This window comes from Lactuca serriola, chromosome 2 (genome assembly GCF_051521515.1).
Source record: "Lactuca serriola cultivar US96UC23 chromosome 2, Lser_US96UC23_V15, whole genome shotgun sequence".
Taxonomy (NCBI): domain Eukaryota; kingdom Viridiplantae; phylum Streptophyta; class Magnoliopsida; order Asterales; family Asteraceae; genus Lactuca; species Lactuca serriola.
This window is the reverse complement of record NC_136409.1, coordinates 114,319,426-114,390,379: the sequence shown is the minus strand read 5'-3', so window position 1 is coordinate 114,390,379 and position 70,954 is coordinate 114,319,426. Positions and strand designations below refer to the sequence as shown.

General features: G+C 37.8%; 6 protein-coding genes, 1 long non-coding RNA gene and 1 pseudogene across 7 annotated transcripts; 2 read left to right on the top strand and 6 right to left on the bottom strand.

Annotated features, from left to right (window-relative positions):
- Positions 1-10,218: 10,218 nt before the first annotated feature.
- LOC145089490 (uncharacterized) lies at positions 10,219-11,043 on the bottom strand. The gene has a single exon (XM_079027921.1). It carries the CDS (start codon positions 11,041-11,043, stop codon positions 10,219-10,221), a length of 825 nt encoding a protein of 274 aa, XP_078884047.1.
- A 1,342-nt stretch (positions 11,044-12,385) lies between these two features.
- Positions 12,386-15,456, bottom strand: LOC145089489 (uncharacterized). The gene is made up of 2 exons (XM_079027920.1): positions 15,234-15,456; positions 12,386-12,888 (listed from the first exon to the last, which is right to left on the bottom strand). Exons 1-2 carry the CDS (start codon positions 15,454-15,456, stop codon positions 12,386-12,388), a joined length of 726 nt encoding a protein of 241 aa, XP_078884046.1.
- Positions 15,457-37,294: 21,838 nt separating this feature from the next.
- On the bottom strand, positions 37,295-41,191 carry EMB2777 (Sas10/U3 ribonucleoprotein (Utp) family protein). The gene is made up of 15 exons (XM_079024473.1): positions 40,988-41,191; positions 40,751-40,842; positions 40,595-40,670; positions 40,376-40,515; positions 40,127-40,288; positions 39,913-40,046; positions 39,742-39,829; positions 39,475-39,654; positions 39,253-39,399; positions 38,976-39,175; positions 38,782-38,887; positions 38,450-38,706; positions 38,289-38,352; positions 38,119-38,187; positions 37,295-37,549 (listed from the first exon to the last, which is right to left on the bottom strand). The coding sequence occupies exons 1-15, from the start codon at positions 41,085-41,087 to the stop codon at positions 37,418-37,420; spliced, it is 1,947 nt and encodes a 648-aa protein (XP_078880599.1). The 5' UTR covers positions 41,088-41,191; the 3' UTR covers positions 37,295-37,417.
- Positions 41,192-43,373: 2,182 nt separating this feature from the next.
- Positions 43,374-44,499, bottom strand: LOC145090412 (uncharacterized). The gene is made up of 3 exons (XR_013701552.1): positions 44,376-44,499; positions 43,624-44,284; positions 43,374-43,540 (listed from the first exon to the last, which is right to left on the bottom strand). It is a non-coding gene; the product is annotated as an uncharacterized LOC145090412 (long non-coding RNA).
- Positions 44,500-47,214: 2,715 nt separating this feature from the next.
- On the top strand, positions 47,215-47,342 carry LOC145091027 (5S ribosomal RNA; annotated as a pseudogene).
- Positions 47,343-51,115: 3,773 nt separating this feature from the next.
- Positions 51,116-54,355, bottom strand: LOC145086651 (O-fucosyltransferase 1-like). The gene is made up of 9 exons (XM_079024470.1): positions 54,196-54,355; positions 53,923-54,097; positions 53,640-53,718; positions 53,466-53,536; positions 53,232-53,320; positions 53,032-53,155; positions 52,636-52,919; positions 51,874-52,003; positions 51,116-51,755 (listed from the first exon to the last, which is right to left on the bottom strand). Exons 1-9 carry the CDS (start codon positions 54,201-54,203, stop codon positions 51,228-51,230), a joined length of 1,488 nt encoding a protein of 495 aa, XP_078880596.1. The 5' UTR covers positions 54,204-54,355; the 3' UTR covers positions 51,116-51,227.
- Positions 54,356-54,481: 126 nt separating this feature from the next.
- On the top strand, positions 54,482-55,593 carry LOC145086652 (uncharacterized). The gene is made up of 2 exons (XM_079024471.1): positions 54,482-54,941; positions 55,291-55,593. Exons 1-2 carry the CDS (start codon positions 54,528-54,530, stop codon positions 55,459-55,461), a joined length of 585 nt encoding a protein of 194 aa, XP_078880597.1. The 5' UTR covers positions 54,482-54,527; the 3' UTR covers positions 55,462-55,593.
- Positions 55,594-60,537: 4,944 nt separating this feature from the next.
- Positions 60,538-68,103, bottom strand: LOC145086650 (methionine-tRNA ligase, putative / methionyl-tRNA synthetase, putative / MetRS). The gene is made up of 16 exons (XM_079024469.1): positions 67,812-68,103; positions 67,595-67,739; positions 67,294-67,447; positions 67,033-67,188; positions 66,675-66,905; positions 66,375-66,518; positions 65,836-65,926; positions 65,644-65,750; positions 65,312-65,545; positions 65,154-65,219; positions 64,944-65,072; positions 64,718-64,855; positions 64,497-64,626; positions 61,179-61,426; positions 61,016-61,111; positions 60,538-60,940 (listed from the first exon to the last, which is right to left on the bottom strand). Exons 1-16 carry the CDS (start codon positions 67,945-67,947, stop codon positions 60,710-60,712), a joined length of 2,436 nt encoding a protein of 811 aa, XP_078880595.1. The 5' UTR covers positions 67,948-68,103; the 3' UTR covers positions 60,538-60,709.
- Between the last annotated feature and the right edge of the window lie 2,851 nt (positions 68,104-70,954).

Here is a 70,954-nt window from a genome sequence, read left to right as displayed (position 1 = left end):
TCTTTCAAGCCACCAAACTTTCATATATTCAATCCATGCCTATTATCTGGAGGATTTTATTCTAGATTGACCGAGTGAATCGTTTCCCACAATTTGTAACTAGATCTCGCCGAGTTGGCTTATGTTTATGAAATTTCTACTTTTGGTAATTCTCGTTTTCTATGTAAGGTCAAGACCAACAAACCTCCTCTTATTCTGAAAACAAAACACAATGATAGAGCCTGGAAGGAAAAATTCTTTTTTTGTGAGGCGTGATTCTATTGCTAGCAGGGATCTCTTACCCAAACCTTGGGTTGAAAATGGTAGGATCTATTTGTTGATCTTGAGAATCCAAGGATTTACTCTTCTTATTTTGTTGATTTTGATGCAGGTTTCAAGTTTGGAGAATATAACACCGTAAATTTTCAAACAAATTTTTCATTTTTAAAAATCACATAATTCTCATAAACATATTTCACAAATCTCCAAAATGACAATTTATCAAAAACACATGTTCATAAATTGTTTAAAGACAATTCAGTATCCTCAAAACATAACTCTGCCTCGTGTGTACAATCAAGTCGGTGCCTTCCCGTGATCTTGAGAAGTACCTGAAACACAAAACACATAATACAGTAAGCACTAAGCTTAGTGAGTTCCCCAAAATACCACACATAACTCATTAGTCTCTCATGGTTATATCTCAAATAAGACCCTCTGGTCGATGTGTCTCAATGGAACCATCCGGTCCCACAACTTCGGTGGACCCTCCGGTCCTAACTCGGTAAAGCTCAGCATAATACACATCACAAATACATATTGTAGGATATCACAATACTCAATATAAGCACACAAGACCCTTCGGTTACATGAAATTACCACTCAAGGTAAGTATAATGAGAAGACTCACCTCGTAAGCAAGCAAATAAACCTCGTACATGAATCGTCGATCTAGCATCGGCCTAACACATATGATAATTATCTCTAATTAACACTCCAATCACAACTATAAATAAACCAGAGGCTATTCTCTCTCTCTATCTCTCTAACTCTTGGAATGGGTAAAAGACCATTCTACCCCTCCATGCTCTCCATAATCCCTGTCTTAACCAAACCCAAAAGTCAACACTCGAGTCAACAGTCCATGTTGACCCGACTCGTCGAGTGCATCTATGTGACTTGTCGAGTCCTCTAGTTCCTTCAGAAAAGTCGCGAAAACCCATCTCAACTCGTCGAATTGTCTCATCAACTCGCCGAGTTACTCATAACCAGACTTGTCGGGGAAAACCCTAATCGACTCGTCGAGTCCCTCCTGACCCTTTTCTCATTCAGATGTTTTAAGGCATATTTACAATCCCAAACTCTAGATCTATCCTCCTAAGGCAGATATACAACATAAAGCTGCAAGCTTTACGTCCATGCATGACACTTAGGGCTTGAAATGCCAAAACAACTTCCATTTAGGGTCCTAATCATGATAGCTCTTTTATTAGCTGGATAAAGCTAGGACCTTTGGACTCTAGGGACCTCACAAGGTCCAGATATGAAGTTTCAATCTCTTGGTAAGCTCAACACACTCAAAGCCTCAAATAAATATGGAATAAGCCCTAAAACTCCATAAAATGAGATCTAATCAAACTAATGAGAAAGGTGGAGACTTTTTACCTTCAACAGAAGCTCTAGATGAAATAACACCAGATCCAACAGCCTCTTCTCATTCCTTGCCTTGATACTCTCCTCTTCTCCTCAAAAGGTGCACTAAAATGCCCAAACATTAGCTCTCCTTCTCTCTTAGCTCAATATAGACGATTAGGGTTTCATACAGGGGAGTAAGGTGCTGGTGAGGTGGAAATGAGGGATTAAGATCCTTTAAATAGGACCCAACCCCGAAGATTTAGGGTTTCCTCATACAGCGCCAACTCGTCGAGTTGGTCTCTCCGAATCGTTGAATTGGTCATAAAACCCACATGGTCAATCCGCCTCTACTCGACGAGTTGGGGCATCCAACTCGTCGAGTTTCTCAAACAACTTATAAATAAATATATAAATATTATACCTGGGATTCGGTATGTTACAATTCTCTCCCACTAGAATCAGACTTCGCCCTCAAAGTCATGCTCCAGAAACAACTCTGGGAACTGCTCGTGCATCTCGGACTCCGGCTCCTAAGTCTACTCAGATCCCCTACGGTGCTCCCGCTGCACCTTAACTAGTGGCACCTCCTTGTTCCTCAGGGTCTTAACTTTTCTATCCAAAATTGCTATCGTTCTCTCGATCTAATTCAGGCTAGCATCTATTTGAATGTCCTCTAAGGGTACCACCGCCGTCTCATTGGCTACACACTTCCTCAATTGAGACACGTGGAAGGTGTTATGAATCTGGCTCAACTCTACAGGTAGCTCCAACCGATAGGCTACCTTCCCCACTCTGGCAGCCGCTCTGAAAGGAAAGATATATCTAGGACCCAACTTTCCCCGCTTCCTGAATCGGACCAACCCTTTCCACGGGTATATCTTCAGAAGGACAAAATCTCCAACCTGGAACTCAAGCTCGGATCGTCGCCGATCTGCGTAACTCTTCTGGCGAATCTGAGTTGTCAGTCACCTCTGTCTGACCTGTTGAATCTGCTCAGTCATCTTGAGCACTATCTCAATGCTACCAATCACTCTCTTCCCTACCTCTCCCCAACATATGGGATTCCGACACCTCCTATCATATAAGAGCTCAAAGGGAGGCATACCAATACTGGAATGATGGTTGTTGTTATAAGAAAAACCAGACAAGGGAAAATAGGTGTCCCAACTTCCTTTGAAGTCCATCTCACATGCTCGTAGCATGTCCTCAAGCATCTGGATCGTCTGCTCACTCTGCCCGTCAGTCTGTGGGTGGTATGTGGTACTGAAGTGCAACCGGATACCCAACTCCTCATGAAACCTCTTCCAAAATCTAGAAGTAAAACTCACATCCCGATCTGACACTATCGATATCGGCACTCCATGTCGCGCCACCACCTCTCTCACATAAATCTCGGTCAATCTCTCTACAGAAGATCTGTCATTCATAACAAGGAAGTCAGAACTCTTCATCAACCAGTCCACAATCACCCATATCGCGTCAACACCTCGTGCGGTTCTCGGTAATTCGTGATAAAATCCATAGAAATCTTTTCCCACTTCCACTGGGGAATCTCAAGAGGTTGTAGCGGGCCATGTGGATGTTGGTGCTCTGCCTTAACCCGACGACAGGTCAAGCACCTCTCAACTACCATGCCACATCCCTCTTCATACAGGGCCACCAAAAATCTCTCTTCAGATCCAAATACATCTTAGTGGCTCCTAGATGGATCAAGAATCTCAATCTATGTGCCTCCTCCATCAATATGCGCCGAGCTCCACCTGTATAGGGCACCCAAATCTGCCCACAGAAAGTCATAAGCCCCCGACTATCCGTCTCAAACGTGGAAACCTGACCGACCACTCGCTCCCTCTTGAGGTTCTCTGGCCTCACAGCCTCCATCTGAGCCTTTCGCATGGTATCTAGGACCGGAGTCATCACTGTCATCCTCATACACACATCCCAAATCGTAGCACTCTCTTCTCTATGGCTCAAGGCATCGGCTACCACATTAGCCTTGCTAGGGTGATATAATATCTCGCATCCGTAGTCTTTCACTACATCCACCCACCTCCTATGTCTCATATTCAGGTTGGGCTGATCCATGAGGTACTTCAGGCTCTTATGGTTTGTGTATATGGTGCACTGGACTCCATTAAGATAGTGGAGCCAAATCTTGAGTGTGAACACAACCACCCCCAGCACCAAATTGTGTGTGGGGTACCTCGTCTCATGAGGCTTCAACTGCCTCGATGCATATGTTATCACATGCCCCCTCTGCATCAACACCGCACCTAACCCTGATATAGATTCATCACAGTAGACTACAAAGTCCTCCACCCCTTCGGGAAGAGCTAACACTAGAACTTCGCACAATCTCTGGCGAAGAGTCTTAAATGAGGCCTACTGCTCGGGCCCCCAATCAAAAGTAACACCCTTTCAAGTCAATCTGGTAAGAGGAACAACAATCGTGGAGAAATCTCCGATAGTAGCCGGCCAAACCCAGAAAACTCCTGATCTCAAACGGGGATCTCGGTACCTCCCATCTCATAACTGCCTCAATCTTGGCCGGGTCGACCAATATCCCAATCTGATTAACGAGATGTCCCAGGAACCGGACCTCTTGTAACCAGAAATCACACTTGGAGAATTTGGCATAAAGCCTCTCCGCTCTCAATACTCCAAGAATCTCTCGAAGATGCTCCTCGTGCTGCTCTCTAGACCTCGAGTACACCAGAATATGATCGATGATCACGATCACCAACCGATCCAACATGGTCCTGTACACCCGGTTTATGAGATCCATGAACGCTGTCGGTGCGTTGGTGAGTCCGAAAGGCATCACCACAAACTCATAGTGCCAATAACGAGTTCTGAAGGTCATCTTATGGATATCCTCCTCGCAAAATCTCATCGGATGATATCCAGATCTCAAATCACTCTTGGAAAACCAAGATGCCCCCTGCAACTGACCGAATAAATCGTCGATCCTCAGTAGTGGATAACGGTTCTTGACCGTCAGCTTCCTCAACTTCCGGTAATTGATGCACATCCTGTGTGAACCATCCTTTTTCTTGACAAAAAGGATCGGAGCTCCCCACGGTGTGCTACTCAGTCTGATAAAACCCTTTCCCAACAGCTCCTGGAGCTGGGAGGATAACTCTTGCATCTCAGGCGGCGCAAGGAGATAAGGTGCCTTGGCAATAGGTGACGCATCCGGAACCAAATCAATCTGGAAATCCACCTGCCTCTCGGGAGGCACACCCGGCAACTCCTCAGGAAAAACATCTGGAAACTCGCATACTATCAGAACCTCAGTGATAGAACTCAGCCTCTCTGTAGTACCATGTGTATCCATCATGTACGCCAAAAATCCCATACATACCTGTTGTAGACTCTGTCATGCCCTGGCAGCAGAGCAGAAAGCTAATCTAGATCTGGTACCCTCGCCATACATCGTAAGCACTCCCCCACTAGGGTCTCGTATGGTCACCATCTGACGCTCACATTCGATCACAGCTCCAGACCGACTCAAACAATCCATGCCCACTATGACATAGACATCACCCATCGTGATCGGTACCAGGTCTATAGGGAACTCAACACCAAAAATCTCTAGCACACAACCCTGGAATACATCAATAGCGAAGATCACATGCTCATTGGCTATATAAACCCTTAGAGGTCGACTCAACGCTTCACGTCGGATACTGATGTGACGAGTAAAAGCTAAAGACACGAAGGATCGACTTGCACTCGAGTCAAATAACACCAAATCAGGTGCAGAACTCACAAGAAAAGTACCTATATACAGCACAGAATAAGCACAAAAAATATCAAAATAATATAAATAAGGAAATACATGCCAAGCACGACATCAGGTGTTATGTGGACCTCCTCCGTTGTCAGCTGAAAAACTCTCCCATGATCGCCTTCACCGGCCAACTATCAATAGTACGCAAAGCAACAGGAGTGGAACCCTAGGCTGATCCCTGAATGAGCTAAGGGCACTCGGCCTTCCGATGGTCAGTCTAGTTGCAGTGAAAGAAAACTGCAAACCCCTTGGGGATATCCTTCGCCATACGCCCCTCTTTGCCATATTTATAGCAAATCCCTGCCCGACATGATCCCTCGTGACTCTTGCCGCACTTGCCACAAGTGCGGCCCTTCAGGCCCCCAGCTCTCAAATCAGCGGACTTTGCCCGCTTCATCGCCGGCTGCGATTGTATTTGTCTCCGGTCCCTCCCTTGGGACTCTCCCTCCACCCTGTCCTATAACTCTAGCTCAATCTCCATCCGTCGGAAATTGGTCTGCAACTCAGCCAATGTCCGGTAAGACGATTTTGCCACGAAATCTCGTATATCCCTCCTCAGTATTCTCAGATAATGACTCATACGTGCCTGCTCAGTAGACACGTGCTCAGGGAAAAACAACGCCCTCTCATCGAACATCCTCGAGATCTCAGTCACAGTTTCTGTCTTCTGCTCTAGAGACAGAAACTCCTAGGCCAACCGTTCCCTCTCCACCAGGGGAACATACTCATCTCGGAACAACTGTGTGAACCTCTCCGAAGTCATTGTAGCATGATCTGCAGGAGTAAAGTTGGCTGTCACAAACTTCCACCAATCCTTCGCTCCCAAGCGAAGCTGGTTCAACGCAAACCGAACTCCCAAGTTATCGGGGAATGAACACGTGTAAAAACACCCCTCGATGTCGTAGATCCATCTCATAGCAGCAATAGAATCCTGGGTCCCATCAAACTCTGGTGGCTTCGTGTTGCTGAACTCCCGAAACAACAACGAATCACCTCCCTATGACCTAGTAGTAGCTACGGCCACGGTGGCTGCAGCAGCAGCAGCCTCAGTAACATCATCATAACGATCATCAAATGTCTCAATCAGTGTGGTCTTGATAGACCAAAACATCTCCGGTATCGCCTCTCAGATAGCTACGGCCACCTCCTCATGAATGATCCGGTGGATCTCCTCGTCACTGGCACTACCTCCCTCGATCCCCCCTCCCCCTACATGCTCCTTAGTACTCTAAGGATTCTTACTTGGGTTGCATACAGATCCGGTGTTTTCAGTAGTACGGGCCCAATACTACCTTCCATACCAACCTGTAGTCACCCCAAGTCCTCCTCCAAGGATTTCAATTCACAAGTACTCTATCTCTCATGGATATCAGACTACTCTCTCAGTAGACTCCTCATATACTTATCTAGATATCTCTCCTAGATTATCCCTCGACTCATAACTCTTTCTAAGTGATTTCTACTAGATACTCCTACTCAGCACATACTCAAGGCAAACAACAGATAGCAACAACTCCTAGGCTAAGGCATCATTAATCAGGAAACTCTAGCCCTAAATATGAAATACCTAGCCAATCCTCTAGCATACATCCCTAACATCTCATAAATATCTCAAAACACAAATGTAACTGATCAAAGAGATCATCAATCCTAAGGAGTGGATAACGGTTCTTCATCGTTAGCTCGTTCAATTCACTATAATCAATGCACATCCGATTTGAACCGTCCTTCTTCCTAACGAAGAGGATCGGTGCTCCCTATGGAGAACTACTTGCCCAGTAATTCCTGCAGCTGTGAAGACAGCTCCTGCATCTTGGGTGGCGCCAACCGTATGGCACCTTTGCGATAGGAGCCGCACCCGGCACCAGGTCGATCCGGAACTCAACCTTCCTCTCCAAATGTATCCCTGGAAACTCCTCCGGAAACATGTCGGCGAACTCCCTAGCCACTGGAACCTCTGAAATTGAAATCTGATCCCTGGCCCGTGTATCCACCACATACACTAGATAATCCTCACACCCGTGTTGAATATACTATCGAGCTCTGGCAGCTAAACAAAACCCTGATCCCACTATGGTGCCCTCACCATATACAATCAGTTCTCCCCTACTTGGGGTTGGAACTACCACCCGCTAACCCTCACAATCTATCATGGCACCGAACCAACTAAGCCAATCCATCCATACAATCACGCACACCTCCCCCATGGGGATCGGTATCAAGTCTATCGGAAAGGATATTCTAAAAATCTCCAACTCGCATCCTCGGTAGATCGAAGAAGCAGAAATCTCGTGTTCGTTGGTGATAGAGACTCGCAACGGACACTCTAACTTGCCCACTGGAACATTGCACTCCCTACTAAACGAAGGACCGACTCGCCCCCGAGTCAAATAAAACGAAAGCAGAAAAGGAGTTCACTAAAAACGTACCTAATCACAGGAACAATAGATAAGCATAAAACAAATATAATAAATGAGATAAAGGAGAGAAACATACTAGCAACCACATCCGGTGCTGCCCTGGCCTCCTCAGTTGTAAGCAGGAAGGCACGTCCCTGAGCCTTCAGAGGCTCTACCTTGACTGGCCTCCCATCTGGTATCCTCAATGTAGCCGGTGCTGGAGCCTACGCCGGCCTGGCTGCGAGCTGTGGACAGTTGGTCTTCACGTGACCAACCTGATGACAGTGATAGCATATCCTCATATCTGATGCAGGGGTTTTCTAGCGACAATCCCTAGCCTAGTGCCCTTCCTTTCCACACTTGTGGCACCCACTACCCGTTCGACAAACTCCAGAATGACTCTTTCCGCACTTTCCACAAGTACGGCTCTGTTGACCCCCGGTCCTAGAATTAATGGTCTTAGACCGCTTCGACGCCGGTTGCGACTGCGTTGGGGCATGTCGTTGTTCCTTCATATGTAGCTCAATCTCTAACTCATGCCGCCTAACGGCCTCCTGCAACTCCAGAAGAGTATCACATCGTTGGGTAGACACAAACTCACGGATGTCAGTCTTGAGCATGCTCAGATAACGGGTCATCTGAGCCTGCTCGAAAGCAAACTCTAGGCAGAACATCACCCTCTCAGTAAACATTCAGGTGATCTCCATTACCGACTCCCCCTCCTGCCTCAAACTCAAAAACTCCTGTGACAACTGTTCCCGCTCGACCTGCATAATGTATCGGGCGCGGAACATATCCCTGAACTGCTCCCAAGTGACAGCAGCTCTCTGATCATCAGTTTACGACCCAATCGCCAATCTCCACCGGTCCTTGGCCCCAGACCTTAGCAGGTTCAGAGCACGCCTGACCTTCTGGTTAGTAGGACACGAGCAGGTAAAGAAACACCCCTCCACATCTGAGATCCACCTCATAGCCTTGATGGGGTCCTGCGTCCCATCAAAAGTAGGGGGCTTTGTGTTATTGAAGTCCCTGTACTGTAAGCCCCGAGTGGCTCCTCCTCCTCCTCCTGCCGTTGTTACAGACGATGCAGTTGCAGTGGCAGCCGTCTTTGCAAGGGTTGTGTATCGCTCGTCGAAGTACTCAACCATGGCGGTCTTAATAGACCCAAACATCTACGGTAGTTGTGCCCGGAACAACGTGGCAACCTCATCATGCAGGATCTCTCGAATCCTGGCGTCTAACTCATCTGTCCCCATCTGCACCACAGACTCAGGTGTTGTTGGCCTCTCCTGGCCTCCGTCTCCAGGTCCTGATCCCGACCCGGATCCCGTCACAAACTATCTCGTCATCACCATTCTGAAACATACCAAACGATATCAGATAATCCACATAAATAACTAAGAATCAATTCCTGACTATATCCTAGGGATTGTGACTTCCTTGCTACGTGTATGGGTCCCGTGCTTTCAGTAGTATGGGCCCATACTGCCTTCCACACCTACCAATTATTGTCTCAGGTATCACCACAACACCCTAACAATACACATGCTCATGGTGGTCTCTCAACCTCACCCCTAGAGGAAAGCTAACGGACTCACAACTGACCTACTGGCCTCACACAACCCACCCATTCATGAAACTTCCACCAACCCAGCAGCATTATGGTATGCTAATCATACATAACGCTAAACTTTATATACTTTCGAATATACAATCCTACCCTAAGCCCTAATCAATAAGAACAGAACAGAAGGCCAAATCAAACATTCTCGGGCTATAAGATCTTAATTATGTACAACCGTGATACATACACTAAGCAACTACAGTAATGATGTCAATCTCATATAAAGGAAACCCTAGGCTAGCAAGCATCATACAATCAGGCAATTTTTATCATGTAATTCCTAAAGATCCGTAGCCTAGTACTAGCATGTTGTTCTAACATATCACATAATCAAATAATTGTATGGTATTTTGAGGTCTACTTACTGGCTCCAGCTGATCGTACACCCTGCATCCTCCTTTACTTATTTTGAAAACCATTTAGAAATCATTTTGAAAATCTTTCCTTGATTTGAGACTAGATTTACACGAATTTTCCTCCAATTCACTCAAACCAAGGCTCTAATACCATCTTGTTGCTAGATTCTGCTTAACCACTAGCTTGGGGATGAACAGGAGTGGACATTATCATTTTGATTCCCCAACTCGTGGAAAAGTCTCTTGTCCTCTTGCTTATGAATTGGGATCCATTGTCACATATGATTTCAGCAGGGATCCCAAACCTGATCAAGATATTACGTTTAATAAATGAGACTACTTCTTTGTCTCTAACCTAAACGAAGGCTTCAGCTTCAATCCACTTCGAGAAGTAATTAGTCATCACCAACATGAAGACTTTTCCTCCTGGATCTATTGGTAATTTCCTACTATATCCATTCCACATTTCATGAATGGCCAAGGAGAGATAATAGGATGTCGAGGTTTCGTAGGTTGATGTAGGATGTTACTATGTCTTTGGAAAGCATCACACTTTTGAGCATGTAGAAAAGAATCTTTCTTCATGGTTGGCCAGTAGTATCCTGTTCTCAATACCTTATAGCATAAGGATCTGACCCCAATGTGATTGCCACAGTCTCTTTCATGTATGTCCTTCAAGACTTCTGCAGCTTCAGGATCTTCTAAGCATCTGAGATATGGACCTGTCATAGACTTTTTATAGAGTTTACCTTGGATTATTATGAATCTTGAGACTCTTGTTCTGAATTCTCTTTTGCTTTTTTCTTCTATTGGGATTGTGCCGTTTTTGAGATACTCCATAATGGGTTGGATCCATGATCGTGGACATCTTCGAGGATCCTGTTCGTTGGGATCCCTTTGAGGAGGGATCTGAGGGTCAGGATCTCCGATGGCTGCTACACTTATTGGTTGTTCGGGATCATCGGGTTTGTCGGAAAGGGATTCTATAGTTGGATTTATTATGTGGGTTATTGGGATCTTTATTTCTGGTGGGATCCTTAGGGAGGATCCTAAGTTGGCTAATGTGTCTACTTCTATGTTTTCTTCTCTAGGAAATTCGGTTAGGCTAAAGTTTTCAAAATCAGAGGCTAATTTTTTGAGGATCTCGAGGTATAATTCTAATCTTTCACCTTTCACCGCATAAGATCCATTGAATTGATTAGTTAATAATAAAGAATCAACAAATACCTGAAGATCCTTAGCCAATTGTAGTCCCATGATGAGTTCTTCATATTCCTTGTCATTGATGTGCACAAAAGTACCCACTAATTTTATAATTTATAACCCTACTAAATTAACTAACTAAAATGCACCTAGGCAGTGTACCTAGTCGAATTATAGAATAGTTGGGTAAGTCGGGTGTCGATCACAGGGAACGGTGTTACTAATTAATCTACTTGCTATCAAATTAACCTAATTATTAACAAGTTTAAAAAGGGTTTTATCTAAATTTACAAGATCAGACGAACTCAGCTCAAATTCAATCAATAAGTAAAAACACTCTTGTTTAGTTCGAATCCACTTCGTCCTTATGTCCAGCTAATAATTATGGATTATCAAGTTGGTTTTTATTATATTAGTAATTTAAGTCTATTTTTACCAATAATTAATTAATTCATGTAAAACTATGTATGGTCACACACAATTAAACACAGAACCAATTATGAATATGAATATGCTATGTAAGATTTATTATGTAAACGCAATTATAGTCATAATCCACGTTCTCTAGCATAGCTAAGTTTATTTACTTTAATTACTAACTAAGATTGGTCAATCCTAGCTCTAACAATTTAATGTTCACTAAATCATTAGGTAAACAAGTTCATGCAGTTAATGGTCACTAAGCTACACAGAACATGGAATTAAGCAACTAAAGAAACAACCATAAGCATGCTAGGTAATTATAAATCAAACACAAGCAAATTACCAACTAAATAAATCCATATAAAATTAAGTTATTCATAAGTTAGAAGCTTCATCTAGCTAAACAAGAGTAGCTAGATTCAGCTGCTCATAATAGCAACTAACACACTAACACAAATCAAAGTATAAGGAAACATGTTCATAAGTATCAAATAAGTAAACTAAATGATGGACCTTCACTCTTCTGGTGTTGAAACCCTTTTCTAGAACCTTACTTCTGCTGTAAATCATCTCCTGGAACCTCTTTCTTCAGCCAAAAAGTCTCTCCAATCGTAATGGAGAATGGTTTATGTATTTTCTGGAAAGTCACATTCCACGTCATGGCAGGAATCTCCACGTCGTGGTTAAGGAGTTATCTGTATCGGGAAAGGCCTCCTTCTTCATGTAAATTTATCTTCTAGAATATTCATGCCACGTCGTGGTTTCAGTTGAATCCATGAATTTCTTCATCTTTTGTACTCCAAGTCTCCAATGTTCCATATATTGTCACTTCTGGTCCCTCCCTCCGAAACCGCTTTATTTTGGCTGCAAATAACATTTTATCTTTATAAGTACCATAATTTTGTGCAAATAACCAAAATATTAAATAAAATGTAATCAATATTGCCTAAAACTATGTATAAATATGGCAATATCAGTCATTTTTGGTTGCGTTGAATTCGCAACTAACCGCCTGGGGTAGGATGTCCCCATGTGGCAATTTTAGTATGATCCCTAGCCCGGTTCCTCTTTGGTTTGAAGCTCCATCTGTGAATAGTGTCCATTTTCCCAAGTGTTCATCTTCTAGGAGTTGTTTGGCTTCAATGTCTACTTCGTTTTGTATATCATCACTAAAGTCAGCCACAAAGTCTACTAATGCTTGTGACTTTATGGCGGATTTTGGCTCATATTTGATGTCAAGCGTGCTTAACTTCACTGACCATTTTGCCATCCTTCCTGGCATCTTTGGTTTTCTCATCACATTCTTAATAGGATAATTAGTTTTCACATGTATAGTTTGTGTCTCAAAATAATGTCTTAACTTAGTAGAAGCAGTTACTAATGCAAGAATTAAGTTTTCGAGATGAGAATACCTGGTCTCAGGATCTAGAAGAATTTTACTTACATAGTAGATAGGATGTTGGTCTCCGTTAAGATCTGTAACACCCAAAAATTTCAAGACAAATTTGAACTTTTAAAAACATTTCAAACCATTAAAATCATTACAACTTTGCTTTCAAAATGTATATTATCAAAGTTTTCCCATAAAGATAAAAAATTCATGAGGAGCTGTACAATCATGCCTTCGCCTTGTCGCGATCCCCTGATGTACCTGAAACAATAACTAAAATTATAAGCCCAAAAGCTTAGTGAGTTCCCCTAAAATACCAATCTCATATAACCATAATCATATCACATCCATAAATACAAATCAGCATGCATAATGAGCCTTCAGCCTGACTGGACCGCCTCGCAGGACCTATAGCCAATCTGGACCACTCTCGAGCCTTCAGCATGACTGGACCACCTCGCAGGGCCTACAGCCTATCCGGACCACCCACCCGGTATGTTGGCCTTCAGCAAAAAGCAGGACCGCCTCAACCCAACCCCCAATCAAACAAACATGTGCACATAAATGTCATACGCTAGCTCATATCACATAAGAGTCAAACCGATCTAACAGATCACTAATCATAGCAACATCCCAATAACCGGGATACAGGCCTAACCGGTTACTAACATAGCATCATCCTATAACCAGGATACTGACCTAACCAGGTCACTACACATAAGCATCTCACCATCCTAACTACCAGGATGTAATCAATCACCATATCATGCAATAACTGAATACAATCCATAAAGGGCCGGCCTTGGCGCCTTAGACCCTGTTGATATAGTGAGGATAACTCCCCTCGCAAGTAGTGCTGAAATACTGCAAATCTATGACTACTGTCTCCCCGGAAATCCCACACTATCACACCATAAATAATAAGTTAATACCCATCATGACCTTCTTGACTCAATGTCCCCACCATATTCATAATTTCCTAAAATACCCTAAAAGTCCAACAGTCAACCCTTGGTCAAAGTCAAAGGCAACTATCAAGGTCAATAGTCCATGTTGACCTCAACTCGTCGAGTACCCTCAGCTACTCGCCGAGTTCCTAGCATAACTCGCCAACTCGCTGAGTCACTTGAGTCACTCGTTGAGTTCCTAGTGCCAGTGGCCGTAACTCCTTGGCCAACTCGTCGAGTTTTCTCCCTACAAACCACCGCGTTCATACGTGTCCAAAGGTTGGGAAAACCCTAGCTGACTCGCCGAATCACTCATCTGACTCGCCGAGCCCACAACAATCTTCATCGGACTCGCCGAGTCGACCATGCGACTTGTCGAGTCCCTTCAGTCCTTCATCCATACACAGGCTTTTTAAGCCATGCTAAGGCTCCAAATTGTAGATCCAACTTCCCAAGGCTTGTTTATCATGTAAAGTTGCAAACTTTACGTGCATGCAAACCTCTAAAGTCTTAAAATTACCACACCAAGCTTGAAAAGAAGTCTCACACTTGAGGGAAGGCTCATACTTGTCAAAGCTAATAACTTTACAAATCTAGAGGCCAAAGGGATTCCAGATCTAAATTTGCAACTTCAGATCTTGGCTCAAACACAAGAAACCTTTCCTAAAACCCACCCAAAAGAGATTAAAGATGAAATGAGCCAAGGAAATAGCCTAATACCTTCAAGAGAGTGCCAACTGAAGTAGATATTTGCTTCCACGAGTTCCTTGCTTCAATTTACTTGTTTCCCCAAGTGTTTCCTCACCAAGGTCCCTTTTCCAAGCTTTAACACACCAAAGAAACACACACACACACATGATTTGGGATTTAAGGGTGCCAATGAGCTGTAAAGGGGAGGCTGGGGAAGGCCAATGATCCTTTAAATAGGGTGTAATACCCCATAATTTAGGATTTCATCTGCCAGCTCCTACTCGTCGAGTCTCTTCTTGGACTCGGCGAGTAGGTCACTAAAACATGTGGACCAACCCGCTGCTACTCGATGACTAGGGCAACCAACTCGTCGTGTAGACCTTGAAATCAAGAAAATGCTTATATTAAATCAATACCTGAGAATCGGGGCGTTACAAGATCCTTGGCTAGGACAACACTTACCGCACTTGGGGATACTGAGAGGTAGAGGAGAAGTGGTTCTCCATCTATAGGCTTCACTAGCAGTAGCGTGGAACTTAAGTAACTTTTGAGTTCCTGATAAGCTTCTTCATGTTCTTCGGTCCATTCAAACTTCTTGTTCTTCTTCAAGATATCATAGAAGGGCTTACACCTTTCTGAGGATCTTGAAATGAACCTGTTGAGTGTTGCTACTCTTTGAGTTAGCCTTTGGATGTCTTTTGTTGAAGATGGATATTTTAGCTCGATGACTGTTTTGATCTACTCCGGGCTTGCTTCTATTCCTCTCTTGGTTACCATATACCCAAGCAACTTGCCCGACTTCATCCCAAAGTGGCATTTAAACGGGTTCAACTTCATGTTGTATTCGTCTAAAATGTCGCAGGCTTCTTTGAGATCCCTGAGATGATCTTCATCTTTCATGGACTTCACCACCATGTCGTCAATGTAGACCTCCATGGTATCCCCCAGCTTTTCTTTAAACATCCGGTTCACCAGTCTTTCATATGTTGCACCTGCATTTTTAAGACCAAAAGGCATTGCAGTGTAACAATATATACCTATTGGTGTTATAAATATTGTATCTTCTTGATCGGATGGTTCCATCTAGATTTGTTGGAATCCTGTTGAAGCATCCATGAAGGTTAAGATTTTGTGGCCAGTCGTTGCATCTATCATGGATTCAATGTGTGGTAGAGGAAATAATCCTTAGGCAATCCTTTTTAAGATCTATGTAGTCTACACATACTCGCCACTTTGGTTTTCCTTCTGTACGAAAACCACATTAGCTAGCCATCTCGGGAACTTCACTTCCTTGATCATCCCTGTCTTGAGGAGCTTTTCCACTTTTTCTTGGATGATCTGATTCCTTTCGGGTGCAAACTTCCTTCTCTTTTGATGTATTGGTCTGAAAGAAGGATCAATATTATGTTTGTGAGTGATAATACTCTTGTCTATACATGTCATATCTTCATATTTCCATGCAAACGTCTTGCTTCTGGTTCGAAGGAAGTTTAACAGGTCTTGCTCAATTTGCTCGAGTATTGAGGATCCTATGAGAACTTTAGTTTCAGGATCCTCGCTGCTCAGGGGCACTTCCTTCACGTTTTGCTCCTTCGTTTCTAGAACATGTCGTGCCCCCTGCCTTAATTGCTATGTTTGATGGGGTTTCATTGTAGGCTTCATAGAGGTTTTATAACATTCCTTTGACTCTTGTTGATCTCCCATGATCTTCACTGTTCCCCACAGAGTAGGCATCTTTACACATTGATGATATGTTGATGGAACCGCTTTCATCTCGTGGATCCACGGTCTACCTAATATCACATTATAAGAATATAAGGTGTCAATAACACAAAAATTTTGTATAGAGTTTACTCCCTCTATGTATATTGGTAGCTTTATCTCCCCGATGGTGTGTTTCGTTTCTCCCCTAAATCCTATGAGGACAGAGGATCTTTTTATTATCTCCGATTTTGGGATGTTCATCCTCTTCAGTGCATCCAAGAGTATGATGTTGACCGAGGATCCTCCGTCAACAAGGATCCTTCTAACGAATTGGTTGGCAATGTACAGTGTTATCACGAGTCCATCATGGTGAGGATCATGGATCTCTTCCCTGTCCGTCTCGTCAAATGTGATTTCCTTTTCATTGCTAACCGAGGTATTCTTCTGTGGTCTATCCTCCTTTCTATTTTAGAGACCTTGGCGTGTCTTTTAGCCTGAGAATAATAAGTACCACAAATTTTAGATCCGCCTGAGATAACATTAATTATCTTGGTGTTTGGGAGTGGAGATCCTGGTTTCTCCGGGATCTTATGACCATCCTGGTTGTTCTCCTTGGATTTTTCTTTCTTTCTTCTGAGGATCTCTTTAAGATGTCACTTGCTAAGGAGGTAGTTGATCTCCTTTCTTAGGGCTATGCAATCCTCCGTCATGCGATCGAAATCTTCGTGGTAAGCACACCATTTGGACTTGTCTTTCCAACTGGTGGACTTGTTATCCTTCTTTTGCCACCTTGCTTTGTCTCCGAGATCCTGCATAGTATAGATTAAACCTGAAACATCCATAGAAAAACTATAGTCAATGATCTTAAGAGGTTCCTCTTCCTCTCCTTCATCTTTGAGCGCATTAACCCTGTGATGATCTGGTTTGGAATAGGGCTTCGATTTGTAGGATCTTGGAGTCGAGGATTCGGCCTTCCTATTGCGATTCTCGTATTGACTTGAAGGGTTACTCCTCTTCTGGACTTCTTTATCCTCTTCAAGACATATGAACCTCAATGCTCGACACCTAACTTCGTCCAATCTCTTGCATGGAGTCATCACGAGATCTTCATAGAAGGGTGAATCCTTCCTTAGACCCATCTTGAAGGTCTCCACAGTAGTCGCCATGTCAATGTTGGGATACTCAGAGCTTCCTGCCAAACCTGTTAACAAAATCCCTAAGTCGTTTCTTAAGATCCTGAACCACTCGATAGAGATCACTAGTGATTTTCTCGAAGGTTCTGCTACAAGAAAACTGGTTATTGAAAATATTGACTAAATGTGCAAATGAAGTAATAGAATAGGGAGGAACATTTAGCAGCCATTTAAGAGTTGATCCCGATAGGGTTTAACCAAAGCCTTTTCATAGGCAAGCTTCCTTCAAGTGCACTAGGATAGGAATGATCTCCATCTTTTCTCGGTATTGAGCTACGTGCTCTTCAAGATCTGTAGTTCCATCGTAAGGCTTCATGCAAGGAGTCTAGAATCGTCTATCGCAGGAGAAAATCTCGAGATCCTGTAACTTTTTGGAGATGCTTCTGGTATGGGTTGAACTACCCCGGGTACGCTTGAGATTATATGTCTCAACTGCTGAAGTTCCCTAGCCATGTTTGGACTTATTCCTGCATCAACATTCATAGAGTTAGTATTGATAGTATTGTTGTTTAAGAAGTTACTAGAATCAAGGTTTCTAGGAGTATTGAAAGGCTTATCGATATCATTGATCATAGATGCTTTATTGTTCATAGTCGTCCCCCAGGGTGATGCAACAGTAGCAGGAGTTGTGTTCCCCTGTTGATTTCCTGAGGATCCTACATTGTTGAAGTTTCGGATCCTTGTTTGTACAACTGTGGGCATCATTTCCTAGGATCTCTGAAATTTTGCCTTCATCCTCTCTAATTATAAGTAGTGCTCTATTGTCGTCGTACCGCTGAGTCATCTGTTGCGTCATTTTCCTCATCATAGCGAAGAGTTCAGCAATAGTGACCGGAGCATTCGGATCATGGAGTCCTGAAGATCCTAAACTCCCTTGGTTTATGACCGGAGGGGTGTTTCTCTTGGAAGTATCAGGTGCTTTCCTCTGACCAGGGGTTCCACTCGGAGGAGGTGGTAGTTTTTTGGTTGGAATGGAAGGAGCGGAGGATGAAGAAAGGATCGGTTGTGTAGACATGATCTTTTGAGGATTTTGAACACCACGGCCCCACGGTGGGCGCCAAATTATTTTGGTCAAAAATTACACAAGTATAAATCAACCAAATTGAATGAGCGGCTTTGATGTTTGAATGATGAAATAGAGAAAGGTAAAGAGAATGACATGATTGTTTACAAGGAAAGCCCTTGATCCTTGCTAGGATCTCCGGAAAAAAAAAAACCTTGGGAGGTGTTAATGATCACCTGCCCTGATGATTTTATTAATATAAAATGATGATTACAAAGAGTATTTCAGTAAGAAAAAGTGAAAAAAAAATCCGTAGAGTAAGATAAGAGTAGGTAGATTGTGTCGTGTGCGAGATACATGTGTCAATTTATAGTCTAAACTAGCTAACAAGATGTTTGATATTCTCGGGATCCTCTATGACTAGCTTTGTGAACGTTGTTTGACTTGGTATTTCGGGGCTTTAGCATAGTTGAGACGACTCTTTGTTGAGAATAAGCCTTCTCTTGACTATTTCTGCACATATGTTAATTAAGAACGAAATATAACCGTTATAAATGTTAGTAAATAATAATAACAGTAATAGTCAGGATCCTGAGATAGTTGAGGATCCTAAATATCTGATGAGGTTTGAGGATCCTGAATACTTTGAGGATCCTAACCCTAACAGTAACTTTAATGGAAATCACATGCCAAACAAAATAGTTAATTTTGATTGGAACCCAACAAACCCAATTGAAACCATGAAGTAAGTTATCACCACCAGACTTATCATCCATCAAGAGTCTCAGAGAACGCACCGAAAAGAGCCCAGAATTATCATCCTTCCAACCCCACATATTTGAGGTCTTAGGTAGTGTCGTATTACCCACTGTTGAAACAGATCAACTCTAATGTCTCTTTTCCCCATCTCGGTTGTCTTCTCTATTGACCCTGAAAAACAGCCATCGAATCACCTTTTATTCTATAAGCAACCAAGCAATTTTTGGTCTCTTCAATATTGTATAATGATGGCAAAGCATCTTTAAAAATTGAATCACCGAACCATTTATCCTTCCAGAAAAATGTGTGATTTCCAGCCCCTATTTTTCTGCTAAAAAATCCACTCCTCAAGCTCCCATTTTATACGAAAAATAGATAACCAATTTCCTAGGATACCACATTTAGCAAAAGGCATCCCATCAACACATAAAGTGCTATGGAAAGATTTAATACAAGAGGACCAAAGAGATTCATTTCAATTTTTAATCTCCACCACCATTTAGCAAGAAGAGCGATATTTAGAGTGAAGAGAATAAATCTCTAGATCGTTTAGATCTTTCACAGGTATATTGATTAGGAACAAACAATTCAATCACAATACGAATAAGAACACAATATGGAATCAATGTAAAGCTTATGATTCAAATATAGTCACGCCTCAGCAGAGCTCGATAAAGAACTTCCATTTTAGAGACGAGCTAGGGTTTACAATACTTTGATAAGAGAAAATAATAAAAGCGTTACTTCCTAAAGATGCATGCATGCACCTTAAATACCAAAACCCTAGAGTAAAATAATGCAAGGTTGGACAGGCCCAAACCGGCTACAAAACGGAGCTAAGGAACGAGCCTATGACGCAATACTATAAGCCCAACATAGAGATCTAAGACTCCACACTCCAACTCCTCCTTTATGTTTTGGCATTACCACCACATCCCAACTGATCAAATGAATCTTTCATTTGTTATCAATACCTCCTCAAAGGAACTTTCTTCTAATCCTCTCCAAGATATCCATAAGTTTTTTAGTTTCTTTAAAAGAGGGAAAAGCAAAATAGGTGGAGACTACCCAAAACAGCTTTCACAAGAGTAAGACTCCCACCAAACAATAGTTTTCTAGCTTTCCACAAGGAAAGCTTCGCTTTGAACTTTTCCATAATATGACTCCAATTTCTAGCTAGTTTCACGTTCGCCCCAATGGGAAGCCCACGATAAGTAAAAGGGAAGGAGGCGGGCTCACAATGGAATCAATGTAAAGCTTATGATTCAAATATAGTCACGCCTCAGCAGAGCTCGATAAAGAACTTCCACTATAGAGGCGAGCTAGGGTTTACAATACTTTGATAAGAGAAAATAATAAAAGCGTTACTTCCTAAGGATGCATGCATGCACCTTAAATACCAAAACCCTAGAGTAAAATAATGCAAGGTTGGACAGGCCCAAACTGGCTACAAAACTGGGCTAAGGAACGAGCCCATGACGCAATACTATAAGCCCAACAATCTCCCCCTTTGCGTCAAATGAGGCGAGAGATTACTTATGTTGAGTAGACTTCATTGTCTTCACAACTTTGAACAGTCGAGGAATGATAGCAAGAAGAGTCTACTGAAATTGAATATACCATCTCAGCATGTCAGTAAAAAACTTCTTTTCATCTACAGAATTCTGATTACACCTTTGAATGATCTCCAAAATATGCTCCAAGCAATCAGTTGAGAACAGGTGCTTATCACAAAGAGCAAAAAGACATTTTTTTATTTTCACCCTTGAAGAACATTACTGTATGAAATCGGGGGTCGATCTTACCCTTGACCATCACGTTCACATTGCCAGTTTTCCCAATTGGTTTGATCGTTGGTCACTTGTGAACGGCAGATGCGATCTCTTGATCCATTTTCGCTACTTCATGAATGTAGCAAACTAGCATTCGCTTGATATGGTCTATAATCGGCTGATACTCCTGAGGATTTGACAGCAGAATGTTGTTGAGGAGTATCCAGTCGTGAGGGTTAAGGTTCGGTAGATCAGCCAGGGAGAAATTATGAACCGAGCCTTCAGAGCCTCTGGTCACTTTAAATTTAACGTTGACAAATTTCCCCGCTGAATAAGGCTTTAGTACCTTGACAGTGGTAATCTTCTGCGAACTCCAGGTCAAGTACTGTGGCTGAGCGAATTCCATATAAAACTCCAACAAATCCCGATCCACCTTCGGGTCCGGAGAAGGAATGACAGCAGTTGAGTTGAAGCAATGAAAAATAAATGTCTTTCGAGTGATTGGCATATCAAATTGTGCATCCTTTGAGTTTCCAAGGCCGAACGACATAACTGTTTCGAGCCAATGAGTACTCGGTTCATCTATAGCATCTTTTAGGAGCGAATCAATGGTCCATTCTGGAAAAATGGACTTCTTTTTCTCCAAGAGCTCTTTTTCTTTTAGCTTTTTCTCCAGCTCAGTCGTTTCCTTCGCAATCTTTTCTGCAAGCTCCTTGTCAGAAAGTTTTGTTTTCTGAAAAGGCTTAGAGGGATTTTCACCCAAAGTATCTTCAAAATCATCATCATCATATGTATCATCTTCACCAATTTTCTTCTTCTTCTTATCCCTTTTGCTGACCGAAGCTTCATTACCCTTCGGTGCAGCTGTTGATTTGGGTTCGGGAAGAGGTTGAGTATTAACCTGTACCTTTTCCATTTCTCCCCCGTGTTTCGGCTGGACAGAAGTCACTGAAACACCCTCTATCCGACTAAGGATATCCAACGTAGGTCTGAGTTTTTCAGCTAAATGGCGTATGATGGATATGGTCATAATAGAGTCATGGGTGTCAAGAAGATGTAACAAAATGGAATGAACGTCACCCACAGAGCTTCTAATCACTTCTCTTTCGGACTTTAAATCATTAAGCTCAGTTGTGACAGAACGAAGCTTATGATTTTGAATTTTGAGCTGAGAAGTACGTTTGTCAAGCTCATCCATAATTCTATTTTCAACAGCCAGTTCGGCTTCCAGCTGAGTCAGACGATCATTAACATTAGTATGAAGATTTTTATTGGCAGCTTCAATTGCCTTTCTAGCGACTTCAAGATTAGTCCTTTCGCTTTGAAGAGAACGCTGAAGATTATCAACTGAAGCATTCACAGTCTGAGAGTTCTTTTGAGCAGCAGCTTGCAAAAAATCTAGGAATAAATGAGCCTCATAAATTAGTTTTTCGACTTTTGCGGTCGCATCTTTGCATTCTTTCATCGAGGCCTCAACAGCAAGCGAGGCCCTCTGAAATTGAGATGTAGAGGATCTGATAGCCTTTGTTGTGGCAGAGAGAGAGAGAGGCATCATGCTCTTGAACAACCGAAGAGAACAAGGCTTTGAGAGCAGCATCGGAGTAAGAACCAGTGGAGGAAGAAGAAAGTAGTTGATCAAGCTTATCAGTAACATCCTTGAGGTGGTGCTTGGTGATTGGAGCATCGTCATCATCATCACTTTGGACACGGTAGGGACTGAAGTAAGTTGAATCAAACTCCAAGTCCTCACCTCCAAGAACAGTGTTGGTTTCAGTGGATTGGGTACGAGATAGTGGTGTGGTGGTAACTGGAGGTTCGGTAGTGACTGGGGGTTCGGTAGTGACCGGAGATTTGGGTGATGAAGAATGAGCCCCCGTATCAGATACGTTGGTTCGAACACCATTAGTGGTCGTAGTAGTAGCCTCAGTGAATATAGGTGCATAAATGGGAATGGTAGAGGATGGTTGAGATGTAATGACAGGAAAAATAGGAGGGATGGAGATAGGTACAGAAACAGGTGGAGGAGAAGGTGCTTGGGACCGAACATGTACTTCGGGTGTAGGCAAGCGAGGTGGTGTATCACCATGAAATGAACCTTCATCCTCTGAGCTTTCGCTGTCAGATTCAATGGCAGGAATTGTTGGTTGATTAGGAGGCACATACTCAGAAACAGAATCACTTGAGGATTGAAGAATTAGCCAGCGAGCAGGTTTCTTGACTTTCTTCGGCTTAGGATGAGTTGGGGCTGCCTTGTCAGACTTTCGCTTCCTAGGGGTTGGTACTTTTGAGACTGGACCCCCCTTATTTCCCTTTTTCACTTCTGGTTTTTTGCCTCTTTTAGCAGGTTTGTCTACATCTTCAATTGATTTTACCATTTCGGCAGTGAGTTCTCTTGGACCAGACGAGGGAAGCTTCTTGTATTCCTGAATAATCTTGCTTGAAGGAGGCACAAAAGCAAACATTGACTCAGGAATGGACCCAACAAAAAGAAATTTTGAAGGATGAGTCACTATGATGTTGGTAGTGTGAAACGTAGCAATGGAAGAAAGCATGGAGTCGGCCATGATAGGAACATGAAAACGTTCCGTTATCCATGGAGTGATAACCGTCCAGAAGCGAGCATAAGATATTTCAGTGTGGCGAGATGAAGATGATAAACTCTGAATAATTTGAAGCCATAAAACCATTCCACAATCCAGATTGAGACCGTGGTACACCCAATAAAGTAGAGTCATGAAGGACTTACTCGCACCGTCAGATCCAGCACTTCGTTCAGAAAGCCCTTTGAATAGTAGAGTGAAGAGGTCATTCCATTGAGGAGGAAGGCAGGACTTCTTGAACCTTGTCACAGTGGTGAGGGTTTCAGTATAACCCATGTTGTAGAACACTGAAAAGAGCTTACCAGTGGCAATGGAATCAAGATTAACCATAGAGTCTTCATATGCAAGCCCTAGAAGAGAGCAAAAACGATTCTTGGACATTGAAGCTTTTTGGTTAAGAATATCGAAAAAAAATTATCTGCCCCTTTGTCATACGTTGCAGTGGAGTAGATTTGAGAGAGACAGGACATTGCAACAACTTCGACTGTGGTTAGGGCTTTGACAAGTGGGGAATATTTCAGACATTCCACCACTTGATACATGTACGTATCGTAGAGGATAGGTGAGAGATCGATCAACAGGTTCTAATTGGGCTTGATGGCAAGAACAGTGGAGCGAGTAGTTGTTTCTTGCACGGAAGATGATTATGCCATTGATGAAGCTTGTCGAGGAAGAAGATGAACAGTGAAAGAGATCGCCCTTTTCTTTGTGAGAATTTTTAAGTGATAAAAGAGTAAAGTGGAGCGTGAGTAATCCTTTTATACGTAAGAGTAGTAGAGAGAAAAATCCGGCTGAAATCTTGGCTTTATGTGAAATCGTTCTTGATACGATGGAGTGGACAGTTGGCAACCCCGATGATGATGCAAGAGAGAGAAAGGACGTTTCACTTTTACGCGCCTTTCCATAGAAAGTACCTTTTTCAAATCGTCAAAACGATTGGATAATTGCTGACTCATCCAAGAACTTTATCTGAAACGTCACCCACATAATTTACATGAACTGTCATCACCTTTATCTTTATCGATCACCATAACGCTTTTTAGAAATGAAGCTGTAAAAATTAGCTCATCGTTAATAGAACCAGATTTTTGGAAAATCAAAGATTTTCATGCGTAGAGTGTGAATGATAAGGAAATAAAGCAAACTTTTTATGTGATGTCTATTAAGACATAAAGCGACTGATTCCGGGCACGAATCTCTTCCTTCAAATTCAAGAGAGACTTCAAAGTGCTTGTGTGGCTTCCCGTTAAATAACGATCAAGTACTTGTTAAGAAGTATTTGAAAGTCATCTTTTTAATTAAAGCTATAAATGGTGGCTTTCGCTTCAATTCATGATTTCGGTACTTGATATAAGACCGAAACTGAACGAAGTACTTGTGAGACCAATGTGATCTGTTAAACAAGTAGGTAGGAAACATATTCAGTGACTTGTGGACAATTGAGAAACCTCAAAAAAAATTATAACTGGATCCTTGGGGAAGAAAAGTCTTGGTGATAGACATTTTCAGAAGGATCGCTCAAAATAAAAAAGAGATTTCATTCAAGAACTTTATCATGGTAATAGTTCACCGTCAATTCATTAAGGGTGTTGAATAATGGGTTTCACTTAGTACGTAGTGACACGAGACTAAGATCATTAACACAGATTTTTGTATAACCATAAACCTCAGTGGTAAATGCTGAGAATCTCAAGGGTTACATTAGTGAGATGAAGTGAAATGAAGAAAAATGATATAGGTGGTGTAAGAAGCGAATGTACCTCTACTATAAAACAAGGACCAAGCAGAAAACTCTAAAGTCAATATGAGAAGAGTAAGGTAGCTCACGATTAGAGTGAATGTAACAGCCTTGTTTAGGAAAACATGATTTGTATATATCATATTATCAAGGCTTCACTCAAAATCTGTAGAGACTTTGGTCAACATACAGCAGCATGCATCTAGGGACACTTAACTAATTCAAAGAAAAGAATTTATACCTGCTTGAGGTAGACCATTGAGAGTAACATTTATTCAAAGAAAAGTATGTGAAAAATGAAATAAAAGGAAAGACATTTTTGTATTTTGTGAAAAATTTTAATAAAAAAAAAAGAAAAATATTTTTGGATTTTATGAGATGAATAAAAAAAATTAAAAGAAAAACATAAAAATGGAAAAGAGTATACAAAAGAATACAATCAAAATCCCTTTCAATGAGGACGAAGCGAACGAGTTCAGAAGGACCGAACCCGAAATAGACCGAGCGTTCGGTTCATTTCGGTTCCCAGGTGAACCGAACCCGAAATAGACCGAGCGTTCGCTCTATTTCGCTTCTTACCTTTAGTGAAGCGAATGCGATTTTGTTACTGATTCTGCTTCCATCATTCTTAGGCCTTGTAAGATCTTGTTGAAACTTGCTTCAGGTAAAGCCTTAGTGAATATATCTACTAGTTGATCAATGGTCCTAATGAAGTGAATCTCCACGTTACCATCTTCCACATGATCTTTGATGAAGTGATACCGCAGTGCTATGTGTTTTGTCTTCGAGTGTTGCACTGGGTTATGACAAATCCTAATTGCACTTTCAGAGTCGCAATATAGTGGGATTTTCTTCATGTTCAGCCCATAGTCTCCAAGTTGACTCTGTATCCAAACAACATGAGATGTGCATGAGGCAGCGGCTATGTATTCAGCTTCAGCCGTGGAGAGAGAAACACAGGTTTGTTTCTTTGATTGCCAGCTAACCAATTTGCCATCAAGAAATTGGAGTCCTCCAGTAGTGCTTTTACGATCCAATCCACAACCACCTAAGTCAGCATCTGAGAACGCTTGGACAAAGAAACCTGAGTTGGCTGGATACCATAGACCGAGAGAGGAAGTTCGCTTCAGATAGCGAAAGATGTTTTTCACAGCTAGCATTTGAGGTTCGCGTGGGTTAGCTTGGAATCGGGCACAATAGCAGACTGAGAACATGATGTCTGGCCTACTAGCTGTGAGATACATCAGTGACCCAATCATCTGACGATAAAGCATCATGTCAGCGGCTGGCTTCTCCAAAGATGGTGTAAGCTTAGTCCCAAAATCCATAGGAACTTTTACTTTGGAGTCTCCCATCATGCCAAACTTGGCAAGCAATGTCTTTGTATATGCCTCCTGACTGATAAAAATGTCTTTGGGTCCCTGTCTAATATTTAAGCCAAGGAAAAAGTTAATTGGACCCATTGAGCTCATCTCAAACTTAGTTTCATCAACCTCCTGAATTCATCTGTTAAGCTAGGATTCGTGGAGCCGAAGATCATGTCATCAACATAAATTTGGACTATCATAAGGTGGTTACCCTCTCTCTTACGAAAGAAGGTTGGGTCAACCGAACCTTGTTTAAATTTGGACAATTTTAATAATCGAGTGAGAGTTTCATACCATGCTCTGGGAGCCTGCTTCAGGCCATATACCGCTTTGTCTAGAATGTAGCAATGATTTGGATGCTTCTCGTTCACAAATCCTGGCGGTTGCTCAACATACACAGTTTCTTCAAGTTCTCCGTTTGATAGACTTCAAAGTTTTTGTGTGCAGCATAAGCAAGAAAGATTCGAACCGACTCTAATCTTGCAACTGGAGCGAAGGTCTCTTCATAATCTATACCTTCCTCTTGTCAGTATCCTTTTACGACTAACCTGGCCTTGTTACGAATCACATTCCCCTCCTTATCCATCTTATTTCTGAATACCCATTTGAGACCGACAACCGAAGCGTCCTTTGGAGTTCGAATTAGACGCCATACTTTGTTTCTTTCAAACTCGTTCAGCTCGTCTTGCATTGCTTGAATCCAATCAGAATGGTCAAGAGCCGAATTCATAGTCTTCGGTTCAACTTTAGAGACAAAGAGTTGAACATGCAAAATTCTACTTGAGAGAATAGTGCATCTTGTTTCGCTTTGATTTGTGATCGAGTTAATACCTTTTCTGAAGATTCCCCAATGATTTGACTTTGAGGATGATCTTTGGTCCATTTAATGAGAGGAGGGTAATTTGGATCACAAGAAGGATCTAGTTCTGCATTGACTTCTTTTTCCAATTCTGATAGTGTATCATCATCATTGACATTTGTGTTCTCCCCCTCGAATGATGACACGAGTTCAATTTCTGGATCAGAATGTTCCCCTTCGTTTGGACTTTCGGTTGAACTAGATGATTGTGACGATGAATTCTCCCCCTGAAGAGAAGAACCTTGATTATTTGGTAGAGACGAACCCTCCACCTGGACAGAATAATGGTCACCAGAAGGTTCGCTTGAGTCAGGCCTTTCAGTTGCCTTTGGTTGATCAGCAGCCATCTTCTGTGCAGCATCGTCGATAATTTGCTTTTAACTGTCGACTTTTTTATCTTCAGCCTTGGATTCAAAATCGATAGCTTTTTCAGGTTCATCGAAGAGAAGCATATATTGCTCGAAAAGATTTGATATAGGTACAGTAACTTGACTGGACTTTGGAAAGATTTCATGCATTACACCTTCAGTTGTCTTCAACTTCTTGACATAACTATCATCAAAAGTGACATAGTATGTCTCTTCAATCTTCTTTGAGCGTTTATTCATAACTCTATACGCCTTCGATTGCAAGGAGTAGCCCAAAAATATCCCTTCATTAGCCTTAGCATCAAACTTGTTTCGATTCTCCTTTGAGTTAGAGACAAAGCATCTTGAGCCGAACACATTAAAGAACTTCACATTAGGTTTCCGGTTGTTCAAGATCTCGTATGGAGTGATAGAGAATCGCTTGTTTAAATATGATCTATTCTGAGGGTAACATGCAGCAACAATAGCATCAACCCAGAAATATAAAGGCAAGGAAGTGAAGCTTAGCATAGTTCGAGCCGCTTCGCACAGAGATCGGTTTCGTCTTTCGACGATTCCATTCTGCTGTGGAGTATATGGAGTAGAGAAATTGTGAGTCATTCCCTTCTTAGCCAGAAAATCTTCGAAATCCCAGTTCTTGAATTCCAAGCCATTGTCGCTTCTTACGTTACGAACTACCTTTCGCAATTGAACCTCTACTTGGTTTATGAAGAGCTTGAGCTTAGGAGTTGCCTCTGATTTTTGCTCCAAGAAGAATACCCATGTGAAGCGAGAGAAGTCGTCAACTATGACAAGAATGTACTTGTTCCCACTAATGCTTTCAATGGAGGAGGGACCGCATAGATCGATATGTAACAGCTCTAATGGTTCTATCATCTTTGTGTTGATGATAGAAGGATGACTTTGTCGACTTTACTTACCCATTTCACAAGTTGCACATAGATGTTCTTTGTCAAAATTAAGAACTGGAAGACCTCTAACATGATCTCCCAATACCAGCTTGTTGATATCCTTGAAATTGAGATGAGAGAGCCTTCGATGCCATAACTAGCTTTCGTCTGATTGAGCCTTCGTTAGCAAGCAAACTGTTGGTTTCCCTCGAATTAGATTGAGGTTTAAAGGGTACATTTCCTCCTTTCGCTTCGATTTTAGCAGTATGTTATTTGACTTCTTTTCGACTATCTCTGAGCCTTCATTATCAAAGGAGACCTTCAATCCGGTCCCAACTACCAGTTGTGATACAATGATGAGGTTGTGCTGCAATCCTTCAACGTATGCGACCTTTCTTATTGATAAATCACCATTCGTAATCATTCCATAGCCTTTGATAGTTCCAAACGAATTTTTGTCGTACTTCACAGTTCCACCATCCTTGAGAGACCGAAACTCCCTCAGTTCTTCCTTTCGTCCTGTCATGTGACGCGAGTAGCCACTATCAATGTACCATTCTTCATCAAACCGCTCGTCACGTATAACCTGCAAAATATCGAGCAGATTTAGGAACCCAAAGTCTCTTGGGTCCATGTGAGCCTTTTACAGGACAGGGAATAGTAAGTGAAACATCAACCATATAAGTTCTTTTTATTAGAGTTGTTTCATCTTTTCTATTTATTGTAAAAATTTTGATTTTGTTTGGCTTAGATTCATTAGACGTAGGATTTGAAATTTTGACGTTTGCATGCTTTTGGATCTCTTTCTGGCATTTGTTGTCTTTTGTAAAAAGCTTTCTTTTCCCCTTTGAATCTTTTGAAGGATAAGAATTAGAATGAGAATGAGAAGAATAAGGTTTAGAAGCGATATTAGATCGTCGATTATCACTCTTCCTTGGTTGAGAACGGGAACACTCTTCCCTTTTGTTCGTCTGATTGAATTTGGGACTGAACCCATCCTTTAGGCTGCTATTATGTTGAGGACCGAAACCTTTCTTTCGGTTGCTTACTAGCTAAGGACCGAAACACTCCTTTCGGTTGCATTCATGCCGAGGACCGAAACCTTCCTTTCGGTTTCTTCTTGGTTCTCCTCGTGACTTATGTGTCTTTTCATACCTTACGTAATGAAGTTTCTGAGATCGCCAAAACTGTTTTCTTTCTGAGAGATTCTTCTTGTATCTCAGATTTCGTTGGTGTTTTCGTTCTGCCACCTATTTTGGATTTTTATAAATATTGTCCTTTTTCTTCGATACATGAGCATGGCTTTCGCTCTTTGACGAATATGTCTCACTGGACGTTATTACTGGTTTGCCCGAAGATGTTTTGGTGCCACTTGTGCTTGGCACATCATATCTTGTAGGTTCATTAAGTGGTTCCGGTACGTACCTACCCTTCACTCTCCATGAGGTTTTCTGAGATAGACCTTTTGTTTCATCAGCGTTATCTATTGGTGCTGACCAAAAGAACTCTTCACATCCATTTGCATTGTCTTCTTCTACCATTGCTGTCAGGTCTGCTTTTTGTTGAGGTGTGACTCCCTGAATTGTGTAGACTTGATTTGGAGTAGTTTGAACCTTTTGATATACAACGGCTTTTTCCTTGAGAATTTTGGTCTTGTCTATCGATGAGCGAGCGAACTCAATGGAGTTTTCAGAGATCAGATTTTTGTTAGGTTCGGGTTCGCTCTTGACAAATTCTGAACAGTCCACCACGTCCTCTACAGAGATTTCACTCATGTCATCATCCTCATTAAGTTCAGATGCATTTTCAACATCAATTTTATTTTCTAAACTTAATTTGGCATTCAACGAGTCAAATTTCTGTACAGTTTCGGTTCTTAGTTTCAATTTATCATTTTCATCTAACAGATTTTTGAGCATGTCCTTATGATCTTTTGACTTTATGTAGAACTCTATTTTGTCAAGACCAATTTTGTAGGCAGGAGAGATTTTGTCAGAAGATACAACATTTTCACAGTTGTAAGCTTCAGCATCAACTTCATCCTCCTTTAACTCAAGGAAGGGTAAAATCATGCGATGTATCTTCTTTCCTATTTCACAATCGAGATGCAATTGAGTGATATTAAAATAAAGTATTTTTGCAATCAAATAAAAAATGTTTTGTTGTTTTAAAAGCTTAAGATTGACTCGTTGCAAATAGATTGACTCGTCCCTAGACCTAATTAACTCTTTCTCCTTCTGCTCAATCCACATCCTTCTCTCCTCACTTTTCAACAATATCCTGCTAATTTGATCAGTCAGGTTAGAGTTTGTGACACGAGTTTGGGTAAGACTACTACTTATACTAGAAAATTTATATTTTAAGCTATTCAGTTCCTCTTCATAGTTAGTAATAGGTATTTTCAGAGAAGCAAGAATATTTTGTGCCTTCTTGATCAACTCATCACATTCTTTGATCTGTGCACTGACAGATTTCGCAGCGAAACATTTGTCCTCTCGCTCCTTCTCATCTTTCAGTCCACCATCTGTTGTGTATCCTCGCATCTGTGATACACCTTCCGTCACCATCAAGCATTTTCCCGCAGTATATTCTTCTTTCACCAGCATCGCCTTGCCATGAGTCGGCTTTCTCACTTCTTCATCCTCTGAATCTATGGACCATACCTGCACTCCGCCAAATTCATCATTGCCACTTGTATCTTGTACAATCAAAGCATTCATGGTGTTATTGTTAGCTGTTGATTTTCTTTTCTTGAGTTCCTCCAATCGTCTCAGGAGGTTCGCTTCCTCATCATCCTCATCAACCTTTTCTGCCCTTTTCTTCAGCATACAGTATTTGGCAAAGTGATTCTTGCCTCCACAATAATGGCAATCAAAGCCTGAGTCACCACCAATCTTCGACTCCTTCTTGGATTCTTCTGACTTTGAACCCATCTTCGGTTCCTCTTTCACTTTTTCAGAACTATAACTTCCCTGCCAGTTTCGGTTCTTGTTGGCTGGGAACTTTCTTTTGATAAACTTTCTTGGATTGGAAACCGTCAGGGCATACTCTTCACCAGTTAGATCATAGTCAGCAAGATCCAATTCTTCATCTTCTTCAACAGCACTTTTTCCTTTTGAAACAAGATCTAATGACCCCAAACTAGAAACCACATTCGTTTCCTTTGATACCGCACTTTCATGGGACTTCAGAATTCCCACCAGTTTCGCCAGACAATATGATTTGAACTGTTCGTGTGCCTTCATTGTGGACACAACTGCCATCCATTCAGGTCTAAGACCGTTCATGAAGGTAACCTTTTGTTCAATAACCTTCCTTTCGATCCCGTGCTTTATCATCTTACTGAGAAGATGATTAAATCGGTCAAAGGCCTGAATGAGTTTCTCTTTGGGCTTCTGTTTGAAATCACCAAATTCAGAAAGCAGCAAGGTTTGAATCGAATGTTCCAGATCTTCATCAGTAGAATATAATTCTTTCAACCTATCTCATATCTCTTTTTCTGTAGCACATGAACTCACTAATCGAAATGTCCGATTGTAAAGCAAACCTAATCATTCTCAAGGCTTTTATATTGCACTGAAACTTCTCTTTCTCGTCTTGAGGAATGTCTTTCACATCATTCATGAGCTGATTATACTCCTTTTGAGTTTTGACAATCTTTGAAGTGCTTGAGTGAGAAAACAGACCGACTGTGATTGCTTTCCAGATCAAGTACCCATTATCCTCTGAGCCGATCACATAATCTTCAAAGTGGTGCATCCAAACTTCATAATCCTGAGTGTATAAGATTGGAATCCTTGTCGTTGATCCAATACTGTTGGAGATGTTGATTGGATTGGTTTGCGAATCATCCATATACATTGTGATGAAGTTTGATCGATAACCTATTTAATATCATACTTGTAATTTATCGTTAGAGTGAGATTGATAATTAATGAGATATGCCAATATGGAATGACGGCTCAATTAATATCAATCAATGCGGAAAAACCCTAATAATTTCTTCAACAGAAGAGATGTGTATGAATTACACAGTCTCCTGATCTGATACCAATTGAAGAGAATAAATCTCTAGATCGTTTAGATCTTTCACAGGTATATTGATTAGGAACAAACAATTCAATCACAATACGAATAAGAACACAATATGGAATCAATGTAAAGCTTATGATTCAAATATAGTCACGCCTCAGCAGAGCTCGATAAAGAACTTCCAATTTAGAGACGAGCTAGGGTTTACAATACTTTGATAAGAGAAAATAATAAAAGCGTTACTTCCTAAAGATGCATGCATGCACCTTAAATACCAAAACCCTAGAGTAAAATAATGCAAGGTTGGACAGGCCCAAACCGGCTACAAAACAGAGCTAAGGAACGAGCCTATGACGCAATACTATAAGCCCAACATAGAGATCTAAGACTCCACACTCCAACTCCTCCTTTATGTTTTGGCATTACCACCACATCCCAACTGATCAAATGAATCTTTCATTTGTTATCAATACCTCCTCAAAGGAACTTTCTTCTAATCCTCTCCAAGATATCCATAAGTTTTTTAGTTGCTTTAAAAGAGGGAAAAGCAAAAGAGGTGGAGACTACCCAAAACAGCTTTCACAAGAGTAAGACTCCCACCAAACAATAGTTTTCTAGCTTTCCACAAGGAAAGCTTCGCTTTGAACTTTTCCATAATATGACTCCAATTTCTAGCTAGTTTCACGTTCGCCCCAATGGGAATGCCACGATAAGTAAAAGGGAAGGAGGCGGGCTCACAATGCAAAACACTAGCAAGTTGAGAAATACTCACCTCGTCTACACCAATACCATAAACTTTGCTTTCAATAAGGTTGACCTTCAAGCCGGAGGCAAGATAAAAGCACCTAAGAATTCTATTCAAGTTTATGATATTGATTTCAAACCATTCCCCCACAAAGGTTACATCATTTGCATATGTAAGATGCGATAAATGAGAGTCATTATTAGGTAGAGATATGACGATCACAAGCTTCTTTTATGGATAGCTAAGCCATTCCGTTGCAATAATGAACAAGAAAGGAGATAGAGGGTTCCCTTGCATCACACCTCTTTTGATCGCAAACTCTCTAGTAGAGGAACCGTTTACCAAAGTCACTCGGTGTTATAGATCGCCTCTCTACTGAGTTTGCCATGACAGACCTTGGACCCTTATCTTCTTCCTTAGCATTGTTGTTGAGCCATCCGCGTCTGGGTTGTTTCTCACTCAAAATGCATTTAATCGTGATCTTCTTTCACGTGCAAATATGATTGAGTGTAACTCATGTAGCACTCCGGCTGACACAAAATCAAAACTTTCGTCTCCTCAAACGCGTATCTGATCGTACTTTATATGATAGTCTCGTTGGTGTCTTGCAATATCTTACCTTCACGCATCCTAGCATTGATTATGTTGTTCACGAGGTATCTCTACATGCATGACCCACATGAACCTGATATGCATGCTCTAAAATGCATCCTTCGTTATCTTTTTTTGGAATCAACAAATAATTCAATCGTTATCTAAAGGGCACTCTGACATATCAGTCGACCAACTTGTTTCTTACATTAATGGCGACTGGGCACTAAGACACATTGTTAGCTTAAAAAGTGTTGGAATACAACATATTAAACAGCTTATTAAGTATATGCTTAAACGTGTTAATCGGATTAACCCAAAACCTTATTTAAATGGAATGATATAGGGAAATCCACACACACACACACACACACACAAAACAAAAACAAAAAAAAAAAAAAAAAAAAAAAAAAAAAAAAAAAAAACCCTACTATGTATCAATACTTTAAAAAAAACCCTTATTTTAATTTTTGAGAAATGAAATATCTTCCAACTTTTTGTTCTTACTTTTCTTTCTACCTATTTAAGATGATGACAAGTGTATAAATTTTGTAGGAAGATAATAGGAACAAAAGGTTGAAGAATATTTAATTTCTCTTAATTTTTAGTGCATTTTAACCTTTTTATTTTCTAAAACCGTCTAACTTCCTTCTCCTATCAGGTAACCCTAGGTTACCGGTTCTTATAAACCTACTTGTCTTAGCCCTCTCTTTTAACCCTCAGCCATGTTCTTTTAATCTTCAAGACTTGGAAGAGAAAATAGTGACTATAAAAACTAGGACGGTGTTTGGATAAATTAGCTTATAGATTATTAGCTTATTGCTTATTAGCTTATTAGTAGTGAGAGAAAGCAGTTTTTGCAAAGTGTTTGGATTAGAAATAAGCAATAAGCTATAAGCAAGGGAATATGCCTATTAAAATTAGTTTATTTAGCTTATCTCCGCCGCAATAAGCTGATTTTTAGTGTTTTCTATCCAAACACTTAAACTTAGCTTCTTTTTTACCTATCCAAACACCCTCTAGGTTTTTTAACATCAACGTATCGAAGGGAAATCGAAGGGAATTGGATAGTGAAATTGATGATTAAACGCGCTTCTTCAACAACAATTCTCAGGGAAAATCAAGGTTTTTTAACTTGTTTAATATATTTAGCATGTATGTTGTTATTTTCTTGTTTGTATTGATGCTTTAACGAAGCTTTAACTAACAACTATGGATTCAACTTCAATTATTGAAGTTGGAGTTGATTCGGAGGGTCTGAATGGAAGATATGAAATTACAGAGCCCTTGAGATGAAGACTTTGAGAAAGAAGAGGACGGAGATGATGAAATTAGTGTCCAATTCCTTGTTTATAACCATATGATACCTTGGAATAAGATGAATGGCTGAACTAGATAGAGAAGTTGTAGAAGTTTTTGAAAATGTTAAGGAAGAACTATATGTGGTTGCAATGAAAAGGGGAGTAGGTGAACCTCTAATGCAATTTCTCAACTCTTAATTTGAAGGCATGACTGAAACTTAATATGATATGGTGAAAATGGTAAGAAATAAATTTATATATACATATGTTAGGTTTGTGTTAAATCTAATATTTTGTAACTTTTGTAGTTGATTTAGAAGATCAATATGGCGGGATAGCAATTGGTTTATCTACTATTGTACAAAGCTCAAACCAAGAAATTGATCTATAAGGGTTATTTAGAACAAGCTCAGGAATCCGGTTATTGACAACCGGTTATATCAGAATATTAGATTTATGAGCCGAAATTGAACAAAAAATTATGGACTTTTGTTAGTGAAATGTATAAGCAATGTCCATTTAAATTAAGGGAAAATGACCTGCGAGGGTAATTACCTTTTCGACTTGGGTAACTTTATTTTTTTTGTACACATTTAACCATTTAACAAGTTAAATGGTCAAATATGTACAAAAAAAAAGTTGTCTAAATGTGAACACTTTTTTTTACAAATTTCTTAAATTTTTTTATAATTTCTTACAACATTTTTATGATATTTTTTCACATTTTTTTTACAAATTTCTTAAAAAATTTTATATTTTCTTACAACATTTTTATGATATTTTTTTCTTATAGGTTTTTCTAATACAATGTTTTAAACTTTATTTATAATTTTTTTTTCAACTTTTTTTGTACTTTCATATAATTTTAATACAAGTGCTTTTAAACCTAATATTTTATAAATGTTTTAGAATTCTCTTACAAGTTTTTTACTTGTTTTTTTACATTTTCATATAATTTTTTTATAACTTTCATACATTTATTTCTAAACTTTCTTTACAATATTTTTAATATGTTTCACAGATTTTTTATGACAATTTAATATTTTATTTATAACATTTTAAAATACTTTCGTTAAATAGTAGTTTAAAACGTTGTATTAAAAAAATTAAAAGTTTATAAACTTCTAAGTAAAAAGCATTAAAAAGTTGGAATAATTTTAAAACATTTACATTATATAGATTTTTTTTTGTTTTTTTTATTTGGTAAGTAATATTTTCTTTTTAAGTTTTTAAAAGGTCCTCCATACTTGTTGTTACACATTTAATTTATTTAATATTATTGTTTTTTTTTTTTGAAATGGAACTTCCCTAACGAGGGTTTCCAGGCCAACTTTCGCGCACCGACTAATCCCCCGCTGCAAACATAAAGCTTTCACGCACCGACTAGATGCTATTTACTTTAAAAATATTGTATGCTTCAAAACAAAAGAAAAAAATATAAGAGGCTATATAAAATATTTCACAAAACAAAAACATATTTGTTAATTAAAAAATAAAGTTTAAAATTGATAAATATTTAATTAATATTTAGGAAATTATGGATATTTTAAAAATAAAATTTGAAAAAAATAATACAAAAAACTATGAAAAATAACAATTAACCAAAACCGTTAACCGACAAAAACCATTAACCATAACCAATATTAACCATACCCAATGACTACCAAAATGCATTAACCGATCATAATGGTTATGGTTCAGTTTTGACCAATAACCGAACCAAACCACCCCATATACACCCCTAATCTTTACCTTGCCAAAACGGTCTCATTATGACAAACGGGTTTTTTTTAACATTAACAGATAATAATAGATTGGGTTTTTATTTGTGGTTTCCTTTTATTATAATCACTTTAATTATCTTTTAAGATTACGATTAAGCACCTTTTTCCATCACACCCACATCAACCAAGGAAGATTCATCATTCATCAGTTACTTAAAAATACTTTCATGATTTCAATCTAACAATTTAAAAATACATCTAACAACAAAATTTGTGGTAATTTCATTTTCATCATCACATCACCTTAAAATTAGAAGTATAAAAAAAAATGGTCAACTCTTGAATCGAATACTTCGGCTGAGAGTATTATTAATACCAGACCCTTCACCACCATATGGACCTGTTGGCGTCCTGTGTGCACGTACTTGCCCTTTCCTAGCAACTTCTTTCTTCTTGTGTTTCAACTGCACAAAATTAGTATATACTTTTAGCTTTCAAATTTTGGCCCCCACAATTTTGTATATTGGCAGGTATGCTCCCTATAAATTTTGGGTTACAAACTTTCACCACAAGACTTTTCTATATTCGCATGTTTGGTCCCTGGACTTTCGTATTTTTATAAATGAATAGTATAGTTTTAGCTTTTCAAACTTTGGCCAGAACAGTTTTGTGTATTGGCAGGTTTGGTCCCTATAAATTTTGGGTTTCAAACATTCACCGGAAGACTTTCCAATATTGGCATGTTTGGTCCCTGGACTTTCATATATTAAGTTATTAACAAATGAATAGTATACTTTTAGTTTTCATATTTTGGCCACAACAGTTTTGTATATTAGCAACTTTAGTATATTGGCAGGTTTAAAACTTTCACAACAGTTTGGTCTCTAAAATTTTTGGGTTTAAAACTTTCACCACAAGACTTTAGTATATTGGTTTGGGTTTCAGACTTTCATATATTGGCAAATTTAGTCCCTAGACTTTCAAATATTGGCAAGAAATTTAAGTATGTTGCTATTAATGATATTCAACATACCTTGTATTTCTTTCTTGGATTTTTCAAATCTTTGTTGCGTTTGCGAGTCAACCCTCTGTTCTTCTCCATCTGTACAAAATCAAAAACAATAAGTTTTTTATCAAAGAAATATAATATATTAATTAAATAATCATAAATGTCATGAATATAATAATAATAAATATAATTACCGCATAATTGATGTGACGTTTCCCATCAACCAAAGTTTCTGGCATTGCAACCACAGGAGCAGTTCTACAAAACCAAAAAAAAATAAAAAATAAAAAAATCACAATATGCCTTTACAAATTTATAATATATAACAAAAAAAATGATTTCAATATATATATACCTAGAATACTTTTGTGCTTTAGCAGCTAGTTTGGCATCACGTTTTATTTTGGTTTCTTTATAAAGATCAGTCTCTGATTCTGTCTCGCCATCTTCATTTGAGTCATCATCAACTCCATTAGCCTCAAGGGTAGTTTCGTCATTTTGCATATCATCATCAGAATGGATTCCAGCACTTGCAAGAACCCGTGTTTCATGCTTTCTTCGCCTCTCTCCAATGTCATCTCTCTTTGGTAAATCATCATCTCCAGATATAACCTTTTTAACAAAAACATCAAATTTTTTTAAAAAAAAAATCATTAAAAAAAATTGTTATACAAAATTCTTTCTTACCCTGGGCTTCTTTATCTGAGTAACAAGTTGTGAAAGTCTAGACTTATTTTGGCTTCCATCAATATTAAACGTCTCATCATCAAAATCATCAAAAGCCTCAAACTTTCTGCTTAATTTTTACATAAAAATTAAAAATTATACTTCAGACATTTTATTTAACCAAAAAGAATCAAAGTTACAAGAATAAAAGATACCCGTTTAATGGTTTTGCATTCTTTTTAATCCCATCTGTTTTTGATGCTTTTATATTAAATACACCTTTTTGCTTTAGTTTCTCCTCAAGGGCAGCTCTGACTTTTAACATTTCAACACTTTGTAAGCCACGTTTCTCATTCTCTTTATCATTCTCACGCTTACGTTTTCCTCCATTAACAATTTTGGTTTCCACATGAGGCTAAATATATAACAAGAAATGTAAAATTAGATGTTTATACAAGAAATTAAAGAATGTGAAAATAGTCAAATACTAACTTCTTTTTGTGTTTCTGAGAGTTCAATTGTGGGCTTGTGAGTGTTGATAGTAGGTGAAATCTCAATCTCATTTATTGTTGTTGTGGAAACATGTTTTTTGAGATAATCTTCAACCTCAAACGATAGATTTTCATCAAGTGGTTTCATCTGCATTAATAGGGAAATAGAGTAAACTTGTTTTTATGAATATAGGGGTAGAATGGTAATTTTTACAAAACTAACCTTGTCTAACAAGTTCTTAATCTCCACAAGGCGAGCAAGAACAGGGTGATCAAGAACTGAATGCCCTTCGGATTTAAGAAGAAGATGAAAGGTGATTGCTTGACAATATGAAAGTAGAAGTTGCTTTTTCAACTCCATATATTGTATTCCAGGTTTATTTAAATTCTTCTCTTCTTTAAGCTTCACAAAAATAAAATAAAAAATATAAACTTTAGGATCTTTATTAAGTTTAATCATTTATGATGCCACTTAAAGAATAAAGATTACCTTGTTTAAAATTGGGTCAACTTTGGTCTCAAGCTGGTCAACAGCTTGATTTAGCTCTGATAACAAACCAACTAATTCTGGAGCTGAGCTGTTGAGCAAAAGATTGTTCAAGGAAATGTTATTATTTATAAAATTTGATTCAAAACAAGAAAAGTAATTAAAAGAACTCACTTGTATACAATGTCCATTTGTTCTTCTTTTGACAAAGCACTTGGATCCTTCATAACTATTTCAACACCAGTATCAGTATCATCTTCATTGTCCACTTTGGATTTTGATGAAACTTTTCCCTTTTTCATTTTTTCCTGAAATAATCATTTTAATAGATGACTCCTAAAGCATATATATGATATAACAGATGTTGTAAAAGATTTTGAATTTATACCTCAAATGTAGGTTCTTCTTCATCTTCATCTTCATCTTCATCATCATCATCATCATCATCATCATCATCATCAAGACCATGGTCTGCATTTGAATATAACTTTGTTTTTTCATTTTGTAGCCTCACAACTTCTGCTTCTTCTTCATCTTCACTTGATTCTCCCTTTTGAAGCAATATAAAAAACATTACTTCAGGTTTAATTTAATTCAATATTATTGTCTTTGGAAAATATAATCATATGTTGTTTACCTTATCATTGTCATAATATATGTTTTTGCCCCTTCCCCAAGCTACACTTTTTTTCTCTTTATCTTCTTCTTCATCATCATCCTGTGTTTCATCCTTGGCGCCTCCAATCTTTGCCTTTAAACTTTTTTGTTGTTTTGCAACTATCAACAACAATGAAATAAAACAAAATCAAAAAGGAATTTGAGGCATTCAAAACTAAAATCGGTCGATTGATCTTACTTTTTGCAGCTAATGTGTCATCTTCATCTTCATCTTCATCATCATCCTCATCATCATCTTCATCATCACTTCCATCCTGTAAACAATAATATATAATTAAATCAAAACGCGAGGAATAAAGTTTTGAAAAACAAAGAGGAAAGCTATCGGAAAAACCTCGATTTCAAAGACATGTTGGTCATTATCTTCGTCAGATTCCGCAATATCATCGTCTAGGTCTAATGGAACTATATCCCTCTGCTTATGAACTGAAATAAAAATATAAAAGAATCATAAACAGTTATAAAACAAAGTCACAGACACCTAGGCAAACAATAACTTTTTCGTTAAATGGAATTGGACAGATACAATACACACATACATAGTGGTTGAGAGAAAGATTGGTAAACTTACAAACATCAATTTCGTCGTCCATGTCGGAGTCTGAAAAAGTAGATAGTGATTTCTGAGGGGTTTTCTTGTTACTGCTCTGACCCTTTGATCCTTTCGCCATTATCACTCAACAGAAAGATATTCGAGATAGAAAAGAGAAGGACCGATTAGCATACGAAAGAGGCGCCGCTCACCTTACTTCAAAGGTAGAGCTCGATTAAACCCCAGTTTACAGGGTTTCTATATCAGACAGATGTTTTCTTGGGTTTTACTTATACAAGAATCATCCCTTGGCTATTCTTTATTTTACATTTTTCTCCCTTTCACAATATATTTTGAATAAATAGCCCATGTCTCATTTTTCAAACATTTGGTACACAAATTACTATCGTTTATTTCGATACAAATTACCAACGTTTATTAAATTTCCATTTTTGGATTTCAATGATATATAATATTTTCACTTATTAAATGTTCATTTTAGATTTCAATGATATTTTTCTATATCCGGAAAACTCTTTATATATATATATATATATATATATATATATATATATATATATATATATATATATATATATATATATATATATATATGGTTAGGTTATTTTGTTTTTACTATCTATTGTGTGCATGTTTGACTGATTCTGGACCAATCATTTTAGTTATTTTAATAAAGTAATTAATGCATATTACATGTTGAAGATATAATAGGTATTAATTACATCTTTAGCATTTAATATGCATTAATTACTTTCTTAAAATAACTAAAATGATTGGTCCATAATCAATATGAAAACATTTGAACCTAACTATATATATATATATATATATATATATATATATATATATATATATATATATATATATTGAAGAGAAATTAAATGTCCTCCTACTTTTGTTTCTATAAATCATCTTATCCAATTAAATGATGGCATGTATCATATTAGTATATTAAAATATTATTAAATAAGAATTAAATGTTATATGTCACTATTTAATTAGTAGGAAGATTTTTAGGAACAAAAAATAAAAGAATATTTAATTTCTCATATTTGAAATAGTCAATAGTCATATTTTGAAATATTTAATACCAACCATTTTCAAGTCAATTTTTATGCTTTTGTATGGTTGTATCTCTTTTTCATTTACTATATTTCTTTAATTTTTGTTATATTTAAGTAAAAAACAAAATATTTTCTTAAAAATTCTAACTTGTTGGTTAGATTTATGCTTTTAATTTTTAGAAATCATTTTGTCTGAGATCTGAAATTTAAATCAAAAATGCTTCTTTTTCTTTTTCAAAAAATGATTACACACCAAAACTATAACAAAATATACCAATAATAGATTGTTGCTTAGAAAATTCAAAGTGTTAAAAAAATATACTAAAAATAAAACCTTGTTTAGAGCATTCAATGTGTACATATGGAGTTATAACACCCGTTTCTTGATTCTTGGTATGTAATTCTTTTTGAAATGAATAATAATAATAATAATAATAATAATAATAATAATAATAATAATAATAAGTCCAAGGTCTAAATGGTAATTTTCAGAAATCAAATTTGTTAGACAAATTAGGCTTAGGGTTTATTGTGTCAGCATGTTGAACCCCATGGACTGAACTTGCCAAAACCTATTTCTTGTCTTCTATAATACAGTTACCATGTCTTATTTTCTTACTAGGTTAAACCCGTAGAACCCACAGGTGTTAATTTTAAATAAATTAAAAAATTAATCATGTAATAAAATAATATATCATTAATTTAGAAAAACTTATGAATAGTAATATTGTATTTTTTATAACTTTGTAATTTGTAAGTATTTAATTACACATGTAAATCCACCTATTTAATAAAAGTCATGAGTTTGTATGATGCAACATAATATCACTTTTAGAGCTTTATTCTTATTAAATACATGGAAGTTGTAACGCACTCACAAGACAAACACATGGGTTGTAAAAAAAAGTATTTATTTTTGTTAAACCCTTACTTTTGATGCATGATTCTTGAGAAGAAAAACGTCTCTTTTCCCATTGTAACTTACCACCCAATAAATCATAAAAATGATATTAAGATATGACAAATTATATATGTCGGTAATGTAATAATCATATATAAACTCAATAGAATAAACAACAACTGAAAATTTTAATATAATAAAACAATAAATTAATTTAACTTTAGTTAACAATTAATAAATAAAATTAAAAATAATAAAATTGGGAACTTCAATCTATACGAATAACATACCATTTGCATTTCTAATTAAAAGTGTATAACTTTATATTTTTTATATAGTACCGTCACATTCAATTTCGTTATTTATCTATAGTTAGATTTTTAAAAATGGAAAAATTTAATAAAATTGTTAGATTTAAGAAATAAAGAGTAAATTACAGAAATGGTCCCGTGGAAAAAAGAGTCAAATTAGCGTCAGCACAACACCACATCAAACTTTAACATTAATTCCATCAAAACCTCTAATGCAATTTGCCTCAACACAATAGTAGTACATTAACTATTCTTCTGCCAGTGGGGCTTATGCAATATCTTCTCCTTGCAGTTTCTGCTAAATGATAATAAACATAAGAGGGTTAAATCATTGAATGAAATGTATTATTAGAGTGAAAAATCCAAAGTTAAATTTACCATTTTCGAATAATTTTGATTGCCATATACATGGTCATAAAATCATCGAATCACCTTCCCATGCCTTATATTCTGGATCTTTCTCAGTAGTCGGGTTCAAGGATTTGGTTTAGTTTTTTTTTTTTACTCAAATGAGAAAAACAAAGGGAGTACAATGTTATATTTGGGGTAGAAAGAAAGAAATGTAAGATGATAAACCCACAGTTTGTGAATTGAACAAAACAGTTTAACAGGAAACTCAGGGTTTGTGATGATAAACCCAACCGGATTGATGAACAAAAGGTTCTAAATGGGCACCCTAAAAAAACAAAATGACTAAAAGGACCCTATCAAAATAAGCTCTTAGTTATTATAGTAGTAGTTATTGTAGTTGCTAAAAGATATAATAGTAATACCTAGGTGACCACTAAAACCTATTTCCCAAATAAGGGTAAAAATGTCTTTTCATCGGAATTGGGCACCAGGAAAGGTCTATCTAAAAGACCAGCCAGCAGGGACAACATTGTTAGACATCATGGTTTTACCATCAGTTTTGGTGACCTTAAAAGACAGACTTTGTTGAGATAATTGTTGGATTGCCATAACTCAAACCATTGTTGAACAAAGCACTACTTAATGTTGTTGTGTTTGTGTCATACCGTTGACTATACACAAGAACCACCTATCATATTAACACCAAATCTCAGTCAATTAATCAAAGAATGAGAGAGATAGAGAGAAGAAAAGTAACGATTTGAAGAGTTGAAGATTACCACATAGAAACTTTTTGTAATTCCATTCAACCTATATCTCTGGTAACCAAAAAACCCCTTTTTCACTGTAGGAGTAAATGTATCAAACTTGATAACCATGATAACCAACTATGTATATCAATTAAATTGATTGATGATAAATTTAATAAATAACATGTAATCACTCTATAAATTTCAAAGTTCCCAATTACTAAAGCAATTAAAGATTTCAATTTGAATTTCAATTATAATCAATAACATGTAATGTTGGTATGAAATCACGTAAAGGATATGCAAAGAAAAAACTTACATTTTATTTTGAGGCCTTCGTCGAACTTACCACAAATATTTGTTACAACCCTAAAATGAACCGTCCACACCAGCAAAAGGAAAAAAAAAACTTGTTAGAAAGTGCATATTTCAAGAAGCTTGTAACAGATGTATATGCATTAAGTTATAAATGTCCCGTTTTGTCAATATTATACAACTTGGTTACTTGGAGAGTAATAAGTTTCTATAAACCTCATACAACCCAATTTTTTTAAAACGAAACTGGGCTAAATATATCTTATATGACACCGGTTTAAAATCGGGCTCTATTAGTGCTTTCATATATGATCCTCCTCTAAAAAACGGTTTCGATTAAAATAATGATTAAAAAAACTATTTATAAACAAATGGTTCGGTTTTAATTCAATCGGTTTGACTTTTTTGGGTTGGTTATAAAAAACTGGTTACAATTGTGCATCTGTAATAAGACCCGGTTGCAAAGTTGCTTCCTCTATACCAATGCTATTTAGTTAGAGCTTTCAAATACCACTATTAGCCACCGGTACAATGCTATTTGGTACCTACATATTAAAGAACATATTAGTAAAAGGATATAAATCTAAAACCTGAAACATCAAACATAGGTAAGATCTAATAATTAGTCCACCTTAACTACTTCACATGATAACAATACCTAAATATTTAATTGCTGCATAACTTCAAAAGATTTGATTAATTCTACAGTTATTCCATCAGCAGCAAAATTATCAGCTTTATAAACCTGATAAAAAAAAAAACAGACGTGCACAAAATCACTGTATATAAATTACATAGATATGATATTTTAAAAATAGAAAAGAAAAAAAAAACATTAAAATAATCTAACTTCCATGTGATTGATTTTGTAAAAAAGTTGGAATACTACATGAGATTTACTATGTCTCCTAACACAATGATCGAATAAACAAAATCAATTTGAAAGAAACAATTCAAAACATTCATATTTCAAGCAATGCTTCTCCAATCCACTTGGGTTCTATACTATATAATTCAAAAATAAAAAGATTCTCTTAATTTTCCAAAAAAAATTGAAGTACTCAAAGCAAAAATTCCATATTTATCAAACAGATGGCTTGCATAAGCTTACAATTACAACAACCAATCTAAAGTGTTGTGTACCAACATCAAGGAAAATAGAAACTTAAAAGAGAAATGTTTAATCCATTAAAGGTAGTTTCCAAATTCACATAAGAACACCAGAGAGAAAACATACTTTACTACTTTTGTAGCTTATGGTTGAAATCTGATGTAGTCACTTAGAATTGTCTTCATTGTATGGTATCTGTTCATTTTCATTTCATGTTCATAACACTTTAATCTTCAGGATTCTAGTCTAACTATTTGAAAAAAACGTGGAAGAAATCAAAGGGTTTAGAGAGAAGAAATCAAAGAGGCAAAATCTTACCTAGTTTTTTAATACATGTAATCACAGAAGATAAAAAAATAAAAGCAATAACCTTAAACCTTGAAACTAAAACTCAAAAATGAGAAAATAAATAAAAAAACATACATTGTAACTCACTTATTCTTAATCAACCGGAAGAGAGACGAAGCGAGTAGCAGAGAAGGAAAACATGGGTGGGGAAGGAGAGTAGTGGTGGCGGCAATAGAGAAAGGGAAGTCAACGTACGAACATGTCGAGTGTGTATGTGTGTGTGACAGACGGGAGAAATAACAGAAGCCGGTTATGGAGATGGTGATGGTGATGGTGATGGCGATGGAGAAGTAGGTTCGGCCTCTTTATTTGTCTTTTGTCCTGCTTTTGTCACACAAAAAAACAAAATTGTGTTGTATGTTACGATATCAGGTGCTGCATGCATTTTATCGAACACATTGAATGCTTTATTGATCTCACCAACGCTACAATACCCACTGATCATAACAGTGTAAATTATTACATCAACATATTGGAAGATTAGGGCACAAATTAGTAAAAAGAAATCAGTAACAATCGATTAAAAATGAATAAATGAGAACCAGAAGTCGAAGTTAAGCATAAGGTGGATGAGTGAAGAAGAAATGAATATAGAAAAAGATGGTTGGATGAGTGAAGAAGATGAAGTTACCATGAATAACCAGGGATCAGATCTAACCCACTTCCAAGCCGATGTGGGATCAGATCAGATCTAACCCACTTTCACCAAGTGGGTTAGATCTGATCCCACATCGGCTTGGAAGGAGAACGAAACATTTCCTTATAAAGGGGTGTGGATACCTTCCCTAACACAACGCGTTTTAAAGTCGTGAGGGCAGCAGATCCCATAAGAACTCTGCAGTTAAGTGTGCTCGGGCGGGAGTAGTACCAGGATGGGTGACCCCCTGGGAAGTCCTCGTGCCGAGTGGCCCAAAGCGGACAATATTGTGATACGTGCCAGATGGGGATGTTACAAATGGTATCAGAGCTAGGGCACGGGTCGATGTGTTCGACGGGGACGTCGAACCCTATAATGGGGGGTGAAAGTGGGTTAGATCTGATCCCACATCGGCTTGGAAGGGGAACTAAACACTCCTTATAAGGGGTGTGGATACCTTACTTGTCACAACGCGTTTTAAAGCCGTGAGGGCAGCAGATCCCATAAGAACTCTGCAGTTAAGCGTGCTCGGGCGGGAGTAGTACCAGGATGGGTGACCCCCTGGGAAGTCCTCGTGCCGAGTGGCCCAAAGCGGACAATATTGTGATACGTGCCAGATGGGGATGTTACACATGTGATTCAACCTAGGAGGTTATAAAGGCACTTATATGAGTTTACTACCATGAGTTCACGGCCCAAGGGAGTTTACGGCCGTAAACTCATGGTTACTCATGGGTTAGTGCATGTTTGAAGTCTAGGGAATTATTTAGGGACATTAGCTCTAGCCTAGGGTGAGAAATACCACCTTCTTTGGAGTTTTTGAGGTGTTCACGGTCCAAATGAGTTTACTACCGTAAACTCATGGCCAAATATGTTTATGAGGGTCTTAAAGGTCATAAGGAAGCATTCTAAATTCATGCCTAAGCCCTTGGAAGTGTTTGTGGCATCAAAACACCCCTCACTTGAGTTTTCAGCCCATAGACCATTTGGTCATGTGTTTGTGGCCGTAAACACTTGTGGGTGTTGGTATTTTGGTTGTTTTGGGTCCTAGACACATCATGGAAAAAAGCTATGCTAGTCTCTTGGCTTAAGGGTGGCATTTAGGGCATTTTGACACCCTAAAATGGAGTTCACGGCCCAAGAACTTCCTTGGCCGTGAAATCACTTTTAGTCCTTGATTTTAAATGATTTTGATGCCTAAACATGTCAAGGTTTGTCCCATGTTTGGTTTCCAAGGTCTAGGGGGCATTGGGCACACTTTGGCCCTTAAAATGGAGTTTACTCCCCAAGGTGTTCTTGGGCGGTAAACTCACATATCTTGGTGTTTTCCTATGATTTCTAGTGTGTTAAGCATATATGAAGCTTTAAAACAACACTAGATAGAAGTACTCACTTTCCGGAACAAAAGTCCGAAGATCCTTGAGAGAGAATTCGGCTTTTCTCTAGTTGGAAATGTAACTAATGAATAATTTGGTTCAGAATCCTATATATAGTCCTGGGATTTTTGGCAGAAAATATTTTATTCCCGGAATGAACTCTAATATCATAGAGTTTTGGAATAACAGAGTTGCACAAAACCAAGTCCAACCTCTCTCCTGATATCTCCTTAAGTGTAAATCCTGAATTGCTCAAACTTATCCCAAAAGTTTGAAAGTTAGCAGAAACAGACTTGGCTTCTATTGACGTGGTTGGTTTCATTGAATGTAAATTTTTGGGTTGTCACAATATGTGACCTACTGCAAGTACTTTGAAGCACAACCCCATACAGATCTACATCCCCTATGTAGATACTGGATAACTGGAAAACCATTGGTACCATCATGACCTAAGTTTACATAGTATTGCATCTATTTAGGTCGAATCGAACGTTTGTCTTACCTTTTTTTAATTTCCAGCAAAGAGATACACTACATCTATGTGAATTAAATCTCAAATCTTTATAGTAAAGACGTAGATGAGATGCCTTGAACCACAACCCCCACTGCAAATAAAAAAATTGCACCTGTTAAATCTCTCAGGGTATGGGAGCGACGGCGGCAATACGATTGCCGAATGAATGAGATCTCTAGTTAGTAATCAATTAAGATATTGATTCAAGGCTCTGCTCAATTTCTAACAACAAAATTAGGGTTAAAATGAATGGGTATATAACTATAATCATATACATAAAGAAATTGATAAATAATTTTGGAAACGATTATCTTCAACAATATCCGTGATTTGGGTGCTGATTTATTGCACAGTAGTTGGAAACTCTTAATTGTTTCCAATGAAGAGCGAGAATGAAGGCGGATGGGGTACTAAAAGGCACAAAGGGCATTATCGGAACTTCACTTGGAAACTTTGAGCGGGAAAAGTAGCTTGGGAGGGGCTTAGCAACTGCCACATGGCATAATTGTATTGTTTTATTATAATAGAGGATTTTGTTGTTTGCATTGATCGTTTAAGGAAACTTTAACCAACAACTATGACTTCAACTTCAAATCGTGAAGTTGAAGTTTATATGGAGGGTTTGAATGGATCAGATGAAGAATAATATGTTGCTTCTTCAATGGACAATATAATATGTGATCCTTCTTTGAATGATTTGGTGAAATTGCCTGATGAAGAGTTTAACAATGGAGAGGACAAAGATTAGAAAATTAGGGACCAATTTCTTGTATGTAACACTAGGATACCTTGGAATAAAATGGAACCACACTTACGAGCTATGTAGTCAATAGCGGCGCTATAGCGGTTAGCGGAGATAAAGAAACGCTATTTCAAAATAGCGGTGGCGCTATTAGCGCCGCTATTTACCGCGATTATGGTCACCGCTATAGCGGCGCTATAATCGCTATTTGAATAAATTCCATTTTTGAGAAATTTTACATAAAAAAATGTTTTTTTCTGTCATTCCATTGAATAAAATTGTTTTTCTTAGCCCAAACCAAAACTTTTGTGTAATTCCATTAAATAAAATTGTAACTTTGTTACTGTCATAACTTCCATTGAAACCTTGTATGTGTTGTCTTGCTAATTGTGTTGAAAACTTGAAGTACTACATTATGATTAACTATCAAATTACTTAATAATTTTACTTGGTAACTATAATTGTGTTAAAATATGATAAAATAGTAAGTATTTCATATGTTTTCTTGTTGATTGTGTTAAAGTATGATTAATTGTGACATTGGTAACTGATCTGTAAAATATGATTAACTAATTATGATATGTGAAGTATGATTAACTAAATATGATATGTGAATTATGATTTACTGATTAACTACTTAACTGGATTGGGTTGAACTTCGAAGTACGATTTACTGATTAATACTCTAATATATATATATATATATATATATATATATATATATATATATATATATATATATATATATATATATATAAATTCTAAATAATATAAAAACGCTATATCACCGTTATACCGCCGTGAGAACCGCGATTTCAAATAGCGGCAGATGACCGCTATTATATTTTTTACCGCGGTAATTGCTTAGCTTGCGAGAGCCCAAAAACTCAATTGGATATTGAAAATGGTAAGAAATAATTTGATACGATGGAGTGTCTGAAACGCAATTTGATATTGAAAATGGTAAGAAATGATTTTATCTATATGTATTCTATGCGTATATTAAATTTAATTCTTTCATAACTTTTGTAGCTAATTTAGAACATCAATCTCATATGGTTGACGGGATAGAAATTGATGTACCTATTATCCAGATAGAAATTGATGTATCGTGCAAAGCTCAAACCAAGAAACGGCATCTAAATAAGGATGGAGGTGGATCTACGTAGGACAACCCTGTTAATTTTGAATACTAGATTTAGTAGTCGAAATGGGACAAAACTCTAGTTTTTTGTGATGATTTTTGATATTTGGAATCTAGTATTCCTATTATTTTGTTATTGAAATGTAATGACATTATGTCACTTTAACAAGTTATATTATCTGTTTTGCATTTTGTTCCATTTTTAACATGTTTTAAGTCATATTTCAAGTCTGGTATGTTCAAGACCCAAACCAAGGGCAAAATGGCCATCTCCGATTTCTGTTTTCCTTTCGTGTGACAGCCCTCCCCCAAAGAATTTTTCCTGTTTTTTTCTATGTTTCCATTTTTACCCCTGCCCCAAGCAACCAAATCTGTTTGCTTCTAACAGCTGTGTTTTTTCAAGTCTTTGGGTAGTCCAATAGCTTAGTTTAATGATAAATAATGCAATGATATATACCTGAACCCAACCCTATATATGTTGCATGTTATTCGGATCGACCTATAAACCCGATTCCAATTTTAGACCCGATTCTATTCGTCTTAATCGGGTTCGGGTCAGTAGTTATTACACAAACAACATTGCTTTTACAAGACTCCAAAATCAAAGTATATTTATAGACTTAAATACAAATGTAACCATGTCAAGAAAGAATCAAACCTAAAATACTAATAACTCTCATTTCTCAAAACCCTACCTACATCATATCATTCGGACATCTATGAGCCGGATTTACACCCAACTTTTGACAAAAACACTCGGGCCAAGAATTCGTATAAAAAGACTCGGGTGACACGCGCTTATGGGGCCCACCAAAACTAGTCCTCATCATAACCCGTCTAACCGCTTCTTCAAACCCATCAACCCGACCCTTTTCCCGATCGATAAAAACCGGAGCAAGGCCTTTTCTATCGGGCCTAATCGCGGTCCGGAAGCCCAAGTAGAGGCGATGGCCCAAAAGGTTATTGGCAAAGTTGCTTGGGCCATCATACGTTGGCATGAAAATGTCTGATAACAGACAGACCATGTAATCAACAGCTGAACCGATTAAGCCCTGAGCATTGGATTTAAGGTCGGTGGTGGGGTCCACACTGGTGTGGTTTTCGAGGAGAGGGAATATGGACCGAAACGGGTTCATGAACCGCTCACCGCCGAATAGTTCACCGGCGGCTAGGTATATTCGGGTCGAGGAGTTGAACCCCATTGCGCGTAATATCAAGCCCACCTGTGAATTATATAAAAGTTAAAACACTGTGTTTGGCAGACTGGCTGAAAAGTGAAAAGTTAGCTGGTTGATAAAGTAATAGCGTTTGGTAAAAACTAGTTGATTATATTAAAGGTACCTCTTCAGGAGTTAATGGACATTTTCCAATAGCCCTCCTTTCACTATAAATTAGTTTCTTTTCAGCAAAATTTTCACCACGATATTTTTTCAATATCTTTTGCTCTTCGGGGGAAAATATATCAAAACACCTACCACATAAATAAATAATCAAAAACACACATAATAAACATAGGGAAATCTCCAATAAAGTCACAATATTTTGGGTCAGTTTACACTTTAATCCCAAATTAATTTTTGTTTACAAAAAAAGATAGATTACCGGCTAAAACTTCGGAATAACCCTTTTTGGCCGGTTTCGTAAATTTAACCGGTATCCTGTCTTTTTTCGTTAATTTTTCAAAATATTGGGACTTTTCTGAAGATTATGTTATTTTTTACCAATAAACAAAATTAGTTTTCAAAAAAGTCTCAATATTGTGGTTATTGGTAAAAAATAACGTAATAATATAGATTAGTTCAAGGGTAATCTTAAAAAAAGTCTCAATATTTTTGTTATTGGTAAAAAATAACGTAATCTTTAGAAATGTCTCAATATTTTAACCAATTAACGAAAAAGGACTGAATACTGGTTAAATTCATGAAACCGGCCAAAAAGGGTTATTCTGAAGTTTTAGCTGGTAATCTGTCTTTTTTTGTAAACAAAAATTAATTTGGGATTGAACCGTAAATTGTCCCAAAATATTGGGACTTTATTGGAGATTTCCTATAAACATATTACCATAAATTAATTACAAGAAAAGTAATGGTAACTTAAACTTACCCTGCAAACGAGAGCATATCCATTTCAAATCGAAGATGGATTGACATGAAATGACCTTGTGACTGAAGTTTATCAACTATTTTGTGACTTAATTCCATGATATGTGGCTTAAAAATTAGGGCATGATAATTGACCCTGCATCTTAACCGTTGATATTCAGGGTTATCAATCTCTTCTGCTAATCTATGGGAGAAAGGAGTGAGATAAATTGCACCATGCTCCTTCATTTTCTCCAAAGCAACTGTTGTATACCAATGGATAGGAGCATCTCTTGGTGGCCGAAGCTACAATAAGGAAAGAAATAGCAATGCACTTTTATTTCTTCATATTACAACATTTAACCATGTTTACTAGTATCATGAATATCATGGAAGTTTAAGTAGTTTGAAAACATGCCTGAAAAGCTTTTATCTTCTTTGTCTTTCCATTCTTCTTGATTTCTGGAATGCTTTTTACAATTTGTACATCATGTTGTAATGACTTGATGAAATGATCAACATCATAGATACCCTGGAAACCACTGAAAGAGTAATTCAAATGTTACAGTGACACAATGTTCTAAGGATTAAATGCAACAAAGACATTATTTAAGATACCTGTCATCATGCCAATAGGCATTTGCATCCAACTCGGGCAGCACAAGGGTAGCATTCATAATTCGGGCAGCAAGAACTGCATTACAGATCTACACAAAGTTGCATCCTCAATTACAATGTCATAGTAAATATAGAATATCAATGTATCAACAACTAATTTAATTATCACCTCAAAAGAACACTAAAAATGTGAAAAAAGAGGAATATAAATGGTCAACATTATAAGAAACATACAGCTGTTCTCTGCTGATTCAGACCCCCATTACAACGGACACGCAGATACCCATTACTCTCATTTGGAGGAGCTATGGATGTTTGAAAATAAGAATCAAAGATCAATACAGACTATCAAGATTCAAGAACAGTAGGGTAAGATGGAAACAGATCAAGAACACCAAAAGTACATACGAGGCCAGTCAGATCTTGGAGCAGATGATGGTATCCAACCACCAGAATCAGCAGTATCCCAGAGTTTTTGAACATCAATCTGCGTAAAAATGGAGTTAAAAGTCCATAAGCTATAGAAATGGTTGTTGAAAAAACTAATCAACTTCTTGCAAACAGGTTATGACATCTCGATTTGCATAACGATTCGTGCAGGAGCACAGATTCATAACCAAGTATAATTAAGCAAACGAAGAATTCAACGCAAAAGTAAGTACTGAGCGAAAAGGAATTGTTAAGAAGTGACCTCAGATGGAAAGTCCGATGATGATGATGAACTAGTGTTGAAGAAGTATACGAAGTAGAGAGTCGGAGCAATGAGTAAGATAGCTGCAACTACGAGTTTTCCGAACAGTCCTTTAACTTGCTTCAGCTGGTGTCGGTTATGATGCAATCTTTTGAGCGTCGTTCCTTCTCCGGGCCTGTAAATACACCGGTAAGATCCAAATCCGGTAATATCAGATACGAGAAATCAGACGCACAGACGAACAGATCAATGTGTGTTTTGTGATTGATATACCTCCTCATTTACAGAGACCAGTGGAATACCGAGATCGAACTTTGGTTTCAGTTAAGAAACAGAGAGATTTGATGGTGGAAGGTGGATCTTGTTATGGTTGATGATGACGAGATTTTTGAGTGAAGAATTTAGAAGAACTGGGAGGGAATCATCAAATGAATTGCAGTGGCGGAGGTTGGAGAAATAGGGAGTGTGAAATTCGTGTCGAAAGTAAAAGGTTAGAAACTTCTGGGGCCAAAATGGAATATATGAAAGTTATGTATTAGAAAGTAAAATTGCTAGAAGAACTTTACATACGAAGATCTCCAAAACCCTCACCATAGCCGACGTCAATGGCGAGCCCACGGTTGCTCCTCCGTTCTCCGACACTGAGGACCATATTTACTGTCCACCGCCGATCTGTCTCCTCCACCACTGCGCCTTCTCATCACAATGACCACCAACGCAACCAAGAATATCTTTCCCCCAATCATTATCTCAACAGCTGGAAACCACCGAAGGATCCAAAGGAGGCTCAAGCGAAGCTCGATCAGCTCCGTCGTGACTATGCGAAAAAGGTTAAAGCCGTTCGCAAGGAGTACATCCATGAAATGGAGCTTCAGAGGCTTGAGAAACAGAGGAAAGATGAGATCAAGAAGGAAGCTCTGAGGATTGAAAGTGAAGAGCGTAGAGCCGCTAAAACCGCCGAGAAAAAGGCTAAAGCCGCCGAACGTCAGGTTGCTGAGGAGGAGTTCCGGCAAACTCTGGTACGTCGAATTTCCTTCCATTAATGGTAGAACATTTCAATTTCACCAGTTTTCTCCTTTTCATTCTGTGGATTACCATCGTTCACCCAGTTATCCTCGCATCAAGTATCACCTAGGGTTCACCACAAAGTTAAAGTTGGATTTGGTAAATTAAATGAACACAAATTGTTGTTACTAATCAGGAATTGGTACTCTTATCCTACTCATACAATTACGATTTAGGGTTCCATTGGTAGCATAGTTTATATCATCCATGACATATAGGTTGTTACTCCATTTGATTTAACCCTTGTTTGAATGCTTAAGGCCCTGTAGTATATGTTCCTTATATTGAAATTTGTGGGTGCAGCTGAAAGAAAGAGCCGAGAAGCTTGAATACCACAAGATGAGAGAGAAGAAGATCATGGAGAAGAAGAAAGAGAAGAATGAGTTACTGCGTCGTCAAAGTTCCATATGGATTGATGAAGTTGAACTCGAGAAAAAGATATCAAATGCAATTTTAGATAGTACTCCCCTATGAATCGTGCTTACAAACTCCGATTCTTTTGGTAGATTGAATCTCTCTGTTTTTTTGCCTCTTGTTAAAACCTGCGATGTAGACTTGAAGATGACATTTGGACCCTGGAATAAGACTAGAATTGCGTTTTAGTTTCTTGAAGGCCTTTCAGTCGTATTGATTCACATATGAAAAGTTCTGTTGAGCTCATTAGGGTTTATTGTTGATCAATTAAATTCGTTAAAAATGAAACAGAGTTGGTATGGTTTTCACATTGTGCCTTGGAATTATGAAGTAGGTTCTAATTTCATACTGATTCACAATAATGGGTGTCAATGGAACAAAATTTGTTCATGTGAGTTTCCATTTAGCTTTATTTCATAAAAATATGTTGCATAAACTTACTTCCATGGTTAATTTTTTGATTTTTTTTTAAATTAATTATTTATAAACCTACACCTTGGTGAAGGCTCACCTAGTAACATTTGGACACCCTCCGGGAGACCACAAGTACAAATCTTAGGGTTTCAATCAAGAGTTGATCAGAAGAGGGATGTGTGATGCAGTTTCAAAAAGAGGCTGTTTAGTATATCGCCAAAGATGAGTCTTATCCCCCAAACGTTACAATAGAGGAGAGCCAACGGGGTAGTGGACAACCTATTTTTCTCATGTTATATAAATACCCGTCATAAGTTGTTAATGTTTAAGCATAAATTTATTTTCAAAAATAACATTATATTTAAATAACTAAAAAGATATAAAAAATGTTGACTTGACACTTTTTTTAGTCTTTTTTTTTGGACGACAACATGTCTCAACGGAAACCCCTTCGCATTATTTCAATGAAGACCCCGAGATCCGAATAAAGCAGATACAACCGCTTAGGGATTCCATGGAGAAATTCTCATATGAGGAGATTAAACATTTTTATCAATTTTAAAGAGAGCTTGCGGGGATCAAACTCCCAACCTGCAACAGCATATGGGTATAAAACTCATGTCTCTTCCCAACTAGGCTCCAGGTCATTGACTTTTAGTCTTTGATATCTATGTTATTTTGAAAGTTTTTAAAATTATTATTTATTGATAAAAGCTTCTATAAAAACATTTTTATTTTTATTTTATATGTTTCATTAAATAGATTAATTAATTAAACAAATATAATCATAAGGCAAAATGAAATGTTACTAAATGGACAAAATTGCAAGAATGATCTTTGTGTTATGTCACAACTCGTTAATATGGTTTAGACTTCTGCCAGTGGTCTAAAAGTTTGATTTTATTGCAAGCGTGCTCCAAAATTTTCAAAACTTTTTATAAAGACATATTTGCCCTTGGCATTTTCCTTTTTTATGATAGCTTTAGTGGTATGTGAAAAATCTATATATATGAAAATTTGATGCTCTCTTTCTAGCTTCAATCGGAGCTCTAATGGTTGCTTTAGATTGTTACCATGACATAATGCTATGAAAATGCTTTAACCTTTTTGTTGGCAATGGGTTTGCTATCAATCTTTTTGGAGTTTCTTGTTTTAAAGTCGAAATCAAATCTGATGAAGGGTTTCTTGATCTAAAGTCGAAATCAAGAGTTGAAGAACACATACACACATTCATGAACCCTAAACTCACACGCATACATACACACGAAATCAGATAAGGGTCCATTTTTATTTTTCGTACAAAGCCTTCAAAATCAATGAGATGTTCATGCTTCCTAGTACTAGACGATGAAGACAACCTCAATAATGGCCTACTTGATGAAGATGGAGTTCATTATGATACTGAGGCTAGTAATTCATTTTGATGTTGAGGTTGGCATTTCCCTATACATTGTGGTGTATGGAGGAAAGTGTAACACCCAAGAGTTTGGAAAGCCAAGCATGTAAAGGAAACCCTAAATTTAGGAGGGACTCGGCGAGTCCAAGGAGGAACTCGGCGAGTCCGAACGGGATCCGCGTCGAGGATTAAGTGACCAACTCGGCGAGTCGGCCAAGGCGACTCGGCGAGTAGGGTCTGTGCGAGGAAAACCCTAAATCCAGGGCTTGGAGCCTATTTAATCGCCTCATTCTCCTTCCTAGGGCTCCTTTACTGTCTCTCACACCCAGAACGCCGCACCCTAAGCCCCCATTGTGCTCATTCAAGCTTTTGGCCATTTTTGAGGGATTTAAAGGAAGAAGAAGAAGTGGGAATCTTTGAAGCATCAAGGAGTGGCTTTGGATCCGAAGTTTAGGGATCATTTTAGAGCATTTGAAGGTATTAATTCGTTTCTCTCCTCCAGATTTTTCCTTGGTTATGAGTTTTGGGGCTTTTAAGCCATGTTTAAGATCAATCTCGAGCTTGAGGTCCAGATCTGAGGTTGCTACCTCAGATCCATGCTTGTGGTGGTTTAGAATCCCGTAAAGTATCAGTCATGGAGTGGATTATGGAGCCCCTTGGTCTTAAACCTTAGTTTATGGTGCATTTTGCCTAGATCTCTTTCTCTACACGTAAAGTTTGCAACTTTACGTGAGGAGTAGGCTTGGGAAGGGTAGATCTATGGTTTAGAGTCCCTGCATGCCTTGAAAGTTCTCTGCATGTTTGTGGAACCGAATAGACTCGGCGAGTCCTTCGAGTGGACTCGGCGAGTAGCTTGAAGATGTGGAGGAACTCGACGAGTGGGATGAACAGCTCGTCGAGTCGGATGAAGATGGGGATGAACTCGGCGAGTTGGATGAACAACTCGGCGAGTTGGTTGGAGATTCCCTTGTGCTCGGCGAGTCTGTTCGTGGACTCGACGAGTCGGGTCGTGTGGTCCCAAACCCTTCGAGTGAAGACTCGAGTCAGCGAGTCGAGCCAGGACTCAATGAGTTGATCAGGTCAGGATTTGAGTCGGTGGACTCGGCGAGTCAAGTCGCGATTAGAAGGACTTTGAGCATAAGAACTCGGCGAGTCAATAGGTGGACTCGGCGAGTAGGGTTGACCTGGAAGGTTGACTTTGACCAGGACTTTGACCTGGACTAGGGTTGGCTTGGTTGACTGTCATGGGTCAGTTATACTAAGTGTTGCATTGATATTGATAGCTCGGGAAGCTTGTAGAGCCGGAGTTCAGTGAGTGGTCAGGCAGCAGCTAGCGGGATCATCAGCAAGTTCAGCCAGTGCAGGTGAGTTTCCCTTTGTATGAATGGGTCTACGGCCACAATGTCGGCCCATGTAGTTATAAGTAGAAGACCCGGGGGTAAGCCCTAGGCACAGTATGCTAGTATGATATTCGGGCAAGGTCCAATGATAGAGGGCGGGTGCCCAAGGAATGGCTTATGCGTTAGTTTATACTTGTTGTCTGTGTGATACTTGTATGTGCTTGGTAGGGAGGTGAGTGTGAGCGAGGTCCTGCGTCTCACCAATTGCAGAGTGTGGATGGTGTTCCACATCTCATTAGCAGCAGATCAGGGGTGAGACCCAAGTTAGGGAAAAAGTGAGTATGGGTTGGGCCCGTATCTCACTACCAGTAGGAGCATGGATGGGGTTCCACGACTCATCAGTAGAGTTCGGTTGTTAGGACCGAAGTGTAGTTCAGACACCCCAGATATGTCTGATAATATGTTATGTTATGATATATGTGATGGTAGCAATAGGGAGGGGGTGAAATAGTCCCCGAGGATCGGTTGTTAGGACCGATGGGTAGTCAGCACCCCAGAATGGCTTGACACGGGTAGTCGGCACCCCAGAACGGCCGTACCGGGTAGTCAGGCACCCCAGAATAGCCTGGGAGTATATGCGTTAATATGATAGAGTTGCTTATACTTGTTGTCAGCGTGATACCTGTATGTTATGGGTTAGTGGTTGAGTGTGGGCAGGGCCCGTATCTCTCCGAGGTTGGAAGTGTGGGCTAGGCCCGTATCTCCCAGATAGCGAAGTGTGGGCAGGGCCCGTATCTTCACAAGTATGGGCGAGGCTCGTATCTCCCGGCTAGCGAAGTGTGGGCAGAGCCCGTATCTTCCCGAGTGTGGGCAAGGCCCGTAACTCCTAGCTGATCATTGGCTGTATGTTATGTGATTATGTGGTATGTGGTAAGGTGGGGAACTCTCTAAGCTTCGTGCTTACGGTTTTCAGTTTTGTTTTCAGGTACTTCCGGTAGCGGAGGGAGGAGCTCGAGGTGATCGCATGGCACACACCATAGATTAGTCAGCCTGGGAATGTTTACTCTGATAATGAACATGTGTTTTGAAAACTTATACTCAATTTTATGTTTTGGAATGATGAATTTGTTTGAAGTAATGTTTTATTAAAAGAAATTTTTGGTCTTAAATTTTGGGACGTTACAGAAAGGTTGATGAAGAGGCCGAAAAAATCATAAACCATTGTTTTATATGGACTGTTTCATCTAGACTTTGACAATTCCTAGTGTGATGGAAAAGGGCGTTGTGGAGAATGGTATGTAGGAACAAGGAAGTGTAGAGCAGTCTGTTGGTGATAGTAAAGGTGGTGGTGAGGATGTGTAGTGGTCTATGATGGAAGTTGTTTGTGAAGGTGATATAGGTTAGGTAGGATAGTTGTAGATGGTTGTACGTTTTTGGTAAATGTATATTGGTAAGGAGATATGATGGTTTGGATCACACTAATGCAAGTTATGGATGGTTGTCCACTTGTGGAAATGAATGGATCATGATTAATGGTAATCAACTTTGAAGTTTCTAATTGTCATTTGTTTGAAGTTGATCAATTTTAAATTTCTTATGGAGGGTATATATATACATACAGTTTCTCTTATTTTGTTTTGGATTAGGTCATTTTCACTCAAATGTTAAAATGTTCAGAAACATTTCGATTCTCTTTTACTTGTTTTGGATTATGCTTCTCTTTAGTATTTGCTTTGTATTACATTATCCTTCACATTTGGATAACATCATTCAAACTTCCAATCGATATTTTTCACTAAAGCTGAAGAAATTGTTTTCACTAAATCTGAATGCTAGCAAATTGATTACATTTAGGTTAGCATTTGGATTCTATTTAAACCAACTCAATGACACTAATCTAGTTGCATTAGCCATTTTCTTCTTTTAAGTAGTCTCAAGAAATATGGGCAAAAGGATAAACATTTCAATGGACTAACCTTGCTAATATAGTTTGAAGTATGTCAAATTTATATAAGCAAAATCGTCATGCATCAATCATCTAATACACCACATTCTTGTAAAAATGTCAAAAAAAGAAAAGTAAATAAAATAAAGAGTAACAAACATGGTTTGAGGTAAATCTGTGGCAAAAGAGAACATATTATACGCAAGGATGAGCTCATCGAATTGTTCCATTGGATATGGATGAAACCCTGCAAACACCAGCAGAAGTTGTAAATGGAAGATCTTTAAAGCAAGCTATAAGATCCTTATCTGTATGCAAATCCACTTGTAGTGTCTCCCAAATCTTCTTCTTAGGGTTCAACACATCATCAGGCTCCCCATCAAACCCTGAAAACTTAACCCTCTCACCAACAACAGCACCCTCAGGTGGCTCAACCAATTCAACCTAAACATATTTAAGTTTTTTTTTATAACAATATCAATCAAACATCTTCAAAAAAAAAAAAAAATCATATGTTACCTTATCACTAGTGGAAGCACAAAGAACCATCGCGTGTGACTTGATCCCCCTCATGGTTGCTGCCTTTAGGTTACACAAAACACAAACCTTCCGATTCTGTATAAAAAAAATAGATATTAAAAACTTAGACATTTTAAGTGGTAGAAAAAGAAAACAAACATACCTTCATCTGTTCGATAGGTATAAATTTGACAAGGCCACTGACAACAGTCCTAGGTTGTTCTTCACCAACATCGATTTGTTCAACATATAAAGAATCAGCATCCGGATGCTTCTGGACTTCTGTGATAACTCCAACACGGATGTCAAGCCTACTGATTGTTACTTCCTTTTCCACAGCAGGAGCTCCCTTTGTTTTTGCTTTTTCACTAACACCAGACTTCTCCCCCTTTTCTTTCTTTCCACTTTTATCTGCAAACATAATTATTTTTTTTTAAATATAAAAATTTTAACCAACCCTTTTACTTTTATCACCAAAAATTCAGGGTTCAAGGTTCAAGGTAAAAACTCAGGGTTCAAGGTAAAAACTCAAGGTTCAGGATTTAAGGTAAAAACTCAAGCTTCAGGGTTCAAGGGTAAAAACTCAAGCTTCAGGGTTTAAGGTAAAAACTAATGGTTCAGGTTCAGGTTCAGGATAAAAACTCAATGTTCATGGTAAAAACTCAGGGTTCAAGGTTCAGGATTTAGGGTAAAAACTCAAGCTTCAGGATTTAGGGTAAAAACTCAAGCTTCAGGATTTAGGGTAAAAACTCAAGCTTCAGGGTTCAAACTCAAGCTTTAGGGTTTAAGGTAAAAACTAATGGTTCAAGTTCAGGTTCAGGATAAAAACTCAATGTTCATGGTAAAAACTCAGGGTTCAAGGTTCAGGATTTAGGGTAAAAACTCAAGCTTCAGGATTTAGGGTAAAAACTCAAGCTTCAGGGTTCAAACTCAAGCTTTAGGGTTTAAGGTAAAAACTAATGGTTCAAGTTCAGGTTCAGGATAAAAACTCAATGTTCATGGTAAAAACTCAGGGTTCAAGGTTCAGGGTAAACACTCAAGGTTTAGGGTTTAAGGTTTAGGGTAAAAACTCAGGGTTCAAGGGTAAAAGCTCAAGGTTCAAGGTTTAGGGTAAAAACTCAAGGTTCAAGGTTCAAACTCAGGGTTCAGGGTTTAGGGTAAAAACTCAGGGTTCAAAGTTCAAGGTAAAAACTCAAGGTTTAAGATTTAAGGTAAAAACTCAGGATTATAAAAACTCAAGGTTCATGTTAAAAACTCAAGGTTCAAAGTTCAGGGTAAAAACTCAAGGTCTGGGGTTCAAACTTAGGGTTCAAACTCAGGGTAAAAACTCAAGGTTTAAGGTTTAGGGTAAAAACTCAGAGTTCAAGGGTAAAAGCTCAAGGTTCAAGGTTTAGGGTAAAAACTCAAGGTTCAAGGTTCAAACTCAGGGTTCAAGGTTTAGGGTAAAAACTCAAGGTTCAAGGTTCAAACTCAGGGTTCAGGGTTCAAGGTAAAAACTCAAAGTTTAAGATTTAAGGTAAAAACTCAGGATTATAAAAACTCAAGGTTCACGTTAAAAACTCAGGGTTCAAAGTTCAGGGTAAAAACTCAAGGTCCGGGGTTCAAACTCAGGGTTCAAGGTTTGGGGTAAAAACTCAGGGTTTAAGATTTAAGGTAAAAACTCAGGATTATAAAAACTCAAGGTTCAAAGTTCAGGGTAAAAACTCAAGGTCTGGGGTTCAAACTTAGGGTTCAAGGTTTAGGGTAAATACTCAGGGTTCAAGGTTCAAGGTAAAAATTCAAGGTTTAAGATTTAAGGTAAAAACTCAGGATTATAAAAACTCAAGGTTCATGTTAAAAACTCAGGGTTCAAAGTTCAGGGTAAAAACTCAAGGTCTGGGGTTCAAACTCAGGGTAAAAACTCAAGGTTTAAGGTTTAGGGTTTAGGGTAAAAACTCAAGGTTTAAGGGCTCAAGGTTCAAGGTTTAGGGTAAAAACTCAAGGTTCAAGGTTCAAACTCAGGGTTCAAGGTTTAGGGTAAAAACTCAAGGTTCAAGGTTCAAACTCGGGGTTCAGGGTTTAGGGTAAAAACTCAAGGTTTAAAATTTAAGGTAAAAACTCAGGATTATAAAAACTCAAGGTTCATGTTAAAAACTCAGGGTTCTAGGTTTAGGGTAAAAACTCAGGGTTCAAGGTTTAGGGTAAAAACTCAGGATTATAAAAACTCAAGGTTCATGTTAAAAACTCAGGGTTCAAAGTTCAAGGTAAAAACTCAAGGTCTGGGGTTCAAACTCAGGGTTCAAGGTTTAGGGTAAAACCTCAGGGTTCAAGGTTCAAGGTAAAAATTCAAGGTTTAAGATTTAAGGTAAAAACTCAGGATTATAAAAACTCAAGGTTCATGTTAAAAACTCAGGGTTCAAAGTTCAGGGTAAAAACTCAAGGTCTGGGGTTCAAACTCAGGGTAAAAACTCAAGGTTTAAGGTTTAGGGTAAAAACTCAAGGTTTAAGGGCTCAAGGTTCAAGGTTTAGGGTAAAAACTCAAGGTTCAAGGTTCAAACTCAGGGTTCAAGGTTTAGGGTAAAAACTCAAGGTTCAAGGTTCAAACTCGGGGCTCAGGGTTTAGGGTAAAAACTCAAGGTTTAAAATTTAAGGTAAAAACTCAGGATTATAAAAACTCAAGGTTCATGTTGAAAACTCAGGGTTCTAGGTTTAGGGTAAAAACTCAGGGTTCAAGGTTTAGGGTAAAAACTCAGGATTATAAAAACTCAAGGTTCATGTTAAAAACTCAGGGTTCAAAGTTCAAGGTAAAAACTCAAGGTCTGGGGTTCAAACTCAGGGTTCAAGGTTTAGGGTAAAACCTCAGGGTTCAAGGTTCAAGGTAAAAATTCAAGGTTTAAGATTTAAGGTAAAAACTCAGGATTATAAAAACTCAAGGTTCATGTTAAAAACTCAGGGTTCAAAGTTCAGGGTAAAAACTCAAGGTCTGGGGTTCAAACTCAGGGTTCAAGGTTCAGGGTAAAAACTCAAGGTTTAAGGTTTAGGGTAAAAGCTCAGGGTTCAGGGTAAAAGCTCAAGGTTCAAGGTTTAGGGTAAAAACTCAAGGTTCAAGGTTCAAACTCAGGGTTCAAGGTTTAGGGTAAAAACTCAAGGTTCAAGGTTCAAACTCAGGGTTCAGGGTATAGGGTAAAAACTCAGGGTTCAAAGTTCAAGGTAAAAACTCAAGGTTTAAGATTTAAGGTAAAAACTCAGGATTATAAAAACTCAAGGTTCATGTTAAAAACTCAGGGTTCAAAGTTCAGGGTAAAAACTCAAGGTCTGGGGTTCAAACTCAGGGTTCAAGGTTTAGGGTTTAGGGTTCAAGGTAAAAACTCAGGATTCAAGGGTAAAAACACAAAGTTAAAGGTTTAGGGTAAAAACTCAAGGTTCAAGGGTAAAAACTCAAGGTTCAAGGGTAAAAACTCAAGGTTCAGGGTTCAGGGTTTTCAAGGAAAAAAATAATGACCTGAAATTTTGGTGTTCTTCAACTTTTCTGTAACTTTTTTTGCTTCGGCTTCTTCCTTAACAGCCCGGTCAGCTCGGTCAGCTTGACTGCCAGCAAATTTATTCCTGAAAAACTCCACTTCTTCATCTTTCTACACACACACAAAAAAAAAAAGTCAACTAAAATTTTTAAAAAGAAATAATTTAATATTGAAATTTTGTTATTGATAATTAGCTAATTACCAATTCCTTAAATAATGGAACAGGGGTCCCGATTTTGTGGCCAATAGGAATGAACTCCCAAGGGGTTTTGGCCTTCTTGATATCTCCCTTATCATCACAGAGAGATAGTTGAAGGGGCAAATTGAGCTGCTTGAGTACCTGTGTATCAAGAAAACAAATAGAAAGAATTATTTGAAGGGGTAAAAACGGTATTTTACACATTGGAAACAGATTTACATTTACTTGCCTCAATGGAAAAGGATGGCATAAAAGGTTCTAGAAGGCATGCAAGAAGATAGACTATGCCAACTGAAGTTCTCATGACTATTGAACATGATGGGAGGTCTTCCTTGTACAGTTTCCAGAATTGACTCTCCTGTATGGTCAATTATTAATTTCGAGGGGCATTTTGGTCATTCAATGTGGACTTTTTCAGAATTCCATGTGGACTACTTACTTGAAGATATGCATTCCCCTCACCAGAAATGCTCATTGCAAGTTTCAATCCTTGCTTTAGCTTGACCTAAACAAACATTTTTAAAAATCAATATAAAACAAATTTCGCAATTTTTTTTATAAAAAATTATAAATTTTAGTAGTAATCAGTTAAGTTACCTTCTCCATGGCCTCTACATATTGGTCAACATAGTCACCAATTTTATCTCCCAAAGTTTTTGTTAAAAGATGTGATTCTGCATTTGGAGCATCAGGAATAATGGAACCATATCCTAAACCTGATTCTTTAGCTATAAAGCTCAAGACTCGGTTTATGAAATTTCCTAAATTATTTAGCAATTCACTGTTTAATTTCGCTTGCAAATCTGCCCATGTAAATAACGTGTCTGATACCTATAAAAATAAAGAAAAAGGGAAACAATAAACAAATTGAACAATGCCTAAATGCAAGAAATATAGTTTTCAAGAACATTATAAATGAAATGTCATACCTCAGGTCTATTTGTTAACAGATAGTATCTCCATACTTCTACAGGAATATTTGTATCTTTTGCATCATTTCCAAATACACCTACACCCTTACTCTTTGAGAATTTACCTATATATAGAATTCAAACATTAATTAACAATATGCTGTTGCAAGTTGCAACATATTTAAGGCCAAAAGTATAATAAGAGCAAACCTGTTTCATAATTTAAGTACTCTGTAACACTAATAGTTTTCATCATAGTCCAGTTCTCTTCAGTCCCAATAAGTGTAGAAGGAAACATTACCTGGAATATTATTTTTCAAAGTTGAATATAAAAGTAAAAATGAAACAAGAAAGATTTCAAGATCCTCATGGAGAAAGAGTAAAACGTTTTACACGAGAGATTTGAAGTACAATATGAAGAAAGAGTCATGGAAATAACTAGGTTGAAGATTCTCCATTATTGGAAGGAAGAAGAAATAGTAGTACAAAATTAAATGGAATGAATGAATCTTCAAATGAAAATTCTATATTATGTGTAGACACAAGGTATAGTTTTAAGTTTTAACACTATTTCTATATAGCTTTTCTTCAAAGGAATGTAAAACAAAAAACATTACAAAAGGTCAATGATCAAAATTCCCTTACATGACTATAAGGGCTTAAGGGGTTAAGAGTTAAGACTCTTGTTTTGCAGAGACAGCTACGAATAATAATAATGAAGAAATTGTACCTTAAAAAAATACACTTACAGTGTGAAATGGAACATTATCCTTTCCCATAAACTGATATAGCTCCACATTTTCAGGATTTTTCCACCACTTCTCCCACTCAGGTGTGTAGCATTTAGTAATTGACACGTATCCAATAGGTGCATCAAACCATACATAGAAAACCTGAAAACATGTGGTGTGAGAAGCAAGAACCAAAACAAAACAAAACAAAAAAACTCATGAAAGATTGGTTGGATATTGCCATTTAAAACAGCTAAGAATGAACTCATTAACCAGATATATGAAATGAGTAAAGAAGAAAAACAAGAAACTTCTTACCTTCTCTTTGAATTTCTCAAGAGGGACAGGGACACCCCACTTCAGATCTCTAGTAATACACCGTTGCCTTAATCCTTCTTTAAGCCATGCATTTGTTGCATGAATGGCATTCTGACTCCAACCACCGGCCACTGACATGGTGCTGATGTATTCGCGTAGTTTCTCTTCCAACAAAGGGAGTTCAAGAAACAAGTGATCTGTATCACGAATTCTAGGGCTTGTTTTGCAGACCTATTTGCAGAAGGAAAAAAAAAGGTAATAATTTATACATGGGAATTGGGAAAAGAAACAGAAGTTACAACGACACGATGTTCTTTTTACAAAGTATAATGACAAAACAAGAGAATGATGAATTTACCTTGCATCTAGGATTGATGAGTTCTGTTGGATTTAATAGCTTGCCACATTTTTCACATTGATCTCCTCTTGCAGAGTCATAATTACAACCTGGTGTTGGACAGTTACCCTCAACAAGCCGATCTGCTAAAAACTTATTGCATGTATCACAGTAAAGCTGCATGTGAAAAGGAGATTCGTGATTTAGTGGTTGTCTCTTCTACTGAGACTAAGGAATCCATTATTAATTTACGAGCTTAGATAAGAACAAGTTCAATATAACCTGCTGCATTGTATTCTCAGAAAGCCAATTATTCTCCAGCAACTTTTTGAAAATTGCTTGGCAAACTTCAGTCTGTGCTGGAGACGAAGTTCGTCCAAATTCATCAAAACTTATGTTAAACCATTTATACACGTCCCTGTGAATTGCGTGATACCTACAATAACAGCCAAATGGACAGAAATGAAATCAGTTACTCAAACACCAAAATCCTAAGTCAATTGTCACAAATCGATTACTCTTGATAATTATTTTATGGATTCGTCTTAAAATCGAATAGCAAGAAACGTAGAAACTTAATTACTTGTCGCAAATTTCTTTAGGAGTACAGTTTTCTTCCAAAGCCTTTGTCTCGGTAGCTGTACCATACTCATCAGTTCCACATATGTATATCGCGTTGTATCCCCTCAATCGACAATATCGAGCAAACACATCAGCACTCAACACACCTACATGTAGCAAAAACAAACTCGAGTTCAAAATTAACCATTTACACATCAAATTGAAGTAAACGTGCTTACATCCAATGATGTTTCCAAGGTGAGGAACGTTGTTGACATAAGGAAGGGCACTGGTAATAAGGATGTTTCTTTTGCCCGGAATCGGAAGCTTCGTCACTTTCCGATCGTCTCCAACACCAGTCGAAATATCTCCCATCGAAGATACTGTTCGCGAAGACGATTTCGCCGACAAATTAGGGTTTAGGTTTCGGATTGCGAGCAGAAAAAGGATGAGAGGAACGGCGTTACTGGAGTATTGTAATGCAATGCAGCCGGAAGGGATTGTTGTAGTGGTCGCAGCACATTAGGGTAAAGCATCGAATAATCAACAAAGTAACCACCAAACTATGAAAATTTTCGACTTTACCACATAACAGTTATATTTTCAATTTTAGGGTATTAATTTTCAATAAGTTACATTTTGATCAACTAGACTTTAATTCAAGTTTATTCTATAGTAGTTGCATTTTTCAAGTTTATTTTTACATAGTGTTTGGTAGTGTGGATCTGACTAGAAATTCTCTCCACGTTTATTCTTTTAAGTATTCTTTGGTATTGTTGAACTAAATGGAGTTTGATAGAATATAACAAATCTTTTAAGAAGTATTTAGTGTGAATGGAACCAGAATCAAAATGGTGGAACATATTATATAAAATATTATATAAGATGTTAGCCAAGTTAAATCGAACTAATTTACTAATTTTTTATTCCACCCAAAATAAAATTGTGGAACATATTAAATAAGATGTTGGCCACGTAAAATCGAACTAATTTACTAAATTTTGATTCCACCCAAAATGATAGAAGATAATGAACAGGCCCGATCCTGGCATTTTGGAGACCTTGTGCAAAAACTAAAGTGACGCCTTATAAAAAATTTCTTGTGAATATTATTACCTACATTTGTTACCACTAATTCAAAACATAAAGTTGCTAAAAAAACATCTCATAAATTCACTACCACAAAATAATGTCTTCACTTATTGGTAATCAAATAAATCTATAAAACTGTTATAAACAACTTAAAAAAAAAAAAAAAAAAAATGAACACATTACTACTTTCTAACCATCGACCTTGTAGCATTTTTAGAAGAACATTCATCTATGAGACTTTCATATATCAGATTTTTTTTCTCAAATTTTGGTGAGTTTATAAAAAATAAAAACGTTGTCTAAAATTTATAAAGAAAACAGATTTGCATTTTTTTATATAGATACTTTCCTTAAATTGTTGATAAATTTTAAATTTATGATTAGATTTTGATTTTTGTTGATTTTTTTCATAATTTAAATGCATCTAAAATTGGAACCAAATGTTACCGGGCTAATTTTATTTATTGATAAAACATAAAAATAGATTTCACAAAAATACCAATACTATAACTATAAATCATCCAAAAAATCGGAGGCCTCCAAGATCGAAGGCCTGGTGCGACCGCACCGTCGGCACCACCTCAGGGCCACCACTGATAATGAAAGCTAGAAGCGTAAAGTCAAAAATATTCAGGTCCTATGTATACCATCTTGTAGCATGATCTTCTCATTGTTTGAATCCTTTGTAACATCGCAGTTTCCATTTTCAACTTTACCCCTCATCCACCATAACCAAATATTTCTTTTTCTATCCGTGCATCATATGATTATTGTATTGTCCTAATTTATAACACCCACATTTTTGGGAGAAGTATTTTTAACCTTAAGAGAACTTTTATAAATAAATAATAACAGATAAAATAATAATAAATGGAAATAAAATAAAAATAATAGATTTAAAATTTCCAAGTCAATTTGAGTCAAATAGAAAATTTATAGTTTGAGGGATAAATTTTTCCAAACTCAGAAACTTAATTTTAGCCTTACCTTACTATAGTAAATTGAGGTTTTAGGTTTTATGTAGAAGTAATATAACTTGTTGGTTATATAAAAGCAAGTTTAGAAGACAAGTGAGAAACTTGATGTTTAGGGGCTAATGCGTCGTTATGCCAAAGATTATAACAAACAATCTAGAGCTTTATGAGAAGCCTTTGATGGCGGTTTTAGAGGTTGAAGGCTAAATTGAAGATCATTTGAAGATATCTTAAGAGTTTGAGTTTAATTCATCAATGGAAGCTTAAGAAGAAGGTAGCAATCCTCAATCCATCTTTTGTATTATAGTTTTCTAATGCTTTGATTCCTTTTAAATCTTAAATGTTATGAGGATTAAGTGTTAGATTTAGTGTTTTGTGGAAGATTTTTGCTTAAAATGCAATCTTACCTTCAAGTTATTATTAACATGTTAGAAATTTGAAATAATTTATATTTTGTAACATCCCGATGTTAAGATACTTCTAATTTCAATCCTATAATTTCATTATGTTGCATTTTGGTCCCTAAGTTCAAGAAAGTGTGCAAAAGGAGCCCTAGTGGCATTTTTGTAATATTGTCCTTAGGAGTACGCCATGCGTACGTGGTGTACACTGAGCATACTAAGGCGTGCCCTATTACTCAAGGCGTACATCAGTGTACACAGGGCGTACTTGCCATATAAGGAAACCCTAATTTTTAGGGTGTGACTCGTATTTAAGCACTCTTATGGCCTCATTTCACCCACTTTAACTGTCTTCATCCCTCTCATACGTTTGTGCAACCCTAGTTTCACCTTGATGAGCCTTTTCAAGCTTATAAGTGTGTTTTTGGTGCCTTAAAAGAAGGAAGGAAGGAAGCCAAGCTCATCTTGAAGGAGTGGAACACTTAGATCTGGGATTTCTACTTCATTTGCAACCATTCTAAGGTAAAAAGCTTGCAACTTTATTCCTCAAGCATATTGTAACGTCCCAATTTTCAAGGCCAAAATTTTCATTTTTGAATTGGCACATTTAATAATCATTTTACCAAAACATTGTCAATAAAACATTCCATTACAAAATCATATTGTTGTGTCTCAAATCATAACATCATAAGTAATGAAAATCAGAGTACAGTCCCAAAAACTCCTTACAAAAACCATGAGTGTGTGTGATGCACTGCTACACCACCGACTTCTTCCCCTTCGACGAAGAGGTACCTGAAACCAAAACCAAAACTGTAAGCACGAAGCTTAGTGAGTTCCCCCATCATACCACATACCATACAATATCGTCGGTATCTTTCAACCAGTAACCTTCATCGGTATCTTTCAACCGGT

Excerpts from the sequence above, each read along its gene's own strand:
- LOC145089490 (XM_079027921.1), bottom strand. The coding sequence starts at position 11,043 with ATGGGACTACAATTGGCTAAGGATCTTCAGGTATTTGTTGATTCTTTA.
- LOC145089489 (XM_079027920.1), bottom strand. The coding sequence starts at position 15,456 with ATGCCTTTTGGTCTTAAAAATGCAGGTGCAACATATGAAAGACTGGTG. Across the intron at positions 12,889-15,233 it reads CCACTTTGGGATGAAGTCGG|ATCTTAACGGAGACCAACAT; the intron begins GCAAGTTGCTTG and ends TGGGTGTTACAG.
- EMB2777 (XM_079024473.1), bottom strand. The coding sequence starts at position 41,087 with ATGGCGAAAGGATCAAAGGGTCAGAGCAGTAACAAGAAAACCCCTCAG. Across the intron at positions 39,830-39,912 it reads CAAATGGACATTGTATACAA|CTCAGCTCCAGAATTAGTTG; the intron begins GTGAGTTCTTTT and ends TTTGCTCAACAG. Across the intron at positions 38,188-38,288 it reads AACGTCACATCAATTATGCG|ATGGAGAAGAACAGAGGGTT; the intron begins GTAATTATATTT and ends GATTTTGTACAG.
- LOC145086651 (XM_079024470.1), bottom strand. Across the intron at positions 52,920-53,031 it reads AGAAGATAAAAGCTTTTCAG|CTTCGGCCACCAAGAGATGC; the intron begins GCATGTTTTCAA and ends TCCTTATTGTAG. Across the intron at positions 51,756-51,873 it reads GTCCATTAACTCCTGAAGAG|GTGGGCTTGATATTACGCGC; the intron begins GTACCTTTAATA and ends TATAATTCACAG.
- LOC145086652 (XM_079024471.1), top strand. The coding sequence starts at position 54,528 with ATGGCGAGCCCACGGTTGCTCCTCCGTTCTCCGACACTGAGGACCATA. Across the intron at positions 54,942-55,290 it reads AGGAGTTCCGGCAAACTCTG|CTGAAAGAAAGAGCCGAGAA; the intron begins GTACGTCGAATT and ends TTGTGGGTGCAG.
- LOC145086650 (XM_079024469.1), bottom strand. The coding sequence starts at position 67,947 with ATGGGAGATATTTCGACTGGTGTTGGAGACGATCGGAAAGTGACGAAG. Across the intron at positions 67,740-67,811 it reads CCTTGGAAACATCATTGGAT|GTGTGTTGAGTGCTGATGTG; the intron begins GTAAGCACGTTT and ends TGCTACATGTAG. Across the intron at positions 64,856-64,943 it reads TGCCATCCTTTTCCATTGAG|GTACTCAAGCAGCTCAATTT; the intron begins GCAAGTAAATGT and ends CTTGATACACAG.